The sequence below is a fragment of the Ictidomys tridecemlineatus genome, chromosome 14 (genome assembly GCF_052094955.1).
Source record: "Ictidomys tridecemlineatus isolate mIctTri1 chromosome 14, mIctTri1.hap1, whole genome shotgun sequence".
Classification (NCBI taxonomy): Eukaryota; Metazoa; Chordata; class Mammalia; order Rodentia; family Sciuridae; genus Ictidomys; species Ictidomys tridecemlineatus.
This window is the reverse complement of record NC_135490.1, coordinates 62,984,870-63,056,958: the sequence shown is the minus strand read 5'-3', so window position 1 is coordinate 63,056,958 and position 72,089 is coordinate 62,984,870. Positions and strand designations below refer to the sequence as shown.

The window sequence follows — 72,089 nt, the reverse complement described above, 5'->3', positions numbered from 1 at the left end:
GACAACAGAGAGGTTCTGAAATTAGCACAATATCACACAGCTAGTAGGTGGCAGATCCAGGACTCCATCCTAAGTCTAGCTGACTTCCAAGACCACACATTTCAACATATGGCAAATTAATTTTATTTCTATAAAGCTTTGGAAAGAAGCCTTGATCCACATGTGTGTGGGATCCATATGCTTAGGGCCAAATAGAAATCAGTCTATGTCTAAAATGAATCATATTGTAGGGCCAGTAAACATCTCTAAGAAAATATGCAAAAGAAGTCCTCTGATTTGGATCTCTTCTTCCCTGCTCCCCAGACATACATCTATTTAGTGGAAAGATTTCTAAGTATATGCACCGTCAACTTCTAGTGAAATTAAGAACAATAGGACAATGGGTGGCTTTGGGACTGCCAGATAAGAGTTCTGTTTCTCAATGATTTCTAAGAACTAGTTGTGAGTCTCCTGCTCGATTCCTGCACAAGAGCACCCAGAATGTTAAATACAGAAGGTAAATGTTAAGCAGAATTAAAAGGAAGCAAGTTGTAGAACAGAATAAGAGGAAGAATAATCTAACAAGACTAGATTGAATAGGTACCTAATGTTCAAAACTCACAGCAGTGTGTGTGTGTGTTAGTTCATTTTCAGTTGCTATAACAAAATACTCGAGACTAATTGCTCTACAAAGAAAAGAGATCAGCTTAATTTTAGAGATCTCAGAGCATGATGCCAGCAGAAGGCCTTTGACTACATCACAACAGTGGAGATGGCAGAATGGTGGGAGTGTGTGTGAAAAGAAAAGATTACATGAAAACCAGAGAGACTCAGGGGTCAGTCTCCCTCTTTTATAACAACCCATTCATGCAGGAACTAACTTGGGTCCTATAAGAACTATTAATCACTCCTGAGGATAGTTCCCCTAGTGGGATCTAATTACCTCCAACCAGGGCCCACCTGCTAAAGGTTCCATTTCCTCCCAACCTCGCCACACTGGAAACCTAACTGCCTCAAGAGTCCAGATCGGTGGAACTTGGAAGAGTAAGAAGGGGCTTCGTGGAGTGTGAAGGGCCCTTTTGTTGATCCTTGAAAGCTGAGTAAGATGCAATCAGATGCTGAGGAAGAGAGGTAGCATTCCTGCTGAGGAACACACATAGGAAGACTAGAAATAAAAACTCAAATCAAATCTGCACTGTACTTAAAATCACAGACTGTTCGGACCCAAAGGAACCTTGGAGACCATGTAGTTCAGTCCTTCCCTTTGCAGAAAGAAAAGAGGAGTCAAGAAATAAAGTTGCAATGGATAAGCTGCTTAACCTCCCTGGGCTTAGTGGCTATTTGTCTCCATGGAACTGGGTTGCTTTGTAGACGAGATCTCAGTTAGCTTAATAACATCCTTGGGAAACAGCCAGGGAGACCAAGATAGAGACAGGAGCAACAGTGACGCTGTGGTCCTTTGTGTGAGAGGGAGTTGGAACAGAACCAGGCTCCCCCGCTTCTATTGGGTGAGACTCTCCAGCTGTAAAGCGATTGGACAGGGAACACTGTATCAAAGGTAGAAAATGGGGAGAGACCTCCACTTCCTAACTCCCGCCCAGAGCCACTTATGTAATCCACGCAGCACACTGCAGCCAGGGGTGATTTTATACCCCAAATTCACCCATTTTAAAGTTTGATGAAATTTTAGTAGCTCCTCACAGTTCTGTAAATGTGACTGCCATGAAGAGATAGGCACTTCCCCATCATCTTAAGATTCCTCATGACACATCAGCCATATATCCCCTCCCCTCCTCTTGCTCCAGGCAACCATTGATCTGTTTTCTATCACTGTGCCTCTTCTAAAATTTCAGACAAATGGTATCAGACAGCATGTAGTCTTTTGATTTCTTTCACATAGGGTATTTTTTATACTCATTCATGCTGTATGTATTAAAATAGTTCCTTCCGTTTTGTGGCCGTGTATGGACAGCCATAGTCTGTTCATCCACACAGCAGTAAAATATACAGGCATGCGTGGTTTTTCCACTTTGGAGCTATCTTGAATGCAGTTTCTACCAATATGGATGTGCAAGTCTTTAGACACAGGTTCCTATTTCTTGTGGGTAAATATCTAGGTAAGTATATGTTTAGTTTTATAAAATGCTGCCAAACTGTTTTCCAAAGTGACCATACAGTTTTACGTTCCCTGTAGGAGAGTCCCAGGTGCACCACACCGGGTTTTTTCAGTCTTTCCAAACTTTAGCCATTGTAGTGGGTCATAGTATATCATGGAGAGTTTAATGCGTGTTTACTTCATTACTAGGAATATTGGTATCTTTTTATGTTTATTTGACATTCATATATCTTCTTTTGCAAAGTGTCTATTTAAGTCTTTGCCTCTGTTTTTACTTGTTACTTCTTCCTGAATTGTAAGGGTTTTCTATATATGCTGAATACAAGCTCAAGGTCATGTGTACGCTTTGCTTAAAAAAACCCTTTTCTTACTTAAAAAAAAAAAAGGTTTGCCTTTTGTCCTTTGGAGAGCAAGTCCTTTATTTGGATGAAGCTAATTTTGCCAACTGATGTGTACTTTTTATATCTCTGAAATATTTGTTTCTCCTAACAGATTTTTTTTCTTTTTCTTTTTTTTTTTTTTTTCTGGTTTTTGTTCTCACATTTAGGTCTATGATTCATTTTGAATTCATTTTTCTGCATGGTTTAAGGTAAGGAACAAGGTTTAGTTTGTTTCATACAGAGACATTCAGTAGTCCCAATACCACATGTTGAAAAGACTCTCTCTTTTCCAAGTGAATTGCCTTGGCAGCTCAGTCAAAAATCAACTGACCATTTTAGGGACAGTGAAACTATTTAGCATGATGCTAAAATGGTGGACACATGTCGTTAGACATTTTTCCAAACCACAGAATGTACAATACCAGGAGTGGACCCTGATGTAAACCATGGAATTTGAGTGACAGCATGTCAATGTAGGATCATCAGTTGTAACAGATCTACTCTGGGGCTGGATGTTGGTACAGGAGAGGTTGTTCATGTGAAGGGGAAGGGGGAACTCTGTGCTATCCATTCAATTTTGCTGTGAATCTAATGCTGCTTCAAAAAAAAGAGAAAAAGCCTATTTTCTTTTTTTAAAGAAAAGAGTTCTATTAAAAAAATCAATTAGGTATATAAGTGAGGGTCTATTCCTACGCCCTCTAGTCTATTCCATTTATCTAAATGTCTACATTCATTTTGATATCCTATGGTCTTGATCACTAGACCTTTCTGATCCAGTTTTAAATCAGGTAGCTTCCATTCTAATAGCCATCCTAAGAGCTGCAAGGAATATTTCATTGTGTTTTTAACTTGCATTTCTCTGGTGATTAGTGATGGTGAACATTTTTTTTACAGACCTGTTGGCCATTTGTATGACTTATTTAGAGAAGTATCTGTTCACATCTTTTTCTCTTTTTAAAATTGGGTTACTTTTCTTGCTATTGAGTTCTGCACATTCCTTATGTTGACGATTAATTCTCTTTATCAGATGAGCGGTTTACAAATATTTTCTCTCATTCCATAGGTTTTTTTTTTCCTATTTAGCTATCTTTCTTTTTGTATTACTTTTAGTGGTCATTTGAAAATTACAATACAGATCCTTAACTTTTTACAGTATACTTAGAGTGAACATTGTACCATTTCACCTAAGTTATAGAAAACTTGCAACTGTGTTGGTTCATATTCCCTTCCCACCCCAACCTTTATGTTACAGTTGATATATGTACATATTATTTCCTTTAGTATTTCTTATAGTGAAGGTTTTTTGGCAGTGAATTTTTTTCACCTGAAAATATTTTATTTTACCTTGATTCTTGAAGGATATTTTCACTGGATATAGAATTCTGGATTGACAGTTTTTTCTTTCTGCATTTTAAAGATATTTCATTTATCTGGCCTCCATGTTTTTCTTTCTATTTTTATTTTATTTTATTTTATTTTGAACTCATGATCCTCCAGCCTCAGCCTCCCAAGTCACTGGGATCATAGGTGTGCACTACTGCACCTGGCTGTCTTCCATCATTTCTCATGGAAATCAGTCCTAAACTGAAATGTTCCCTTATATATAGTTTGTCACTTTTCTTTTGCTAACTTTAAGATTTGCTCTTTGTCTTTGATTTTCCACAGTTTGACTATGATCTATCCTTTACCTAGAATAATTTATTTGACTTTTTTTTTCAAGTTCACATTACTATTTCCTCAGTCATCTCCAATGAATGTTAAGTTCAAACAATAAAATTTTATTTATTTATTTATTTACTTTTTAGTATCAGGGATTGAACTCAGGGGCACTTAACCACTGAACCATATCCCCAGCCCTTTTTTTTTTTTTTTTGTATTTTATCTAGAGACAGGGTCTCACTGAATTGCTTAGGGCCTTGCTAAGTTGCTGAGGCTGGCTTTGAACTCAGGATCCTCCTGTCTCAGCCTACCAAACCTCTGGGATTACAAGTATGCACCACCATGCCCAGCTAAAATTTTATTTCCAATATTGTAGTTTTGATTTCCAAAATATCTGTTTAATTCTTTTTAAAAAATCATTTCTCTTTTTCTGCTGAGATTTCTTATCTCTTCATTCATTATGAACATATTTTATTTACTTCAATGAGGATAATTGTAATAGCCATTTCATCCTTATTCTAATATCTGGATCATCTCAGAGTCATTTTCAGTTGATTTTCTTTTCTCTTGAGAAAGTTCCATTTTCGTGGCTCTTTATAGGTCAGGTAAAGCAGGATTTATTTCTGGTCATTATAAATGTGGGATGTAGAAAATCTTGATTCTGTTATTTTTCTCTGATGAGAAACACAAACTCTGTTTCTTTGGATAAAAGTTTCTGTGTCTGTTCAAATACTTTCTCTGAGCCTGAATCACTTCTAGTGTGTTCTGAACTTCTGTGATTCAGGGGATTGTTGAGAGATAGGGGTGCTCAGTGTTTGGAAGCTTCTCTGACTCTTTCCTTTCCATGATTCCTCTCTTCTGCAGCCACAAGTTCCCTGACTTCAGTTTTCTAGCTTTCTAATCCAGAAAGACACGAGTTTTCCCACCAGCACCCCTGCCACCTCCAACATCAATCACATAGATTGCACCAGAACCCAAAAAAGAAGCCACAAAAATAAGGGAAATTTGTAAAACCCCCCTCCTCTGAGAGGGTGTTTCCCTAAAATGTCTGTCTGCCTCTATTCACTCTCCAGTGCTTTGGGTTATTTACCCAGATTTTTAGTTGATTTTTGTAGCAGAGTCTGTCTGGTCTTATCTTACTCTGTCATACCGAAAGCAGAAACCTCAGGACAATCTCCTGCACTACAATCTTACAAATTATCTTATCATTGCCCTTAGAATAAAGACCAAAATCCTTAGTGCGACCTTCAATTAGACTCCTAAGCAGGAAACAGAAGGCACATGCATTAAAGTTCTCCAGAGAACCAGAACCAATCTGATATATATGCAAACATATATATGTTCATATATCAAACATATATAATTGGTTTATGTGACTATGGAATTACACATCCAGCAATAATGTTTATTCAACTATCTGGGCATCTTTCAACTCCATCAATGTGACCCCCAAAATTAACCATCGTACTATCCTCAACTGGGATTTTGAAGATGGTTTAGTGAAGAGACTACTAATAAAGGTTAAAGGAAATAAAAAGAAGAGGTAAGGCATTGTGGCACTAGCAAACGTGGGAAGCACTGTGACTCCTAGGCCTGATGGGCAGAGGGAATGAAAGGTGTTATCAGAACCAAAAAAGCTGGAGCCATGGAAATGGGGCTGCCCAACAGGAGCCCCTGCCAAATGGTATTCCTCAAACAGGGAGGGAGCAGCAGAAGAAATGCCCTGACCTCTCCCTTCTAATCTTTGACCTCCTGCCGATGCCTCCCATTGCCAGAGGCAACTGGAAGCCAGAGGGTAAGGGAGCCTACTCTAGCCTGGACTTGCCCTTTTGTTCCCTCCAAAATAGGCATACTGGGCATCTTTCAGTTCCTCACATAATCCTCTTCCTTCCTTTGCCACATGATTTAATTTCCATCAATGTTTTCCGCCTGTTTTTGCCAAACTCACCCCTAAATCTAAATTCCTCAGAGGTCTTTTATGACTCCCCAGGTTAGATAATGTCTCCCTTATGCATACTCCTAAAGTTCCCCATACTTCTGTCTTACAACACCATGCTCTCTAATGAATAATCAATCATGGATTATGAATCGTTTTCTCTAAAATCTGCCTCCTCTAACAAGTGTTAGCTCAAAGAGGGCAGGAACAAGTTGTTTTGCTCACCCCTCTGTTGATAGGACCAGGAGCATATCTGGCACACACTTGTGCTCAATAAGCACATGTTGATTGAATAGTCAACACATCTGTCTCTCTTGCTGCAATATGAGAGAACTGATTATGTTCTATTAATTTCTGAGTCCCCATCTTCTAGCATGGTGCCTACAATGTAATAGGTCTCCGATCATGTTTGGAAATGTTAATAAGCAAATAAAACTATTTATATTTTAAACCTATGCCACCTTTGAAAGTAACAAATCCCATTAATGTAATGCCTATAGTGAAAAGTTTCCCTTTCCTTTATTTGTCCTAAAATTGCCTCTTCCAAGCTTAGCAGCTCATTTTTCTGATTCTCTAGTTCCGTAGCCACGTCTGTCTACCTTTCCATCATGTTTCTGCAGCCATCTCTTCTCCCCAATCAAACACATTTGGCTTCTCTAGTCCAAAGGGACCTCATCTCTTTAGCCTACACTTGATCTTAGAATGCTTTATTCCTCTTTTCTAGAATTTCTCAAACTCCATCATGTGTCATTAATTAGCCAAGATCAGAAATGTCCATAACATGATGTTTAACTGCTAGTTTCTAGCATTAACGAATGGCAGGGCTTTCCATTTTATTCCAGTCTTTGCCACAATGGGCAAGTCAATCAAATCCTTAAAGAGTCAATTTCTTCACTTAAAAATAGCAGTGATATCTGATTACTAATTATGTATTTCTTAGTAACAAACCATCCAAAAACTCAATGAGTCAGTCAATGGGGCTGGGTTCAGTTGGCAGTTCTTCTGCTAGTGAGCCTGGGACTTACTCATGCAGTTGCAATCAGCTGGCAGTTCAACTAGGACAGCTTGTTTCTGCACCATGAGTTCTCGTCATCCATAGGCTAGTCCAGGTTGGTTGATTCCATAGCAGAGGAATTCCCAACAACATGACGAGGCAAAGCTCCAACACACAAGCACTTTTCAGGCTTTTGTTTGCATCACATTGGCTAATATCCCATTAACCAAAACAAGTCACAAGGCCAAACACAGAAAAATTATCAGACAAGAGACACCAAGTCAAAGACAGACAAGGAAGGTTGATGCACTGGAAATCATTACTGCAACCATCCACCACACTTGTTTACTCCAGAGAGCTACCAGTGAGGAACCAGGGAGATGGGGCTTGCATACCCCAACACACAATGCAAATGCAGTTATTATTTCTCAATATATGCAATCCATAATTTTGATTTTATTTATGGTATATTTGGGGTCTATTCAATGTCCCCTATTAGATTGAAGTCCCTTTGGATGGTCTCTTGGGTTAAGTTGTGTCTCCCAAAACAAAGTGTTAAAATTCTAGCCTAGAGAACCTCAGAATGTGAGCTTAATTTGAAACAGGGTAATTGCAGCTATTACTAGGTAAGTTAAGATGAGGTCATACTGTAGTAGGGTAAACTGGATATGACTGGTGTCCTTGTAAAAAGATGACCATGAGAATGGAGGAACTTTGAATTGGGCAGAAGGGGGAGAGGGGAGGGGAGGGGGCATGGGGTAGGAAGAAGGGTGGAATGAGACAGTAATTATTATCCTATGTACATAGGATAATACTTACTTAATACTTAATCATTCATGTATGATTGCATGAATGCTGCGACTCTGTATCGTGTAAACCAGAGAAATGAAAAGTTGTGCTCCATTTGTGTACAATGAGTTGAAATGCATTCCACTGTCATGTATAACTAATTGGAATACATAAAAATAAATAAATTTTAATGAATATTAATTTTTAAATTGATCATGACTCAGAAATACACAAGGAGAACACCTGGGACAGAGGCAGAGATGGGAGATACGCTGCCATAAGCCAAGGGACATCTAGGGTCACCAGAAAATGGAACAGGAAAAGGAAGATCCTCCTCTGGAGGCTTCGGAGGGAACATAACCCTGTCAACAGCCCAATTTTGGAATGATAGCTTTTAGAACTGTGAGATTTAGGGCTGGGGTTGTGGCTCAGTGATAGAGCACTTGCCTGGCACATGTGGGGCGCTGGGTTCAATCCTCAGCACCACATAAAAATAGATAAATAAAATAAAGGTATTATTTCATCTACAACATATATATGTGTGTCTATGTATATGGTATATACGTAAAAGAACTGTGAGATTTAAAAAAAAATTCTATTGGTTTAAGCCACCTAGTTTGTGATACATTACTACTGCAGCTCTAGGAGACTAATTCAGATGTTAAATATCTTTAACCCCCATTAGTTTCATCTGTCTCTTTAGGCATGATGTAGAATAAATCAAGAATTGTTGATTGGGAATCAAGGGTTCGGGCCACTCACCATATGTGGAACTTAAGCCAATCATTCACCTTTGCTTCCTTATCTGTTCAGAGACAGACAGCAGCAGTGTATCATGTTTCAGGAGTATGGTATGGATAAACTGTGATAAGGTGTGTAAGATGATTTAACATGGATATATGGGCAAACATGTTTAAATTTTAATGCTTAACATTAATTAAGGTTATCTTACATGTGCAGTGAGGAAGTTTTCTTTTTATATCAGTAATATGAAAGTATGCAATGTTTTGAAAAGACTAGATTGAAAGAAAACTATGAGTAAATAGTAGAACAGTTGGCATATGTACATGACAAAAACTGTGAAAGTTGTATGTGAAAGACTATTTGTAGAAACACTGAGAATTTAAAAAAAAAATCCTTCTAGATCAGAAACACTGGGATTCTGTGGATCCATAAAGATGCCCACTAGAATGGCACACAGGCAAGGCTCTGGAGGAAAGCAAAGGGGCAGCTTATAGAGAGATGAGAGAAGCTTGGGCAGCTCTGCAAGAACTTGGGAGGAGCAGTGAGCCACTTGCCATTCTTAGGAAGTGTCCTCAGATTCAGGAAATGTCTGCTCTGAATCCATCATATATCCTTATTTCCATAAGCCACCATCTCACTAGCTGCCTTTGCCAGAATGTCTTACCATATAGGGTAAGTGAAATATCCATGCCCTGGGACACAAGCTACCCGTTCCTACTCAGGAAGCAAATGCTAAATTGGGCATGGTGGTGCACACCTGTAATCCTAGCTACTTGGGAGGCTGAAGCAGGAGGACTGAAAGTTCAAGGCCAGCCTGGGCAACGTAGTGAAACCCTGTCTCAAAATTTAAAATAAATAAATAAATAAAATTAATAAGGGCTGAGGATATGTTTCAGTAGTTAAGTGGCCCTGGGTTCAATTCCTGGTACCAAAAATTAATTAATTAAGTAAGTAAAAAATGGTTGGGGATGAAGTTCAGTGTTAGAGGGCTTCTCAGTTCCATCCCCAGCAACGGGAGGATCAAGAGGAGAGGGGGAAGAGAAGATAATGAAAGAAGAGGGAGAGGGAGAGGAAGAAAGAGGAGAAGAAGGAGCAAGAGGAAAAGGAGGAGGAGGAGGAGGTGGAGGAGGAGGAGAAGGAGGAATCTGTAATAACTACCAATTTGTGTTGTGTTCCAGTTTTTGCACTCGGATATAAATGGGATCATATTTGATTATAAGTGGCTAATGGGTGGCTTCAGAAAGAACAAGGAGCATAAATATGCATAAATCATAGTCTCTCCACTGTCAAATGGCTCACAAGGCTGTATATGTTCCTCTCTTGATGGGCTGCCGTCTTCCTCCTCATAACTGAGATTAGTGGCTCTTTGGGCTGGAAAGGCCCTGCAGCGATCATCTGTTGTGACCCCTGCACTTGAACAGAGCAGGTGTTGTCATTCACGTGTGTCATAGGAGGCACCTGAAATCCAGAGAGACTGATTGACAGAGAGGAACTTCCAGATTCCCGATTTTAGCTTTTCATTGTGCTGGGATGTTTTGTGCATATTCCAGTTGACCTCTTAGAGCTGCCTGAACCAAAGAACCCTCAGTCCTTCTTTCCCCTCACTGCAAGTGTCTCTGCTACAGCACCTGTGTCCTGGGAAAAAAATCTATATCCGAGATAATTCAACTTATAAAGAGAAAAGGTTTTATTTTGGCTCACGGTTTTGAAAGTTCCAGTCCATGATTGGGTGGACACACTTCTTTTAAGACTCTAGTTGGCAGCAGTACGTCATGGTAGGAGCAAACGGCAGAGCAAAGCTGTTCACTTCATTACCAGAAAGAAAGAAGAGAGCAGAGATCTACAGCCCTTTTTGAGGCCACATCCCAGTGGCCAGAAGACCTCTTACTAGGTTATACCTCTTGAAGTTTCCACCACCTCCCAATAGCAAGCTGGAACTAAGCCTTTAATAAATACACAGGCCTTTGGGGAAATTTCCAGATCTAAATTATAAGACCATGTTTATCACCTGCCCTTCAACCTCTATGCTGGCTCTCACCATCCTCCACCAATCCTAGGGGAAGCCTAGTTATCAAATGTACCTGTGTAGTTTCTGTTCCGTCATTGGCACCAACTAAGTTTTGGATTATTACCCATTGGTCTTGTCCTACATTCAGTTTCTACACACAATAAGCCCTGCTTATTGCTGGCAACTCTCTACACACTTGAAAATCTCCTGTGCAGCTCATAGACACACAAATCTTTCCTTCTCTAGACTAAATACGCCAGTTCCCTTAACTTCTCCCCAAAGACATGGTTTCCAAATTTGAACACCATTGTTGTGGTCTTCTGGAATGGTTTGATGTGGTCTTCAGAATTGAATACTAGTCTAGATAGAGCACTGTTGTACAGATACCTTATCTGTACAATAGTCTAGATATATTTCTATTATTGCAGCATTAACTTTTTGAACAGCAACAAGGACTCTGGGTGAACTTGTAGTCAACTAAATTCCTAAATTATGAACCTCAGTTTTTATGCCTAAGTGGATATTTTCAACCTAATTTTTAGACATCTCAGATATTCATGTGGATTACCTGCTCATTTCCTATAGGCCATTGCCTGCATGTTTGTGGGTAAGATCTCATGGATGAGCCCAGTAGGAGCCCAGGCCTTTGCCTAAACACCCTTCTCTGGCATTCCCTACCTGCTTCCCTTTACCTTTCTCTCTCTCTCTCTCTCTCTCTCTCTCTCTCTATATATATATATATATATATATATATATATATATATATATATACACACACACTATTTGTATACTATTTGATACTGTTTATTATTTTGCTTATTTGTTCTTTTTAAAATCTGTCTTCCCCCATTAGAATGTCTAGAAAGGTCTTTAATCAATTTTTTCACTACCGCTATAACTTTAATATAAAGAAGATTTTCTGGTACGTAGTAACCACTAGATGAATACTTGTTGAATCAATAAGTGAATAAAATGTAGGCATACTAGTCAGTTTGGGCTTCTGTAACAAAAACCATAGACTAGGTGACTTAAACAACAGAAATTTATTTTATTATAGTTCTAGGAGCTGGAAAATACAAGATTAGAGTCTGATAGGGTTTGGATTTTGATCAGGACTCTCTTTCTGGCTTGCAGATGGCCATATTCTCACCACAAATTCACATGCCTTTCCTTAGTGATTGTGCTGGAGAAAGAAAGAAAAATAGAGTTTTCTTATAAAGCCACCAGTCTTTATCATTTAATTTTAATTTCTTTCTAAAAAGTCTTCAAATACAGCCACATGGTATGTGTTAGTTAGCTTTGCATTGCTATAACAAAAGACTTGGGATGATCAACTTAAGAAGGGAAAAGGCTTATTTTGGCTTGCAGGGCTGGCTTTAGGCCTGTGGCAGCCCATACATCATGGCAAAAATGCAGCTCATGGCAACTAAGAAACAAAGAGAAAGAGGAGGGGGCCAGGAACCCTATAACCCCTTCAAGGACATGCCCCCAATGACTTAATTTCCTCCCACCAGGCCCCAACTACTTAAGGTTCTATTACCTCCCAAGTAGACCACAGACTGGGGACCAAGCCTTTAATTCATGGCCCTTTGAGAAACATTCAAAATCAAAACTTTTTAGTGTGGTATTAAGGCTTCAATATATGAAGTTGGAGACGACACAATTTGGTCCATGCAGTAGAATGTTGGAGATCACCTGCTCAAGCCACTCAGACAGATGAGGAAACTGTGGCCCTGGGACACTGAGGCAGTGTCTTCTTGTCCACTTGCTTCCTGAGAAATCTTCACATAAGGCCTCACAATGGCATCTTGGGATTAATGAGGAGCTACATGACTATCCGAAACACCTGTATCACCTCAGTTCTTGAGGCCTCACTTCCAAATTTCAGGACCAAAGACCCTCTTCCCAACTGGCCCAGGGATCTGGTGGGTCTTGAGAAATGGGCACAGTGGCCAATCCTCAAATGCTAGAAGAACTTGTCCTCTTTCCAGGAATCCACAGACAACCTGAGCTCACTGAGCCCCTTCCCAGTGTGCACCCAGGCTGTGCTCAGTGATGACATCTGACTGGAGAGCCAGAGCTTAAGGTTCAAGGAATATTAGAGCAAAAGTCAGCGCTACCGCTGTGTGGGAGACTGACTTCAGGGTTCCAAGAAGAGAGAAAGCAGAGCGAGCGGGGAAATCTTCAAGGAAGTCATGGGACTCAGTTCAGGTATAGAAGGGTGTGTGGAACCTAGACAAGCAGAAGGGAGGAAAGAGGACAGGCGGCTGGTGACAAGTGGCAGGGTGGTAGCATACATTACGAACAAAGGACTGCATCAGGATCAGCCCAGGTGTGGGGTTGGGAGAGTGACGAGGAGGGTCCAGCATTCATGTTGAGGATGGGTGAGAAAAGCACCAGCAAAGAGATCCTCGTTTGCCACGATGAATTACTCTCTCTCCTTTCCTCTTCCTGGCTGGATTGATCAAGGCAAAAAGGCCCAGAAGCTCCCTAACACAGTGTATGGGACTCATCCCAAGAATGTTTGTGCTTAACAGCAAATCTTTCATTTTCTCAACAGGCAGCTCCCAGGGATTTCCTTACTGTCCTTCTTACCCAGGTTTTTCTTCTATCCGCAGCCAGTTCTCAGGAGTGGGGAGCCTCAACTTACTAACTTGAGCAGAGTCCAAGTTTCCTGGGCTCTTGAGGTCCAGTGGATGGGGGAGGTTTGGCCAGCAGGTTCCTTCCTTCTTGGATTTGCCAAGAAGTGGGCAGGTCCCGGGCAGCTGTGCTGAGCATTTATGTTACGCAAAAGGCCGACTCAGCCCTCCTTCCTGCCAAGGTCAGCAAGCCACGTTCCCAGTGGTTTGGGTGTGTGGGTGTTTCTGGACTCTCAGAAAAGTCTGCTGGAAGCCTGGGCCTGAGCTTGTGCAGACAGACCCACAGAAAGCAGGGAGTTTGCTCCAAAATTCAGCCCCCTGTCCCCTTGGATCTCTTCTTTCACCCCAGGCCTTCCATCCGTTTCCCACTGAGCATTTTGTACTGCAATGAACAGCAAGTAAATGGGGACTCAGGCCTGGGCTGAGCTGAGGTTAAAGGGAGGCTATGACAAAGACAGAGGCCCTAGGGAGAGTGTGAAAGCAGGGTGACAACAGTAATACATTTGTTGACACACTTGCGGCAAAGCCACAGGGGTATTTATTCCCCTTACCACATCACTGCCATCATCAGCCACATCACACACATTTTATACTGCTGGAATCAGATTTAAAGGGACACAATTTAAAAAGGAAACTCAATAGCAACAGGATACTCTGCAAGTTGAGTGTGGAAGGGGAGCAGAAATATTCCAGCTCTTTGCTTTAGGAATCATCAGAACAGGATGGATTTGGGGATTAGGATGTCTAATGCACAGATAAAGCTCCCATTTTATTTAGTATGTGTGGGACAGTTATTTCCTTATCCCCCGGGCTTCCTCTCTGCCTATACAAATCCTAGCCGTCCCTCAGGCATAGCTCTCTGGAGAGCACTCCATTCCCCATCCCTGTCAGGGATCTCCATGCTGGGGATGCATAGTTCACCTGGTACTCAGATGGGTCCCATCAATGAAACCCCTCCCGTTGATCCCAGGTTTGGAGAAACCTGGAAGAAAGGATTTCCCCACCCTGAGATTCCCTGAATACTCAGGCAACTCACTTCATTGTAAAGAAGAATGAATATAACAGACACAAAAGAGAAGCACCGACAGCAGGCCAAGCCCCCAATGACCTGAGAGACAGTCAAAAGTGTTTTCTCTAAAGATCTGTTTGAATCAGGACCAACGCTGGGCCCAAGACCTCTGCAGCCGACCACGAGGTGAAGCAGGGAATCCCTGAACTGCCCATTTCTGTGGGTGGCATTAAAGGGTATGACCGATCTGGTGGGGGTCCAAAGGCAGGACCTGCTGCGGAGTTCTTTGTGAGACCCAGGAGTTCCAGTTTAATTAGAATTCCTGCCTAGGATGAAGGCTTGCGGCTGCCAGCCCAGGCCTTGAGCCATTGGTCACGGCCCATAAAGGCCACACACGAGTCACAGAGCCCAGGCAAGGCCTGCGTCTCTTGGGAAGGGAGGCTCAGAAGTCCCTGTGATCCCTGCGTGCAGCCCTGGACGCCCCAGGATTCCACCAAAAGCCCCTCTCTGCAGGCCACATGTATAATGACACCCGATGAGGCTCCGGACCACTAGTGTCGGCTCAGGGGGTCTCTGTTTTCTCCCCCACACCTTCAAAGAGGCCATTCCTGACACGCTCCCACCCCGCCTTTGATCCTGGCTGCAGGGACCATCATTCAAACTCACACATGTTATGATGGCTGCAGGGTTGGCATACGGACCAAGCCAACCTGCCCCACAAGGCTGAGTAGTTGTGTGAAGATTTGAATCAAACAAACATTTAGGGACTATGGAATGTGCCATAATCTGTGCACCAGGTTTTCTAACGATGGAGTCAGTGGCGGCTGGTGGCTGCTTGGCACAGTTTCCAGGAGAGAACACGAATGCTCTGGGAGCAGTGGGGGGTTGCTGAGGCTCCATCCAGCTCCAGCAGCTCAGAGGCTGTGTCCCCAGATGCTGCCCATCTAAATATTGCAACCTGAAGTTACCAAACGCTCTTTGTGGGTTGTAACTACAGACACCCCAGATACTGCTTCAGGTTCCACTTGTGATGCTTCACTCTGGATCCTGCCAACATGTTTCCCAGGGAGATTAGCCTTTAAGGGATTAACAGTCATTTACACTTTACTGTAAATGAAGGCTCTAAGGCCAGATTAATTTAGAGATTTAGGAGGCGAGGGCCTAGGGTATCAAGGTTGTGAGGGGAAGGAAAGGTGGAAGATCAGCAAAAACTGGACTCTAAACTGAGCCAAAGGCAAACTAAGTCATTTAAATTAGGGGAAGTTTTACTCATTCATTGAATGATACACTGCTTAAGGGCAGGTTGTTGGGGGCCAGATTGCGGGTGTTTGAATCCTGGAGCAACTATTTACTAGCCACCAACCAGTCTGGGCAAGTGGTTCAGCTGCTGTGTGCCTCATGTCCTCAGCTGTAAAAGAAGGAAATTCTTAGCACCTTCCTCCAATGTTGTGGTGAGGACTCAGCCCGTGGATGTAAGTGTAAAGCATTTTGAGAGCACAGTTGACACCTACGCTCTATCTCAGCGCCATAGAAATGTTGCTATTTCAATCTACAAAACGAGGGAGAAGACTGGACAGTCGCAAGTTCCTGGAACAGATAGGCATGGAGAAGTTAAAAAAAAAAAAAATCCCAGGGGAGACTACCCTGGTAGTGCTGATACCTCCATCCATCTGCCTGCAAAAATTCACTATGCATGATGACCGACTTTCTGTCTCATGCCAATATGGTGCCATGCTAATAAATCAATTCCCAGCCATTAGGCGTCTATAATAATCCCTTTCACTTGGCCCTTCAAGCCTGTTTTACACAGCACCTAATTAACTAAAAGCTGAGATTCGGGGGCTTCTATGTCCTGGGAGACGCCTCACCAAACCCTTTCCCCCAGAGAGCTTTCCTGTTCTTCCTGGTGGTCTTCTGATAGATTCTCACAGGATGGACTGGGCTGGTCAGGAAATGGGCCAGTCATTAGAATGTGGCAATATGGGGCCACTATGCTAATGGAAATGAGCGATAAATAAATACATTCAATTTAATTAACTAAAACAATCCATCATTACTCAGACTTAATGACCTCCTATAAGATCTAATCTTAATGTTACTATTAAGAGAGGTTAATAAATCATAATGTTAATGTAGGAGGGAGGCTCCCCATTTGTTCTATCTCTCCACTTATGTAATTTCAAAATATTCCTATTCTTCAAGAATCTAACCCTAACTCATTCCTTTGTGATTCATCCATCTCACAAAAGCATTTATTGAACACCTACTATATGCATGCTAGGCATGGAGCTAGACAAGAGAGATACAGATACAAACTAAGAATATGAGTTTTTAAAAGAGGGGAGGCACACATCCAGGAGGCACTAGGGAATCTATTAGATGTCAGTAATAAAATAAGAAGTTCTACTCTAGATAGGGTAGAGGGGTTGGAGGTATAGGGTAATCAACGATGGTGGAATATAATGATCATTATTATCCAAAGTACATGTATGAAGACACGAATTGGTGTGAATATACTATGTATACAACCAGAGATATGAAAATATGCTCTATATATGTAATAAGAATTGTAATGCATTCTGCTGTCATGTCTAAATAAAAGAAAATTTACATAAAAAATAAAAAAATATATTAGAAGTTCTATTTCTATTTATTTTTAAGCTTGCCCCTGTTGTTTTCTATTTTTGTTTCCTTTACAGTGCTAGTACATGAATATAAAGAACAGAGGTGCTTTTTAAAAATAAATGCCAAAATATTGAGGATATATAACTAAAAAAATTATCTGTGGGATCCCATTCAAAAAATTTAGAGACCAGAGATGGGGTTGTAGCTCAGTGATAGAGCACTTGCCTAGCATGTGTGAGGCATTGGGTTCATTCCCCAGTACTACACAAAATTAAATAAACAAAATAAAAGTATTATGTCCCTTTGCAAATAAAAATATATTTTTTTAAAATTTTATAGGGCTGGGGCTGTAGCTCAGCGGTAGAGTAATTGCCTCGCATGCGTGAGGCACTAGGTTTGATCCTCAACACCACATAAAAATAAATAAAATAAAGATTTTTTTAAAAAAATTATTTTTGTAGTTGTAGATGAAATAATACCTTTCTTTTATTTGTTTGTTTTTGTGTGTGGTGCTAAGGACCAAACCTAGTGCCTCACAGTGCTAGGCATGCACTCTGCCAATGAGCTAGAGCCCCAGCCCTAAAAATATATATATATATATTTAAAATTTAGAGACCACTGGTATAAAGCAGTGATTCTCAGAAACACATATAGGAAGAGAATTCTCCAGAGAACCTTTTCAAAATACATTTGCCCATCCCCTTGCCAGGAACCATCAGAGAACCTCAGGAAAAGAGGTGGAAACCACTTGTAATATCATAAAGCTCCAGGTATTTCTGGTACTAATCCTACTCCTCTCTAAAAACACAAAGTTGTTGCCTCCCCTGCCGAGATTTGCCCATCCACTGACTTCATTCAGGAATTCCTCCTTAGCTTCTTCTCCAGCCTGCGCCAAAACGTCCTGGAGTCACAGTAGCAAAAGTCTCCTAACTCAGACTGGTTAAAGTTGTTGGTTATAACGGCCTACATTACTCAGGGCTCTCGAGATGACAGAAATGTCCATGGACTGGAAGCTCCTTGAGGAGAGATGGTACTTCTCCTTCTGAGCGAGACTGAGCGAGACACCAGTCAGCATCTCTGCATCTGGACTGTTCTAGGCCAGAGAAGGCCAGGGCTCCTCCTATGCCCAAACCTACCAGTGGGCTCATTGTCATATCTGCCACCACTCCATTCTAGGTCAAGGACAGGAGCTGAGTGGCAGCCTCCAAACAGTACCTTTTCAGACATCCTTCAGCTACTTACCCCATTGAGCATGATTGGGAGGGGTTTTGTCACCTTGAAAGAGCCCAGGGTCTCACCTCTCCAAGTAGGGAAGGTCGGGGGAGGGTGGGGGAGTTGGGGCCATGTAGAATGGCTCCCACAAAGAAGGGTGGCAAGATAAAGAGCCATCCTGTCATCAACAAGGTGGCGACCTGAGAATACACCGCCAACGTGCACAAGTGCATCCACGGAGCAGACTTTAAGAAGTGTGCCCCTTAGGCCCTCGGAGAGATCTGGACATTTGCCATAAAGGACGTGGGGACTCCAGGTATGTACATTGATGCCAGGCTCTACAGAGTTGTCTAGGCAAGGGGATAAGCAGTGTCTTCCACCACATCCAGAAAACATCATAAGGACGGAAACTGATCGAACAAATCTATCCTCGGTAACTTGTGTCCCCATTACCACTTTCAAAAATCTAGACAGTCAATGTGGATGAGAACTAATCACTAATTGTCATATATAGTTACAAAATCTCTCTCTCTCTCTCTCTCTGTCTCTCTCATATACACACACACACACACAAACACTCCCCTTTTCATAAGAATTTTCTCCCAACTCTCAGCATCGTCCATCTCTCTCACCATCACCCATTGCCCTCTCGTGTCCAGAGAAATTTACACTAAGGAAAATTTATAACCCAGAGGGCTGATTTAGGAAGGGAAATAGTAGTTAAGAGAGGGGCAGGGTAATCACTGTGAAAAAACACTTGAGCTAGAGGGGTCAGTTACTCAAGCAAGCCCACTCCCATCTGTTGACTCACCCTGCCCAGCCTTCCACCTCTGCCCAGCTCAGCTGCTCTTTGCCCAGAGCTGACTCTTATATAATTGGGCTAGAACTAGGCCCCTGACCCAAGCACGTCCCACCTAAAGGCTGACATTCAGTCCCTGAAGGGCCTAGAATGAAGAATCCTGCCCATCTGACTAGCCTTCTCTACGTCTGACAAAGACAAAAAGAAAAGGTTGGGAAGCTAGTCAGAAATGAGACACACATCAAGAAAGGCAAGCCTGCCTTGACAGGGACCAGCAAGGCCCAAGAGAGCTCAGGGTGAGGAGCCTGTCCCTGCCACCTTAGCAACTAGCCACCTCTGCCTTCTTGTTTTCAGGTGGACTGGGGAAGCGCTGGCTCTTTGCCAGTGACAGCCAATCAGAGACTCACCTGAGCTGCACTGGGAGCTGCTTCCTGGGAGGAGCCTTCAGGTAGGTACAGAATGAGGGCAGACCTGGGCAGGGCCACCTCAGATCCCATCACCTCAGAACAGGCCAGCCCCTGATACCACAGGGAGACAGGCGTTTGTCCCCATGGGCTTCAGAGTGACTTGGCCAAGATAGCTATCTGAGATTCAGAAACTACTAGCTCTATGAAGGGGTTAGTCCCTCAGAGAGGAACTCAAAGGGGCAGGGGCATGATTCTGCCTGGAAATTGCCTTCCTCTTTGCTAGAACTAAGGCAAGGATGGAGGCTGATTCTCCTTGGTTCCATACCCATCTCCAGCTTCAGGCTGAATTGTGACCCTCTCCACTTTCAATTCTGTCCTAGATATCCTCATAGATGAGATTTTCCCCAGAGGGGAAAAAATATTGATTCAGGTAGAAAAACATTATGAGATTCCCAATTCCAGTCTCTGGCCTGTCAGGAGTTGTCCCAAGACCCAGTCTTTACAGGAGACAGTCCAAAGCTAGGTGACCTTCTTTCTGAGGCAACATGGATTTTGGCAGTTGGCATTGCTGGAGGAGGAGGCTGGCTCTGCCCGCTTCACTCTGCCCTCTGCTCGCTAACCTTTGAGACCCAGAAGCGGTCCACCTCATATCATAGCCCTTTGGGCTCCTTTGGTGAAGTACAGAGTCTACTGTAAATGAGGGAAAGTGATATTGAATAGGGCTCTTCTAGTTACCCAGAATGATGGGCAGGTAAGAAGAAAGGCAAGCACAGTCAGGATGTCACATGCTACCTTCAGAGAGTTACCAACTTAGTCAAATAGGACAAGATAACAGGAGCCAGAGCTGGCATGCCTACCACCCACCCAGTCCAGGGAAAGAGTTGAACAGGAAGGAGGGTCTCCAGTCTTACAAATTCTGCAGTAATGATGAGGGTTTTCCCTGCCTTGAAGAAGAGTGAGGAGGCTCTAATCAGTAAAGGTAAGTGATGCCTGGAAGGAGGAAAGAGGGACTCCTATCCCCCAGCTGGATAATGACTGAACTGCAGAACCCATTGGAGTGGAGGGTGATGAGAAGTTCTTCAGAGAACATTCTGGTACTTAGAAGCACCACAGTGCATGACACTTTAGTTGCCCTCCTCCATTTTTGAGGACCAAGTAGACCTGCTTGACATGTGTTCCTTTGCCCTTGGAAACTTGTGAGCAGACGTACTGTATGGTTTCCTAGGGCTTCTGCCACAAAGTACCACACACTAAATAGCTTAAAACAACAGAAATTTATTGCCTCAAAATTCAGGAGGCCAGACGTCTGAAATCAAGGTGTCAACAGAGTCGTGCTCGCTCTGGAAGCTGTGGAGGAGAATACTTCATGCCTCTTCCTAGCTTCTCATGGTTTGCCAGCCATCTTTGGTGCTCTTGGCTTGTGGGTACATCCCTCCAGTCTCTGTCCCCCAATACATACATAGCCATTTTTCCCCATGCATCTCTTTGTCTCTTCAGTTTTTGTTTCCCCCAATACTAAGGATGGAACCCAGGGTTTCACACTTGCTAGGCAAGCTCTCTACCACTGAGCTCCATCCCCAGCCCTCCTCCTCTCTACTACTCCACTATGACCTCATCTTAACTAATACAATATGCAGTGACCCTGTTTCCAAATAAAGCCACATTCTGAGATACTAAGAGTAAAAACTTCAACATCTCTTTTTTTTTAAGTGGCACATGAACACAATACCTTTATTTTATTTATTTATTTATTTATTTATTTATTTATTTATTTATTTATTTATTTATTTATTTATTTATGGTGCTGAGGATCAAACCCAGTGTCTCACATGTGCCAGGCAAGCACTCTACCAGTGAGCCACAACCCCAGTCCCTCAACATATCTTTTTGAGGAACACAATTCATTCTCTACAGATACTGATGCCTATTCCTAGACCAGAGATTTTTCCCAAGTGGGAGGCTCATTGGACTGGCCAGTGTCAGGTGGACTTAGAAGGATTGGAACATAAAGTACTAGCAAAGAAGGCGGGGTACCTGCCACCCCACTCAAGGTTTCTACGGCTTCTGGAGGCTGTCAGGAGAACCCCTAGTGACTCCTATGGTTGTGTATGAACATGTGTATGATTAGCAGGGGGACAGGATCCACAGGTTCTGGGGCAGCCACAGAACCAAGTAATAGGACACTTAAGATTGACGTGTTGAAACAGGACCGGGAACAACTCTTAAATACTAGAATGAGACTGTTGCAAGTGATGACAAGTGACAGGAAAGATCCACCACCCATCCAGAGAATCATTAAGGAATGCACTAACTAGAGGGATAGAGTCTACACTGTTTAAGTAAATCAGTCATTGAGGGGAAAAATCATGCTCTTTCAAGATCCCACTTCAAAGAATTGAGTTTCTTCCATCTTTTGGTTGCAATGAGTTTCCCTGAACCTAATTTGTAAAAGTGTCACACGTAGGCTGCTTGCTGTCTCCACCAAATAGGTGGTGCCTTTCATCATGTATTTGGAAGCCAAGGTCAGACAGCTGTCTTCTTGCAACAGTGATGTGCCCAGGTGAGAAGAGGTCCCAGCCCTCATCACTCCAAAACCAGACACCAAGTGACACTGGGAACAGTACATACAGGTCTTTGTCAGCTTCTATCCTCAGAGGCTCACAATTCCCCTCCCTTCAGATAGTGAGTGTCAGAAATCAGGGAACTTTCTCCCAGGAGGCAAGGCCAAGTCAGGGCTGTCAGTTTTTAATACCAAGAAGCCAGCTCTACCATGTCCTCTGCAGAACCAAGCTTTCCAGAGTGAAATAGACCAGGGAGTAACACGTTCCATGCAATTGACCTCTTGAGTTTGCTCTAGCTCCAAAGCAAGGCTCGAAGGAAGCATTCTGATAGATGCTATACTATGGAAATAGTTGCTATACTATGGAAATAGAAGGTGCATGCACACTGCAAATAGTCAACAACCCCAAAATAAAATTTGCTGGAGTATGGGATCAAATGATTCCATTAGAAATAATTCACCAAATATTCATGGAGATCCCACTGGTGCTAAGCAATTCAGACTACAGAAATGAGAAGAGCAGGGTCTGTTTTAAAATATACCTGGGATTTGATCTTACTCAAGGATGGTGAGACCAACAGATCAGAAGGCAACTGCCACTCCTTACAGCTCCCAAGAGGAGGGAGCACACCAGATCCCATAGGGCTACTCTGAAAGCCCCCAGGAATGTGGTAAGGCAGAAAAGGGAGGTGGGAACATGAGCAACTGTCTTTACTGTGGTTTTCTTAGAAAAGAATGGGCAAGGCAGAGTAAGCCACTAATCATGGTTAAGATTGGATAATTATTTGAATGATTTTTGGCAGGCTCTGAGCTGCAGGAGTGGTCTCTAGTTGTTCAGTACCTGGCCCTGGAGTGATTTAGGACAGGCCAATAACATCCTGGACTGTCCTGGACTGTAAAAGGGGCTTAATAAACGGCAACAGGAACGTGGACTTGGGATTGACTGGTTTACAAATCAAAAGTGTGCTTGCAGAAATTAAAAAACCCAGAAATCAGCTAACCTTGGGATGGACAATACTTTCTAGGCCCAAGATATCAAAGCATCATAAAATATAGGAAATAAAAAACATGATTAGTACAGGGCACCTTCTCTTAAGCTAGAAACCTAGTTGAAAGGAACTAGGACATGTCCACAAGTAACTATAAAAAAGACAATATAATATGTTCCATAAAAGGTGAAAATGAAGGACATGGGGTTTTCAAGGGAAAGAGGCATGATCTGGTTGGGAAACTCAGGAAATGTTTCATGGAAGAGGTAGTATATTTGGAGAACAGATAACAAAATCTATCGAGTTTTTAATTGATGATAGATGGCCATACTTTTTTATATCTAAGGGAAAAAGAACTATCATGATGGAGAACAAATCAATGGTTGCTAGAGGTTAGGATGGGAATAGAAAAGAATAACCAAGTTGGATGTGGTGGTACATGCCAGCTGAAGCAGGAGGATCACAATTAATGAGACCCTGTCTTAAAATAAAAAATAAAAAGGGTTAGAGTTGTTACTCAGTGGTAGAGCTCTTGCCTAGCATGCATGAGGCCCTGGGTTCCATCCCTAGCATTCAAAAAAAAAAAAAAAAAAAAAAGAATAGCACATAAGGGAATTTGGGGGGGACATAGAAATGTTTTCTATCTTAATTATAGTAGTCACTACACAAATTTACATGTTAAAACCTGTAGCATTGTATACCAAAAGGAAAAATAAGTAAATTTTACTGTATGATAATTTTTTAATTAAAGAAAAATAAATACAAAGAAATATAGACTGAAAAGTAAATTCCCACCCATGATCCCAGTTCCCAAATCCCACTCTTCCAAGGCAACCACATCTTTATTATTCCACAGATTTATTCATATTGCAAGCAAAAATGTATATGCCCACTTAAAAATATTTCCCAAAAGTGACATAAAATAATATAAAGCAATGCTTCACACTGCTTTTTTATTTTACTTAACAATAAATCTTGAAGTACTTTTCATCTCAATTCTTACAGATTTGCCTTATTCTTTTAAAATATTGTATCACCTTGCCTTATTATTTTAAAATACTGGCTATTACCTTCCCTAGTTATTTTAACTAGATTTTATCTATTGGTAGATATTTCTATTTGTTGTGGATACAAAAATGACCCCAATCCCTTACTTCTCCCTGTATCCACACCCCTTGTCAATATGTTTTGAGTTCTTCAAGTAAAAAAAGTAGAGACTTAATACCTCTTATATCTGGACAGGCCCTGTGGCTTCCTTTGGCTGATTGAGTGCAACAGAAATGACACTGTGCTGGCTCCAAGACTAGGACTCAAAAGGGCATGCACATTTCAGTTTGCTCTTTATGGAAACCTATTTTCACCATGTGCACTAGCCGGAGCTATCCAGCTGGATGGTGTAGAACACATGGCCCCGTCATACTCAGCACCAACCAACAGCCAGCGAACTCCCAGAAGCAGAGGTTCTTATCTGACCTGGAGCTGACCACAGTTGCTTAATACACTGAAGATTCATTTGCCTGACCTGTCAACCAAAGGCAACAATAAAAAGTCATTTAAGAACACTAAGTTTGGAATGGTTTGTTATACAGGGGTAACTGATACATTTGTTGCCTCTTGTGTTCTGTCATTGTAAACAAAGCCACAATTAGTATTATTGCTTATATATATTTGCATGACTGAGCTAGTCTCTCTGCAGGACATGTTCCTATAAGAAACATTGCTGGATCAAACTATGTGTAATTTTGATAGATATTGTCAATTGCCTTCCATAGAGAGTATAACACTTTGCACACTTACCAACAATATATTAAAGTAACTATTTCTTCATACCTTCTCCAAATTCAAACATCTTTTTGTTGTTGTTGTTGTTGTTGTTTTGCTAATCTCACAGAATTTCAATGGATTTTAATTTTGCATTTCTTTTACAAGTGTCATTGTCTTCCAATAGGATCTTATTTTTTCCCCAGTACTGGGGCTTGAATCCAGGGGTGCTTTACCACTGAGCCACAACCCCAGTCCTTTTCATTTTTTATTTTGAGACAGGACCTCACTAAACTGCTGAGGCTGGCCTCAAACTTGAGATCCTCCTGCCTTAGTGCCCCCAGTAACTGGAATTACAGGTATGTGCCACCATACCCACTTTCCTGTAGCATTTTTTTTAATTGTTGGGGAGGTACTGGGAATTGAACTTGGGGGGCACTTGACCACTGAACCACATCCCCAGCCCTATTTTATATTATATTTAGAGACAGGGTCTCACTGAGTTGCTTAGTACCTTGCTGTTGTTGAGGCTGGCTTTGAACTTGTGATCCTCCTGCCTCATCCTCTGGAGCTACTGGATTACAGGCCTGCAGCACCACACCAGACTTCCTGTAGGATTTTAAAAGCCACTTGGATGTCCTTTATTTATATATGTTGTGATCTATATTGTGTTGTGATCTATATTATGTTGTGGTCTTTATTAATTTGTAAAAGTTCCACATAGACTGAGGAAACTAGCTCTTTATTGTTTGTGTTATAATTATTGCATTCTATTGTTTGGATTTTGAGTTGTTTGATGTTATTTTTGGCCAGGTAGAAAGTGTTAACCTCCCTAAGTCAAATTTACCAAATTTTCTGTCTTCTGGATTTTGTGTTATACTTAGAATGGACTTTCCCACTAAATAACTGTTATGACAGATGAAGAAATGAGGTAGAGCATGGGGGCCAGGATTCTTTATATGTCCATTAGATCAAGATTTCTAATTGTATTATGCAAATCTTCTCTGTTCTTACAAATGTTTTGGTCAAATTGAGCTATTATTTACCTGGAGAGAAATGTAAAAATCTACCATTGTGATTATAAAATTACCAATGTCTTCTTGAAAGTCTGTTCATTCTTGTTTATATATTTTGAAGTTAAATTACTAATATATACATGTTCAGAATTGATGTTTCCCTAAGGATTTTTACCTTACTGTTACATATCTTCACCCTAACAACACTTTTTAAAAATATCTTTTTTAGTTATCAATGGACCTTTATTTATTTACTTATATGTGTTTCTGAGAATTGAACCCAGTGCCTCAAACATGCTAGGCAAGTGCTGTACCACTGAGCCACAACCCCAACCTCTAACAACACTTTTGTCTTGAATCCTATCATTTCAGTTATCAACATACTAGCTTTCCTTTAGCTGATATTGCCTTTCACATTCAACTTTTCCTGTAGACTAAGATTTTAGGTGAGCTTCTTGTTAAGGCTTATTTGGTCAATTTTGCCTTTTTCCCTTAATACCATCTGACAATCTCTGTTTTTGATTTTTTTTTAATTTTCAGAATTTTTATTTCTAATTGACATAAAATAATTATATATTTATGAGGTACAATATGTGTTGATGTAGGTATACACTGTAGAATAATTATCTTAATTAATTATATTCATCACTTCATATGCTTGTTTTTTGGTAGTGAGAAAAATTTAAATCCATTCTTTCGGCAATTTTGAAATATACTATACATCTTTATTAACTGTGGTCACCATGATGTGCAATAGATTACAAAAACTTATTCCTTCTGTCTAACTGAAACTTCATACCCTTTGGTCAACATCTCCCTGCTCCATCTCCTGGCTCCCCCAACCATTGGGAACCACCACTCCACTCTTTACTTCGGTAAGTTCATTATTTTTAGATTCCTTGTGGAAATGAGATCATGAGGTATTTGAAAATCTCTGGTTTTCAACTGGTGTGATATATTTAGATTTATTTCTACCATATTATATTGTGTTTCTATTTTTGCTTTATTTTTCCATTCTAATTCACTTTTCTTTCCTCCCTTCTATTTTGGACATTATACTTCATATATCATTTTTTCTTTTCTCTTTTTCCTAGTAGTTCCTCACATTTTTTTGCATGTGTCACATGTCTGGGTTCTCCAGGAAGCAAACACTAGAAGGAAATAGGTGTGTAGAAGGACCTTGGGAGAATAACACTATGTAAGGGAAAAGAAAGAAGAACTGGGCTGAGGGGAGCCTCAGATTGTAATACAGATCCCACAAAATCTCTGCTAGCCCAACAATGAGCTGTGAAGTCTCTGGTTCAATAGAAATGGTCAGCTTTTGTTTCATCACTAGTTATGAGAATAGCACGACTTTGGCTTGAACATGAAGGCAGATCCTCGTGAGGCTAGAAACTGAGAAGCTCTCAGGTATCTCAGAACTGGGCATGAAGTCCTTTATGGAACAGAATGTGTTATGGTTTAGATATGATGTGTCCCCCTAAAAGCTCATGTGTGAGACAATGCAAGAAAGTTTAGAAGTAAAATGATTGGGTTAGGAGAACCCAACCTAACCTTCTTGCATGAGTCCACTTGAATGGATTAATTCCATGGTAACTGTCGGTGGGTAGGTGTGGCTGGAGGAGGTAGGTCCCCTGGGGACATGCCTTTGGGGGATATATTTTGTCCTTGGTGAGCAGAGTTCTCTCTGCTTCCTGATTGCCATGTCCTGAGATGCTTTCTTCCTCCACATACTTCTACCATAATGTTCTGCCTTTCCTGAGCCCAGAGCAATGAAGTCTGCCATCTAGGGACTGAGATCTCTAAAACTGTGAGCCAAAATAAGCTTTTCCTCCTCTAAGTCATTCTTGTCAGTGTTTTTGGTCATAGGGACCAAAAAAAAAAAAAAAAAAAAAAACTGACTAAAACAGAGAGTTAGGAAGTTAGTACATTTCCATACCTGCCATGGCCTACATATTTGCCTTCATCAATATCTCTATGCCCTCCTAAATTTTAACGTTCTAATTCCAATAATATCTGCTGATTTTTGTTTGTTTTTTGTTTTGTTTTGGAGGGCTAAGGAATTGAACCCAGGAGACTTTAGCCACTGAGCCACATCCCCAGTCCTTTTGTTTAAATCAGCAACCGGTGAGGTGCTAAATTGCTGAGGCTGACTTTGAACTTTCGATCCTCCTTCCTTAGCCTCTGGAGCCACTGGGATTACAGGCATGTGTCACTGCACTTGACTTCTCCCTGTAGGTTTCAACTATGTAGTGCCACCTCTTGTCATATCCCTCCAAATTACTCACCATCATTATTATTGATTTATTCAGTCAAGACTTGTTCAGATTGCCATGTTTTTACTTATTTATTTATTTATGTTTGGAGTTGGGCATGGAACCCAAGGCCTCACTTTTCGTGTTAGGCAAGTGCTCTACCACTCAGCTGCATCCCCCACCCTGTCATCATTTCCTCTTGCATACGAATGCTACCTTCTCTTTTCAATTTTATCCTTCCTAAACTACATCCTCTAATTCTTTCAGTGAGAGTGTGAGTGTCCTTTAATCTTCATTATGAAAATGTTTTTATTTTTGCCTTCACACTTGAACAATAGTTTAGCCAGGTATAAAAATATTTCATTGGCATTCTGCATATTTTATTACATGATTTTTCAGGATTCTATTATTATTGTTGAGAAATCTGGTAGTAATCTAATTGCTGTTCCTTGTAGATGGTCTTGATTGTTTTTGAGACTTCTTTTTAGTCTCTCGGGTTCTGCACTTTTACCACAAACATGTTTGGTTTTGGCTTTAGTTTAATTTATTCTGCCCGGGACCTCTGTGATTTCTGAATCTATGACGAATGTCTCTCAACAACACTGGAAAATTATCAACCATCTCCTTTAAATACTGACTCTCCCTCTTTCTTTTTTACTTTTCTTTAAGAAACTTCTGTTAGATTCATTTTTAGTCTATCCCTCATGTCTCTTAACCTCTTTTTAATATTTTATATCTCTTTATCTTTTTTGCAATAAATTCTGGACCTTTTCTTCAGCTCTAGCTTTCAGCTTATTTATTATCTTCTGCTTTGTATAAATGTGCTTTTTCATACAATGATTATATTTTAATTTCAGTGCCTACATTTTTCATTTCATACGCCTGCCATTTTTCATCATATTTATCTCTGCATTTTTATTACTTCATTATGTCTTTAATCACTTTGAGCATTTTATTTTTAAGAATCCCTAATAGTTCCATTTTCTGAAGTTCTTAGTCATGTCCTCTGACACATACGCATGATGGATTATTTCCTCATGAGTTTGAAATTTTGAGCCCACATCCAGTAGAACTCCATCTGTGGGAATTCTCTAAAGTCAGGATCAGGGTATATCCTTCCAAGGGAATTCGATGTTTGCTTCTGCCAGTCTCCCCAGACTGCCAGTATCATCAGCCTTGGCCCACTTTAATGTTAATGTCTTAGCTGGAGGATTCCTAGACCACCCGGGTGGTATAAATTAGAACCAAACTCAGCCAAAGTACAAGCTGTGACTACAAATTCTCAGGGGTATTTTTCCCATCCAGAACCAAGTCAAAGCAGACAAGTCTCCTTGCTGGCTCCTTCTGCTTGTTGGAGGACAAGTTTTCATCCACTATTTTATTAAGTAGGTAGCCCATAAATGATCTTCAGCAAGAACCTGAGCTCTAACCCCTGTGCAGGACAAAGGCTGTGTCTCCGTGGAGATTCATACCCAACCCCTCACTGTAACTAGGTCTGATAACAAGTCACCCTGCTCCAGGATGTCTCACTTTCTGATCACAAAGCTACCAATCTGGATTTTGGTTTATTCTTCAATTTTGGTTCTGGATATTTCTTTTACTATTTTATAAGCTCATCTGTGTATTGTAAAGGGTATTCGTTGTATCATATCCAGGTCTTCTAGGTGTTTTGTAAGAAGAGTTCCTATACAATAATAGTTCACTATATTGACAAATTAAAGTTTGAACCTCTTCATAGATGTTGCTTCCTCCTTCTTAGACCCCCATATTAATAAGTTTAATCCCTCTCTGGGTCACATGTCAGCCTCAGCTCCTTTTTGCTAAAAACCTGGCCTCTCCATATTTCTAATAGCTGGTAATATGTACTTCACTGGACCAGCTCACCCTGTCTAGGCAGGGCTCTTCACCCCAAGACGCCCAGAGGCCCTTGGAAGCCTATGAATTGGTTGCTTTTGAGTCAGGTCCAATTAGATGCAGCTGGAGGAAGAATAAACAATGCTGACTCAAGCAGGAAAAAAAAAAAAAATTCTGCCAGGGTTTGGTTGTATTCCCCAAAGGCCCATATGTTAAAGGCTTGGTTCCCTGGGTGATGCTGTTGTGAGGTGGTAAAGCCTTTAGCACTAGGGACTAGAGCAAAGTCTTTAGATGATTTAGGGGCATGTCCTTGAAGAAAATTGAGACTTGCCTCCTCTTCATCCTCTTTTGCTTCTTGGCTGATGAGATGACGGTTCTGCTCTTCCACGTGCTCCCACCACAACATGCTTCCTTGCCACAGGCCCAAAGCTATGGGGCCAACTGGTCATACACTGGAATCTCTAAAACTGTGAGCCAAAATAAACCTTTTCTCTTTGTAGTTAATTATCTTAGTTGTTTCATCACACTGTGGAGAGCTGACCAATACAATGTACTTAGAAACAGAGGGCACTGTCAGAGACTCAGCCTTCTCCCTAGTACCATCAGTGCAAGATGCCATCCTTACCTGAGTCGCACTTTACCCATGAACAAATGAACAACCAGCTAGTTGAACAGCCCATAACCAATTGAGAGGGTTAATACAGGTTTCACTTTGAAAGGCAACTTCTAATGAGCTGCTGGTCAACATTTTTGTCAGTGATTTAGACACAGAGATCAAAGTGAGGTTATAAAGTTGACGCATGGAACAAAGTTGAAAGGGAAGAGAACACATTCCAGAAACAAAGTTCAAATGGTTTTAAACTGATTAGAATAAACAAGATTAAATTTAATCAGGATTAGGTAAAGCCCTGAAGTTAGCCAATTGTGAAGTACAAGACTGCTGTACCCTGACTTGGCAGCAATTCGGAGATCAAGAACCTGGGGTGTTTAGTCACAATAATTTCAACCTGGCCCTCATTAGTCCTCTCAACTCCTATCCAAACCTTCCTGGTCAAAGAACTCTTCAGTATTGCTCATCTTCAGTGGGCTTAGATCCTAAATTGCCTTGTTTCATCCACCTCACAGCTCTATCTCTGCCTATTCTCCTCCTTAACCCAACTTAGCCCCTCTAATATGATACAAAATTCAATTTCCTGGGCCTTTTTTTTTGGGGGGGTATCATTTTACTTGCAGTTTCTGTATCTCTGAAAAATAGTGCGTGTTAGGAACTTTGGAAGGAACTAGAGATACATTTCTAGAGAAAATGCTTTGGGAAGCAGAGAAGGGGACATCTTTAAATGCAAGAAGGAGCAGACAAGTCCTGTGTTGCTCCAACCAGAGTATTAGAACCAGAGAGGAGAGGGTCAACAGGATCGGATGTCTGTTCAATGTAATCCACTTATTCTCTCAATTAATATGCATCAGTACTTACTGTATGCAAGGTGATAGGTGCTTTGGGCCATCCAAAGGAAGGATTTTCCAACAAATGGAATGCATTGCATCGAGCTGTAGTATTGAAGGTTGGGAGCACAGGGAGAGGGGAGGTCCCTGATCTCCTACCAAGAATGCTGCAGAGTTGGTTGCTGCATTGGCTAAGAGGACTAAACTTATCCAATGGCAAAATTCTGATTACATAAGGCCACGTTCAAGTCAGGCCAGTATTCTCCAAAAGGAACTGACAAAAACTAATCCTTTGGACTACAGAAAAGGTGACAAACCACAAGTTGTAATTCCAAAAGAATCAGGATGACCTGCAAAAATACCTGCAAATATGCCTCTATCTGCTTTGCCTCTGGCCCTTTAAGTTAGCCCAGCCCATTCATAGGTTGCACCTGTGGGAGATAAAGACTAGCTGAAAATAGCCGCGGGTGCTCAGAGCCATTTCCCAGAAACTCCATTCTCTGATTTGGCTCAGATTCCATCTTGCCCTCCTCCAATCTCCTGGCTGTGACTTTACCAGCTTGGGTTATTTGAATCTTGGCTTTACTGATCTTTATAAACAGAGAGGTTTTCAAACCTGAGGAAGGATCAGAACACCTAGCTGACTTCTTAAGGCACGGATTGCTGATCCTCAGCCTGAGGTTTTGATTAAATAGTTCTGGGATGGGCCCAGGAATTTACAGCTCTAGCAAGTTCCCAGGTGATGCTGATGCTGCTGGTCTGGGAACCACACTGTGGAGACACCTGCTCTAGTCTCTGCACAGCTTGCCCTTTACAAGACCCCCAGATTAATTCAGCCCCACAAAATCTTACCTTCATCTTCCAAACTATTATAGCCCCAGCCAGCCCTCCAGGACCCGTAGCAGTCTCTGGAAGCTAGCAAGGAAAGCATGCCTACAATGCCCGGTATTTTATTCCTGAAACCCCAGATGTCTTGATCTATTAAAATGCAAGTTCCTCAGAAGGTATCTTGCCATGGTTTTACAAGATAACTAATTAAAAATCCCCAGGGAATGGTGTTCCTCTGTTGAGAGTCAGCATGTTTTAAAAAAACCCTAATTCCCCACAAATCACATGAGACCCTGCTGGTGGCCCTATTGCTAAGAACCGAAATGCCCAAGCAGACAGCCAAAAGTAAAAAATGGAAATCAAACATTACTAACTCTCATAACTCTTAGTCAATTTCAGGCTCTGTCATGAACACTACATATGCATTTATTATTTCATTTCTCATAACAAACCTATAAGGAAAATATTATCCTCATTTCACTAAGAAAATAGGGGCACAAAGCAGTCAGGGAACTAGTGTGAAGTCACCCAGCTAGAACAGAAAAGAGTCAGGAACAAGACTGTGCATTTTTTCCCTGCTCTACATGACTTGGTAATGACTCGGAAATCTGGATTCTGAGTTCAATCACCTTTTGCTGCTATAACATTTATCCCCCGTTTAATTTTCAGAAACCTAAAATCTTCCATCCTTTTCTTATCAACCCCCTTCACCTTAAAAAAGCATCTTGTGCCAGGCATAGTGGCACACACCTGTAATCCCAGCGGCTTGGGAGGCTGCCACAGGAAGATAGTGAGTTCAATGGCAGCCTCAGCAAAAAGCCAGGTGCTAAGCAACTCAGTGAGACCCTGTCTCTGAATAAAAAGTATAAAACAAACTGGGGAATGTGGCTCAGTGGTTGAGTGCCCCTGAGTTTGATCCCTAGTACAAAAAAAAAAAAAAGTGCAACTTGTTCCCTTGTGTAAGAACTTAATTTCAGGCATCAGCAAGCAAGGAAATTTGGAGAAGGCAAAGGAGAGGCCTAGCGTCCTACCAGCCATACCCAGCTGGCCAGGGATGTAAAGCTGTCCTCAATTAGGGCCTTAACTATTTTTCAATGACTTAGCTGAGCTGGGATTGCAGGGAGCACAGAAAAGCCAGGGGCTGTACCCATAAGTGGTGGGACCTCTTGGAAGACAAGATGGGTTTGGACAAACGTCCAGGTTTTGAGGATATCTCCAAGAGAGGTTTATTATAAATGTTTACATTAAGCAAGCAGATACATTTAAAACTCCCCACCAAGAACTGCCGTGGGCAGTATAATGGTGAAATTCATGAGGATCACAGGATTTATTGACACTATGAATGGTGTCCTGGCCGTGTAGTGGGATATGGTCTGCCATCTGAGGGCTCAGTGAGGTGCATCTTCCATGTCTGTTGTCTGGAAACCCATTTCAGAGGCCTCACATCAGGCCTGACTTGCTATCTCCAGACCCTACCTATGAAGGAACTTGCTGGAAGCACCCAGCTCTAAAGAACCTGGCTCAGGCTCCAGTGACAGATGGGCTTCATCTCTGGTTTCTCCCAGAGTCCGGCCACGCCTGCTCAGCACTGTCTACTCCCGGTTTTTCCTATTCAAGCCTTCTTTCTTCCTAAGTTGATTTTTTTCCCAGTCTCATCCACTGCTGCCTCAAAACTGAAACTTTATAATATTCTGGTCCATTGAACAGTATTTTAATTGGCATCAAATGGCTCTTTTGTTGCTAAAGATCCCTTGCTTCATATCCAAGAGCACATCACTAAATCTCTGTAGTATTTCCACCTCTTGTTGTGGAACTTGACTAAATGAACAGAGTCATTGACCTGCCTCTTCTCTATTAACAGAAGGGTCACTGTTTTGTTTTGAGTTTGCCCATCTGACCTTTCAGAGAGGCTATATTTCCATATAGACCGTGTTCCCAGCCAATATCTGCTTACAAGTCAGCAATGGTAGCAACCTTGGGCTGCCTGGGCTCTATTTGGTTGCTGAAACAACAGAAGTGGATGCACCTCCACCCATGGATTGGATTGTCAGATAAAATACATAATGCCCAGTTAAATTTTTGAATTTCAGATAAACAACACAAACTTTTTAGCATGAGTATATCCCATGCCATGTTGGGGACATACTTAGACTGAAAAATTATTCATCAGTTGACTGAAACTCAAATTCGACCAGGAGTGCTGCATTTATATTTGCTGAATTTGATAATGCTGTGAGATAAATAAAATAATCCAGTTAAATAAAAGTTATGTGAGAACGTTGTCAACAAATTACCAATAAAATTTAACAATTAATTTATTTTACCAATCAATAAATAAAATGAAAAATGCTACGTGATCAAAGTTAACAAAGTCTACCAAAGTTGCTGATCACCCTTAGTGAGGATGAAGTTGGGTGGGTGAAGATAAGAATTATAGAAGGGAAGATGAGGTTAGTAAAGGTAAATCTCTTTTTCAACATAATTTTTCCGATAGCATTTTTCTAAACAGCAAATGGAGATTTCAGAGATCTGGGTCTTTCCCGACTCCAGAGCTAGTCACTGCTTAGAGATGAAGCCCTTGACAGAAACCTCCCTCCCATTCTCAGCACCTTTATTTCATTCTAGATGCAAAAATAAAATTTCTCCTAGATACAGAAATCATCCCAAGGTCCTCTTAAAGAAAAGCATGGAATATAATCAAGGAAGTCTTAAGTAAACAGTAGCCATGAAGTAGCTCTGCCTTGCAGATGAAAAGGGATGGAAATAGCTTCATTTAAAAAACACTTTTAATTTGGAGGCTAGAGTTGTAGCTCAGTGATAGAGAGCTTGCCTAGCATGTGTGAGGCACTTAGTTCAATTCTCAACACCACATAAAAATAAAGACATTGTGTCCATATACAACTAAAAAAAATCTTTAAACACTTTTAATTAGAAAAAAATTTTTTTCAGAAACATTTACAAGAAGACTGTAGTCAAATGACGCAGTAATTTTAAGGCAATAATAACCATACTTCTGAAAGCTGGTACTGATTACCAGGTATATTTAAAAATGGCCTTGGGGAAATCTCTGTGCAAATATCTCTTTTTCGGTTTAATTTCAAAGACAAAAGGAAAAAGGAGGCTTCTGCAATAGTAAAGCAGCAATTTTTCACACCTGGACAGACGAGGTTGCATCCCAGAATCTGGAGTGATTTGTGCACAGATGGGAGAGCCCGTGTGCAGCCGGAACCATGGAGCCAAGAAAGGGGCATGGCAGAGAAACAAGGTAGCAAGTGGCTCTACCAAGGTCACACACAGACACAGGTGGACTCTAGCATGCCTGCCCCATTTCAATCCCACAGTCTCCCTTCCCTGAAGAGGGCATGGATCTCCCCATGGGAGGTCTCTCCTACCTTCAGGGTCAAAGTCTTTGCAGCTAAAGTGAAGTCAATTACAGCCATGGCCGAGTCCACTGAGCACCAGCTACGTGCATAATTAGCATCTGGCATTGTGAGGAAAAATGGCCATGAGAGTAGGAGAGAGTAGGTATCAAACATGACGCTAGCCCTGTATATGTAGTGGCTTAGTACTATCTTTGTGAAGAGGCGGGATCTGTCAACCGGACTGTGAGGAAGTATAGAGACCTTTTTCTGAGCCTCCAAGTGAAGGAGAGATTTAAATAGAAACACAAAACATTTCATAAGTCTCATGTTGCCTTCTATTCTACCCCACATCTCTTTCTCTGCCAGAACAATAATGAACCCCTGCCTTTCCCCCCAAGAAAGGCACTACAGCCTTCAGGCTATTTGCCAAAATCCAAACCCTGAAGTTTCCTCTAAGAAGATCAGAGGGGTTTTAATCAATGTGTTTTCGCTCTGTTTGTGTTTCCCTAATTTCTCGAACTACCTGGTCATTTTGTCTGCAACCTCTTTCCTTCTTGTCCTTTTCATAGGAAAAAAAAATTCATGATGAGACCTCAAGATGAGGAGAGCAGAGAAGCTCCTGGATTCTCCCCCCAGTTGGTGGAATTCTTAGGGCACCACAGTTCTTGTTAGAGTTGAGGAAGAGGGTCAGATTGGACAGGACAGGACAACTGAATGGGAATGTCACCTCCATTCTCCAAATGCTAGGGGATAAGGGATTAGACAGAGGTTGGTAGATGGCTGCTACCATCTCTCACTACCACATTGGTGGCCACCAAGCAGCCTGGATGTTCTAGAACAGTTTCCAGAACATCAGGTTGAGTTAGGTGTGGTAGCACGTGCCTATAATCCCAGTGACTTGGGAGGCTGAGGTAGGGGATCTCAAGTTCAAGGGATGGGTGATGTAGCTGTGGTAAAGCACCCCTGGGTACAATCCCCAGAGCCTCCCCTTACCTCCCTCCCCCCAAAAAAGTCAGGTTGACTCCATAAACCATCCAAAAGACCTGAAAATTATTATTTCATTGTTGAATCTACAATTTCAAAATTCCCTCCTCACATTTGGAATTGGTACAAAAAATCTTTTATCAGCACAAATCTGGCAGGGTTTGGCAACCTAGGATCGATGCAGCTACAAGTCGATTGGTCTTCATGATCACCACATTCCCTTTCAGCTACCTGTTCTCCCCTCATTAGATTCATCTGCTGCCCTCCCTCCTCCATCCTCCTTCTGCTCCCCTTGATGAAAACCTGCCTCGATTAGGATACAGCAAGCACATACCAACACAGGATATTTGTATCCTCACGAGACAAAGAGATGAAATCCTAATAAGAAATTGGGGGAGGGGGCTAAGCAAAATGTAAGAGAATTTGGGGAAAGGAAAAGAAAAGGTCTCTGTGGAGCCCCTGAAATTAGGTGGACACTGCCTGTCTGGCTATTGGGCACGCCAAATTTCCTGCCTCTGAATGGGTAGAAGAAACTACAGCTGCATGGCCAAAGGAGGGAGTAGGTATCAAATACATCTGTAAGTGTCCCTCAATGAATGGCCAGGGGGACTGGGGATGTGGCTCAAGCGTTAGCACGCTTGCCTGGCATGCGTGCGGCCTGGGTTCGATCCTCAGCACCACATACCAACAAAGATGTTGTGTCCGCCGAGAACTAAAAAATAAATATTAAAAAATTCTCTCTCTCTCTCTCTCTCTCTCTCTCTCTCTCTCTCTCTCTCTCTCTCTCTCTCTCTCTCTATCCTCTCTCACTCTCTCTTTAAAAAAAAAAAAAAATGAATGGCCAGGGCTGGAGACTCTGTCCAGTGGCTGCAGGCACTTCAGAAGGAGGATCCATAGGACAGGAATGAACACCCTGATGGCCAGGCCAAGGGCCACTAGGCACTGGCTAGAAGCCTTAAGATGAATTCTACCTTTTTTTTTTTTTTTTTTTTTTGGCACTTGGGCACCAGGGATAACTCTCATGAACCCTGCCTCACAGAAACTGCACTGTGGCTGATATCACTGAAAGTACTCAGGCCACCTCAGGGGACCAAGCTAACTGCCATTGTTGATGGCCTCTGTATCCCAGGAGTCACAGCCTCTGGGGTTACATCTCAGTCATGACACAGATCTGTTGTTGCTCATCTGTGCAGACATGTTGTCACTCAGCCAGGTGCCTCTCGCAACAGTCGAGAGGCTGTTTAGGATTGCTAAACTTAGTGTTTAGTATTGCTGGCCTCGGTGCTGAGCAGCCCACTTTCCCTGACTCACTTGTCTTCACTCTACTCTCTGGTGACAACTGTCCTCTTTCTTCTCTACCTCTGACACCACTGATGGGGACCGACTGATGCCTCCCTGTCCTCATGTTCTGTTTTGTTTGGGTACCAGGGACTGAACCCAGGGGCACTCAGCCACTGAGCCACATCCCCAGTCCAATTTTGTATTTTTTGTAGAGACAGGGTCTCACTGAGTTGCTTAGTGCCTCACTTTTGCTGAGGCTGGCTTTGAACTCACGATCCTCCTGCCTCAGCCCCCTGAGCCTCCTCATGTTTTGATTCTATTTGCCCAGCGGTGTTGTTCTTCAAGACTACCTCTTGCTATGATGCCTCTGTGAACATATCTCTGTGGACATGTCCTGACCCCACCTTTTGGGAGCCCTGGGGCACACACCTTCCCTCTGTAGAATCCCCACAGGGAGATATATGGGGTGAGCCAAGAGAGAAAGCAAGCTTGAAAAATGTCTCTGTTTTTCTTTCCACCTACGGAAGCTGGTAAATCTCACCGTCCTCCAACCCTCTAATGAAAGAGAAAACATGACAATCTTTGGAGAAAGTCTCCACAGAAGGCTGTCCCACTCTCAAATCTTTCCTCCAGCTTCTCCTATGGCCTAAAATGTCCACAGTTAGAAATTAAGTCCTTTGAAAAAGAAAAGAAATTAATTCCTTTGAATTTTTTTCCTGCTAAAATACAAATAAGCCTAGGAGAGATAACACTGGTTGTGTTTCAGCGAGAATGTACTTATTCTGAGAGAGTATTTTGATAGAGAGAGAAAGAATCTGAGAGTTCCTGGGAATGAGGGAATTGGGAACCATTAAGGGGAGCCCCACGGAAAGGAGAAACAACCACGGGATGGAAAGAGCCCATTGGGAGGGACCCAAGCCAAACTTTCTCTCTCTCAGAGTATTGTGTAAGCCAAGTGGATCTGAAACAGGTCTCAAGACAGCAAAAGTGGGGGGATAGGAGTGGGGAATACTGGGGCAAGGTCAGGCCTTGAAGACAAAGGCTTCTTTGTCCAGGCACTGTGTAGGCACTGTTATGGTTTGGATCTGGAATGTTCCCCCAAAGGCTCATGTGTTGAAGGCTTAGTCCCCAATGCAGCAGTGTTCAGAGGTGGGGCTTCGGGCAGCAATTGGATCATGAGGGTTCTGATCTCATCAATGGGTTAGTCCTTTGATGGGTTCATAATTGAATGGATTCATGGGAGGTGGTAGAAACGATAGGAGGTGGAACCGACGTAGAGATGTAGGTCACTAGGGATGTGCCGTAGAAGGGTAGATCTTGTCCTTGGCCCCTTCCTTGCTCACTCGTTCTCTCTCTCTCTGCTTTCTGGATGCCAGGAGGTGAGCAGCTCTGCTCTACCACGTGCTCCCCGCCATGATGTTCTGCTTCACCAGAGGACCACAGCAATGAAGTCAAGCCACCATGGCCTGAAACCTCTAAACCAAAATGAATGTTTCCTCCTTTAAGTTCATTTTCTCAGGTATTTTGTCAGAACAATAAAAAGCTAAGGGCTGGGGTTGTGGCTCAGTGGTAGAGAGCTTGCCTAGCATGTGTGAGGCACTGGATTCTATTCTCAGCACCACATATAAATAAATAAAGGTCCAACAACAATTAATAAAATATTTTCACACACACACATACACACTTGTGAATTCTGGTTGTTTGAAAAAAAAACTGACTAATACAGGCACCAAGGATGCAGAAAAAAGTTAAGAACCCAGCTCCTGCTCTCAAGGAGCACACATTACAGTAGGAAGACACACAGGGACATGAAAACTCACGATATTTGAAAGTTCTTCAGTTGAGTGGTGCCTAGAATGTTCTGGCCTCAAGGAGAGGGACCAAGGAGCAGGCAACTGATGCAGCCTGGGAGACGATAGGACACAGGGACTGGCTATTAAGAGACAAGTAAGAACTAGCCACCAGGAAAGGGAGAGGAATTCCAAGCAGAGGAAACAGCATAAGCAAAGACTCATACAAAAGCAGGTCTGTGTGATTGGAGTATAGATCATTAAGGTGGCACGCTGGGTATTGTGCCAAGGTGTTGGGCCATCAGAGCACTGAAGGCCATTCCAAGAAGTTTCAAGTTTATTATGAAAGCAACGAAGAACTATTGGGACTACTTGGGCAGTTTGTATCTGGATTGTTCTCTCTGAAAGCACGCAGATGGAGAAACGGAATGAGACCAGAGATGGGGGAGCCCATGTGAAGTGAGGGGAATAGATTCAAGATGAGGGACTGACCCAAAGTAGGCACAGAGAGATTGGGAAGTAGCTTCCATGAGACCCTTAAAACCACTGCAGGACTGAGGGAATGTGAGGATGGGGATGACGCCTGGATTCCAGCAAGGCCACCCGTGAGAGGCAAACCGTCACTGAGAAGGAGAACGCATGGTGTCACCTAGGGCCTAGGTTTGAGGGTCTGGATGAAAACAAACTCTCATAAGGCCAGCATCACACTTGAAAATCCCTTACATTGTCCATAAAGTGTGAGAGAGATCATTATGGCTTTGGCTCAATCAGATGCAGTTCTAGGACCTTATGTGAAATATATCCCTTTAGGGCTGGGGATGTGGCTCAAGTGGTAGCGTGCCTACCTGGCATGCGTGCGGCCCAGGTTCAATCCTCAGCACCACATACAAACAAAGATGTTGTGTCCGCTGATAACTAAAAGATAAATATTAAAATTCTCTCTCTCTCTCTCTCTCTCTCTCTCTCTCTCTCTCTCTCTCTCTCTTAAAAAAAAAAAAAGAAAAAGAAATACATCCCTTTAAACATCAGAATCACATTCTACCCGGACAGGTACTCATCTCAAGAAAAGCACAAGGAACCAAGAAACCCCTCAGGAATACAAGAGTCGTGTCCCCCATCTCTCCCTCACCCAGGGCTTCCAGTCATGAACAGAATGGTGGGCAGAAACCCCGAGTGCTATTTAAGCCCTTGGGTCTCAAACTTGGCTGCACATTGGAATCAGCAGTGGGATGTGGAAAATGCAGGTGCCTGGGTTCCAACCCGGGAGATTCTGATTGGACTCCTCTAGAGGACATCTGGATTGTTAACCTCCTCGGGGATCTCAAGTGCCGGCTGATCTGAACTGTGAACCGCTGATTTAAAGTGGGCTCGGTTCTCCCACTGTATCATTTGAGTTCCTTGAGATAAAAGGCAAAGACTACGTTCGGTTTGGGATTCATGATAACTCTGGGAGGTTCAAACAAAGATATTCTCTACCCTCAGCTAATGACCCCTCCTGGGATTCAAAATGTTTATCCAGGCGGCCCCGGGGTCGGCCATGGCTCCTGATTGCTGGGTACAGTTGCTGGGATGGGGAAGAAGCTCTTCCAGACAGTGGTTCCAGACAGCTTGGCTCTGAAACACAAACAACAGAAAATAGTCACTCTGCCTTCCAACCTGTCCATCACTGGGGAGGTGATGGGGTGGGGATCAGGAGAAAATTTCAAACAAGGGCAACATTTACTAGGCTTTTTCAACCTGCACTAGGATAGTTATTACTGCAAATAGCCATTCTGGCTGCTACAAGTGTGTAATTTCAACATCTGAAGGAACACGTTCTCAGAGCTTCTGGTATCTCATTTTGTTGATGCAATGAGGCAAATTCAGGGACAGGACTTGAGTTGTGTTCTCCCATCCCCCATCCCCTGCCCAGCTGCTGATGCCCTAGTGATTACCAGGCTCTTCAAAATCAGGCTCCCAGATTGTAATAAGGAGAATCCTTTAGAGATGAAGTGAAAGCTTCGTTCTTCTCTTTCTTGTCATGCGTATAACCTAGACACCTTCTCCTTAAAATAGTGATGGTTTCTCTAGGCAGTTTCTCTGGAGCATCTTTGACCAACACAGTCTCCACTGCCTCTGAGGAGTCAGAGTTACTTGAGTCACAGTTTCAGATTTCCATTACTGTAACAAAATACTTGAGATAATCCACTTAGAGGAAAGGTTTACTTTGGTTCACAGTTTTGGAGATTTCAGTCCATGTGGGTTGACACCTTTCTCTTGGGCTTATGGTGAGGTAGAAGATCATGGAGAAGCAAAGCTGCTCCCCTCAGAGCTGAAAAAGGAGGAAGGGGCCCAGGTCCCAACATTCCTTTCATGGGCGTGCTGCTAATGGCCTAAGACCTCCCAACACTGCCAAGCTAAGGACCAGGCCTTTAATGCCTGGGGTTTGCGGGGATATTCCAGATACAAACAATAGCAGAGACCCTAGTCAGTTTATCTATGAGTCCATATGGTGGCCTTCTAGCTCAGCAACCAGAACAGAAATGCCACATTCAGAGTGGAGGCCTCCAAGAATAACAGAGACCTTCCCCTGAGCCACGCCTTCTACTCTGACCCCTTGAACATCAGGAGGACTTCCCCATGAGACCCCTGGGAAAGAAAATGTACCTTCCAGTATGTGTGTATGTGAGAAGTACACGTTAGTCTATGTGTATGTAAGAAGCACTATCAGCATGTATGTATATTGGAGGTGCACATCCATTTGCGTGTTTGCGTGTAAGATGGGCACAGTGATATGTATGTTTAAAGAGGTACACAGCCATGTGTATGTTTATATGAAAGAGGTATATATCAACATGTGTGCTGCTTTAACCTATTTCCACAGACAGCTCTTCTGTGGAAAGCCAGGCCAGTCAACCCACCAGTGATCCAGGGCATGAACTTCTGTCAGAGGCAGCTCAGCCCCAGGCACACAACTGACCAACTTCTGCATTCGCTGTTATTTGGGTTACCCCCACCCTGCTTCAACAGGTAACTCTAAGACGAGTCTCTTCTAACCCAAGGATGAGGGACAGGGATTTTAATTCTTCATTTTGATTTCCCAGACATCCAATAGCTTTTGGGGATGGCTGTGAACTTCTTGAGACAAAAGCAATTTCATTCATTCACTTAAAAAGAAATTCACTGCAAAATTAGAGAGTACTTGGTGGGGGCCAAGAGAAAGGAAAGATGACACAAAATTGACAAAATTATACAATTTATTTGTTCATTCACATGCAGCATCTGCCAAGTGCTGTGGCATGTCCTGGAACTACACACATGTATAACACAAGGCCTCTGGCCTCTGCAAAACTTTGGAGTGGTTGAAGAGGCAGATAGCTGTCATAGTAGGTGTGAACAGCTGTGACAGAGGTGATAAGGCATGGTTATCTAACATTACCTGAAGATGTCAGGAAAAAGTTTGGAAAGTTGACAGAAACTCATCAGGATAAGAGCATTGTAAGTGTAAAGAAGTGTCTTAGTTCCTTTTCTGTTGCTGTAACAGAATGCCCAACTTAAGATAGTTTAGAAAGGAAAGAGGTTTATTTAAATCACAGATCTGGAAGTCTAAGAGCAAGGCACCAGCATCTGCTGGGCTCCTAATAAGGCCTCGTGGTAAAAGAACAAGGGTGCAGATGTGAAGAAAAGCAGTTATGTGGAGGAGAGGGTTAAGGGGTGTCAAACTTCCTTTATAAAAACCTGCTGTGGTGACCAATCCAGTCCCTTGAGAGTAAGTACTCACTTCCTGGAGAAAAACATTAATCTCTTAATATGATAATCACCTCTCAAAGGATCCAAATGAGCTGAGGGTGTGACCCAGTGGTCGAGTGTTTGCACAAGGCCCTGGATTCAGCCCTGGTGGGGGAAGGGATGGCACTCAACACTTACACTGGGACCAAACCTTAACATGAGGGTTGGCAAGGACAAATCCTATTCACACCACAGCAGAAGGGACGGCACCTGCAAAGCTACAGAGCTATGTGAGAAGGAGGCGCCTTCAAGAATCAGATTCCAAAGCCTGGGACCTTACCCTGCAAACTTGGCTCAGGTAAAGGTAGAGCGCTTGTGTTCTGCCTGGCCCAGGAGGTGGCCCCTTTCCTGACGTCATCCTGTTGAAATGTCTTCTTTGCTGCTCCCTGGGTCTGTGTGCATATGTCAGATAAGCACCGACCCAGGTATGTGGCCTTAAAACTCACCTACGTCATCCTCTGTGAGATGCTAAAAATAACTTACCCATCTGCTGCCTGCCGACTCACCTGCCCAGACAGAAGTTAGCCAGGCAGGCCCTGCCAGGAAACAGGAGTCGGCAGGGGTGGACTCCGGCGGCGCTGCAGTTTGACTAATTAGTCGCTGGTTTCCAAGTGTATCAGGAGGCAAGTGTCTGGCCCCACTGAGGCATTGGCCTCAGGGTCCTCCCAGGGAAGAGAGCTAGCACTTATTGAGTGGCCCCTCTACATAAGACCTTGGCTCAGTTGCTTCCTAGAGATCATTGTTACCTCTGTTGAAAGAGGAAACTGAGGCTGTCAAACCTGAACAGTTAGAAGGAGTGAAGTTTTTGCTACATTAAGCCACACGGACCCCACAACCTCACCTGCTGATGCACACAACTGTTCTCCCTTCACCTTCTTGCAGATGGCTCACCCTCCTCCTTCCAATCAGGGGCTCAGGCTGATCCTTTTAGCACCATGACCCTGTCATCCAAGCTTTGAGGACCCCTTCTCCTGTTGTCCTCCTTCCCTTTCTCTCAACTTCTCCCACAGGGAGTTGCCAGTAACAGAACATGCGGGCTAGTTTCAAGATAGGTGTTTTCAAACTTTCTAAACATTCTTTGTTTAAAAAAGCAAAAGTTAGTCTGGGGATATAGCTTAGTGGCAGAGTGCTTGCCTAACACACACAAGGCACTGGGTTCAATCCCCAGCACTGAAAAAAATAAAATAAAATAAAAACTTATACATGAATGAACATGCAGCAAATGTGTGGATTCTCTTCCCAGAGAGGTCCTCATTTGCATGGCATCAGAGAAAATGAAGATGTGACAGAAGAAAATAGAATCAGACGTGGAAATCAGATCTTTACAAGCTTTAAGTGTGAAAACTCTAAATGTAAAATCCTGCAAAAATTTCCACATGGACATAGAGTTTGGGGGGGTCTTCCAACAATAGGGACATGACGCCGTTAGACTTTCTACTTTGACTCCCTGACTTCGATGCCTCTCATGTCCATCCATCTGTTGCCTCCACCTCATCTCAGCGCACCCTTCACCACCTGGTTCTGCAGGGCACCTGCATGGCCCTCCCCACTTCCAGCCCACCCATTCTCTCCCAAGCCAAGGCAGTGAAAAGCTCTCCAGACAACACAGCTTCTAGTCCAGTTTCTCCAGAATCTTCCGTCTGAGAGATGCTACTGTTCCCTTTTTTCAGAAGTGATCTTTCCATCTCACTATCCTTCTCCAACTCCCAACTCTTCTCTCTAGTCCTATCTAAGGACTCGGGGGTTCAATCTGGCCTTTCACACACAATATGTAAGAAGTGGAAATAAGACAAGAGCAGACGATGCTGCACAGAATGGAGATGGGTAGGGGAAGAGTTCCAGGCTGGGGGGCAAGGTGGGGAGGGGCAGGTGTCAACAGAAAGTTGGGAGGATGGCTGTTTCAGAAGCAAGAGCTTAAGATGGGAGTTCAACTTTATTTTCTTCCTAAGCCCCGGGTTTCTTTTCTGTTAAATGGGCATGATAATACCTAGCTGAGAAAATATCACTTTATACGAAATGCTTTATTTACGTGATCTGATATTGTTATTATTTCTTCTTTACTTTTATTTTTGTCAGTGAGTAAAGAAACTGGAGCTTAATGATTAAGTAGCTTGCCCAAAGCCACAGAGTCAGTAAACAGAGGCAGAGCCAGGATTCAAATCCAAATCCGTCAGCCTCCGCCACCCTGCTTTTAGCTACCACGCGACACTGCCTCACACTTGACCTCAGACGTCCGTCCCATTTCACAGTGGCACCACATCCTTACCTCAGAAATCACAGCAAGGAGTGAGTTGCCTTGTTAATCATCTTAATCATCTCCAGGTCAGACACCCCGCCCACCCCACCACCCTTGATTCCTTAATGGACGGGTTGGTCAACCACCTGCCCAGCGAACTGCCACCCTAATACTGCCAGCTATTACCCGTCCCTAGAAGGAGGGGTCGTAGGGTCCTGGAGAGCAACAGCCCTTTGTTCCCATCAGCTCTGTATCCTCAGCTCCATGAGGCATGTACCAAGTGCCCAGTTAACACCTGCTTTGATGGATGGGGCAAGGGCATCTGGGGCTGCCAAGGTGAGGGCCTGGTAAACAAGGAAGTGAGCCCGTGTCTCACCATCTGATCTCTGGGCCTCCCTGCGTCACTGAGGGATCCTGCTCTCTCCAATGGCACAGCAGGCAGACTGAGCCACTGAACACTGCCTGAGTCTGAGATCCTGCTCCACTCCCTTTGCAGGGTGCCCCCAGGAGCCCAGCTAGAGGGAGCTCCAGGGAGGAGCAACATGAACCATCCTAAAACATGCCTGTGAATCTTATGTTTAGCTTTAATCACAAGCTGTACATCTGATAGAAACCATCTTTCAAAGATATTCATAGTGAATGTAATTAATTTTTAATCATTGATATTGATTTTAATTATGTCAACCATCCAGACATCCTCTCTTCTATGGTGGCTCTGTCACATCATTTTCTTTTATATTTATTTATTTATTTATGGTTTTGGTACTGGGAACTGAACCCAAGGGCACTTTGCCACTGATCTACATCCCCAGCCCTTTTTATTTTTTATTTTGAGGCAGGGTCTCACTAAGTTGCTGAAGCTGGCCTCCAAATTGGGATCCTCCTGCCTCAGCTGACTGACTCACTGGGATCACAGCATGTGTCACCACACCTGGCTCATGATTTACTTTCAAATCAGCTACCTAGAAGGTAGTTTATGAATATTTGTTCCTTTCAAAGCCACAAAAAAGAAAAAGACACAAGGATATTTGAAAAAATCTGAAGTATATTTTTTCTTGTGATTAAAGGGATGTTGTTAAGATTTCGTATGATATAAAAATATAAACACTCACAACTACTCATAATTCCTTTCACATAGATTACCACTATAATAAGTTGGTTTATAGCCTGCCTAAGTTTTTATGCATATATAAATGTCATTGACGTAAATTTGGCCATCCAAATACATTGCTTTGAGGCCTACTTTTTTTCTTTGACATTCCATCAAAGGACAACTGCCAATAGCCATATATACAGATATGTACCATAATTTTTAATAATTGCTTAGTATTCTATTGAACACTTTAAAAAGAAAATCCATACCACATTAACAGATACTTCAGCTGTTTTCATGTCTTCGCTATCCTAAACAAGACAAAAACGGACATTCTTGTCTGATTATTTCCTTAACATAAACTCCCAGAAGGGGGGAAGCTGGACCAAAGGAGTTGCGTGTTTTACATTTTTATGTCTATTTACGGGTCACCTTCTAGAAAGGAGGCCTATTTAGACAATCCTATGTAAAGAAGTATTTCTCCAGTGTGGGTCTCCCAGCCCTCCAGAGCTGCCGGTCCTGGCAAATGCTCCCCCAAACTATCTACATGCTTCCCCCCACCCCTGCTCCCCTTCCCTGGAGACAGCACATCTTTTCATGTCCTCTTTGGCCTAACCGCAGCCAAAAGCCAGGCAAAGCCTTGGATTACAGTTTTTTAAATTCCAAGGGTCTCCCCTTTCAATTTCCAATAACTTTTTTTTTACTCATATGGTCCAAAAATTTCCTGATTATTTCCAAAATTAAATGATACTTGTAACATCTGAAAATCATTTTAAAATAATTGGGAAAAGAATATGATACACACAGACCAGTACCAATGTGAGAACGACCTGACAAGACAATTGGGAGCAAATTGAATCATTCTCTGAGACCCCAGAGGGTCACTTGATTTTTTTTTTCTTCTCTTCTTCCAAAAAAGCTCATTTTCTGAATCCGGCATTCAAGACTTTACATAGACTTGCTCCATCATAAAATTTAAAGCCATCTATTACCTAAATAAACTCCATTTTTCTTAAGCAAGACAGAAGTTGTTACCTCACAAATGAATTATGCTTTCCTGCTTCACATCTTTGTAGTTAATAATTTTTTTTAAAAAAAAAACGGTTGCCTTTTTTTAAAAAATATATTCTTTAGTTGTAGATGGACACAATACCTTTATTTTATTTATTCATTTTTATATGGCACTGAGAATTGAACCCAATGCCTCACACATGCTAGGCAAGTGCTCTACCACTGAGCCACATCCCCAGTCCCAAACTTTTGTCTTTTATTGAGCATCTCTGATATGCCAGGAACCAGGCTAAGTGCTTTATGAGGAATATTTTAAGTAATTCTTACAAAAATCCTATGAGGAAGATACTATAATCTCTCCATTTTAGATATGGAAAAATGAAGCTCAGAAAAGTTGACTTACCCAAAACAGCACAGCTATTAAAAGTTGAAGTTAAGGGCAGGGGCGCTCACCTGTAATACCAGTGGCTTGGGAGGTTGAGGCAAGAGGATTGCAAGTTCAAAGCCAGCCTCAACAAAAGTGAGGTGCTGAGAAACTCAGTGAGACTCTGACTCTAAATAAAGTACAAAATAGGGCTGGAGATGTGGCTCAGTGGTCAAGTGCCCCTGAGTTCAATCTTCGGTTACTCCCCACTCCAAAAAAAAAAAAGTTGAGTTGCCATTGGTAACTATGTCATCCTAGCTCCAGGGCTTCTGCGCTCAATCTAGCTCCCCACAATCCAAATCCTTCTAGATACAGCACAATCCCATCTCTCTAACAGTTCTCCACCTCCACTCAACTGGAAGTTTCCTTTCATCACTGTGAATCTTACTGGCTGAGCTCTGAAGAGCTTGGCGTCCTTGTGACCACTTGGCCACCACTTTTTTCAATTGAGTTCCCTCAGTCAGCTTTTCTGAAGAAAAGCACCTTCCATGGGCCAGGCTCTGCCAAGTGACAAACCCATGGCCCCATTCCTTAAGGAGGAGGAACCAACTAGACAGTGAGCTCGTTCCAGGGAGGGACGTTATGGAGAGCCCTCTGTGTCCTCCACAGCACTGGGAGCCCGGGAGTCCCTGAGCAGCTATTTCTGGATTAATTGATGCCTTGGATAGGACACAGCAGAGGGGGAGTTGAGTTTCTTTCCCCAAATCAGCAGAACTGAGTCTTGTCCTTCACCCTATGACCTGCCTATTTTTAAATCCATTCCTTTCTGCTCAGAAGCATTTGTCTTCTCACCAGGAGGCTGATCTCGCCAGGTAATTTATCTCCAGGCCTATCTTCTTGGTAGAAGGACAGTGCTACGCAGCAGGTGCCTGATAACAAGCCCATTAAACCTCCATCTCTGCTCTCAGTATGAGCTCCCCTGCATAGCAGTGTTTATCTTCCCTTCCAAGCATCTGGGTGGATGGCCAGGGTCTAACTCTGGATACAGAAAGCAGGAAAGAAACTGTACCTACACCTCCAGCTCATCAGAACAACAGGGACTGTACACAGCACCCCGCTCCCAACACACACACAAAGGAAAGGGTTGGCACAGAGGTTAAGGCAAAATCAAACTCTGATTATATACCACCATTCTTTCTTCAGCTTGCTCTTCTGTCACACACACACACACATACACACACACACACACACACACACACACACACACCCCTTGCTCTTCGGAGATGAAAATCCACAAGAGAATACACAGAAGCTGGGGGTGGGGGACTGGGGAAAGCAAAGGAAGCTACCTTGTATGTAGGGAGCTGGAATTAACAGACCCTAATCTCCAAGATGCAATTGGAGAGCATTGGCCAGAACTAACTCCTCTTCCACCTGTCACCAGGGGCCTGAAAATTCTAATTTAGAGTTGTTTTATGATGGCCCAAAGATCCCCCTTTGAGAAGAAAATATTAGGCAGCCAGGGCTGGCTTCATACCACTTAGAATGCTCTGCTGTCACCATCTTGAAATTCTTAATAATTTTTTTTAATGAGGAACTTGCATTTCATTTTCACCGGGCTATACAAATTATGTAGCCAGTTCTGCAGGCCACAGAGAGCCAGGTCCCTCATGAACAGGATGAGGACACAGCAGAATCTCAGCCATGGCTGAGTGGGTAAAGGAGACTAGTGAGGGCTGATAGGGCCATCCTGGGTGCTAGGACTAGCAGCACTGATACACTCAGGCCCATAAGCACAAGAGGCCGTAGCCAGCAGCAGCTCAGGGAACCTGCTGAAGCCAGGCAGACTGTTTCTAACTACTTCTTTGCCATCCCTTTCCAAGTCACCAAAGTCAAGGGACCACAGAGCTGTGAGCTTCTGGTTCCTACTGAGTCCCAGGGAGAACATGAGAGGAGTCCTCTGTCCCCAACTCTGAGTGCTTCTATCCACCAACTGCATCCTAGGCTCAGCCGCCGGCTACAAATTCTATGGTTGCCAAACCAGAGCAAGGGTGACTCTAAGGAACCTGCTTCTGTTTGCTGGGTGCCTCCAGCCACCAGAAACTGGAACTAGGGGCCCCCAGTCCACCAGAGAGGTCACATGAAAGCAGAGAATTCATCACCAACCTCATTCCCAGCAGATGCCCCTTTCCCTCCTCTGAAAAGTCAGCACTTACACAGGGGTGGCTTGAAGTGAAGCCTTCCTTAAGACAATGGCCATGACCTTCCCCTTCCACATCCCAGTGTCAAGCCCGGGGCCTAGCCCAAAGCAAGCTAGGAAGGAGGGAAGAGAGAGAGACTGAGAGAGGGGGAGGGAGGAAGGAAGGAAAGAGGTGGGGTGGGAAAGGCATCATGACTCTTCAGACCAGTCCTAGGAGACCCTCTTGTCTTCTAATATTCTCCAAAGCAGCCTGTCAGATTCCACCGTCGTTATTTTACTTCGTAAAGGTCTTTTGGACTTGAGAAGCCCTAATGGAGTTCAAGCATCCCTGGGAATGGTAATTCTATGATCTTATAGAGGGCGGGAGCTCAGAGCCTGAAAGGCAGGAGGGAGGCAGGACACGGGCATGGCAGTGATGACAAATGCTGTGTAGGGTGGCCCCTGGATGGGAAGGCACAGCAGCCAGAGCGGGGAGAGCCCTGGGTGGTTGCTGAGGCTGTACCTTGGGGCTAGAGAGCTCACGGAAGCCACTCCAGCAAGCTCTCTCGCTTGCTGAGTTCAGCTGCTCCTGAGCTCCTTTCTATGCCCTGCTCCCTGCTGTCCTGAGCCCTGGTTCCTCCTTACTTCCTATGCCATCAAAGAGTGTGGCATCCCCTCATGGAAAAGGGGACATGCCAAGTTCCACAGTGGGAGTAAGGATGACGAGGGGTCCTGCTGCCAAGGGTCGGGCCCCTGCCTCCCAGCACCCTGCCAGCACTGATGGCAGCTCCAATGGTACCCTCCGAGCACCTGCTGAGGCTGCGCTGGAGCATCTCCTGCCACATCCTCCTGCAGAAGTGAGGAGGAGTGGAAGAAGAGTGGCTGGAAGCAGGGGGCTCTCAGATGCTCGCCGGAAATCCAATCCCCATCTGCAGAAAGTGACCTCATTAAGAGGGCCTGCTGGAAAGAGGATTAGGCATCACGGTGAGTTCCCATCATGTGGTTGTTATTATCGGTAGTTTTCATCATAATTCAGAACACATAATTCAAAACCGGTGCCCTCTCGCCGGCTGCAGCTGCCCTGGGATCAGCTGATCAGCCACAGACTCCCCCACATCTACATTCCTTATTTTGAATCTACAGGCAGGTGGATGTGTCAAACCCTCAGGCCTCCAGTCCTGTGTAAAGTAAGAAGGAGCCCTTGATCCCAGAAGGGAGAGACGGTGGGCTGATGACTAGGGAATGGGTGTGAGAAAGGCAATGTGGGACAGAATGGGGGCAGCCAGAGCTTCTCCATTTTCCTTCAGTACCTACCTCTGCTCCTCTGCCTAGTCCCAAATAGCCTGAAAGTTTCCCTGTATTCTGCCCTGTAGAAAAAAAAAAAAAAATCTTGCAAATTGTAGGGATCAAAGTCGTCTGTCTCAATTGCCCCATGATGCTTGGGTAGACTTGGTAGTGAGAATAAAGTGTCCCAGTTCCTCTTTACTCCTGCTGCTGCTACCAGAGGGCTGACCTCCAGGGTGCTCCACAACCCTCCCCCTCCCACTTCAAGCTGAAAGGAGGGCCACCTGCTTAGCATTGCCCCCTGCAATGACCAGACGTTCCCCTCAGGGCTGGATGAGCCACAGGAAGTAGGCTCCTTGGGAAGAAGCCTCCAGTTCACCCACTCATTCGTGTGTCCACTCATTCACTTGGCTGGACATCTGTAGAGCACTTACTGCAGGTCAAGTGCCATGCTGTGACTGGGGACACTGGGGATTTAGGACATTGAGGTAAGAGGCATGTGCTCCTCACTGAGTTGGCAGATAAAGTGCAGACAGGTAGATGCACTCTAAGGGAGGTCTGGGGTCTATGTCCTTGCCCTCAAGGAGGGTCAGTCTCAGAAGCTGACACAGTGAGTTAGGGCTCAGAGAGAGATCAACACAAAAGTGTCTGCAGAGACAGAAGTGGACAGCCAACCCTGGGAGCACCTCAGCCTGAACACAGGCGTCTGCCTGCAGAATTGGGGTGGGGTGGGACAGCTGCCAAGATAGGAAGAGTGACATAGGCAAAGCCTTCTCTTTCTAGAAGAGAGACCTAGAAACTTCCAGAAGATCAAGAGACCTACGACAGTGATGATTCTGGGAGCTGGTCCTCAAACAGGACAGGGGAAATCATCAAAAGATTCTAGGTAGGCCGGGAGTAGCACCCGCTGCAGAGCTCTGGACACGTGCGGAGTGGCCAGCTAAGGACTTAAGGCAGATATAACCCCAGGGGTGCATGGTCACCAGACACTGGATCTTGCAAGACTGCCATGAGAGCCTCACTTTCGTGCCTCCTGTCTCTGAGTCCATTCTTTGGCATTGGGCGGCAGATACTTTAACCTGAATGAGAAATGAGAAACCTGTCTTCATCAGGACCTCAGACATCTGACAGCTTTGTGCACACCAAGACGACAAATTTATGTCCTGTTGTCTTAAGAAGATGAAGTAAAACATTTGAAGAGCTAAAAAAAAAAAAAAAAAAAAAAAGATTCTAGATAGAGACCATGGCTGGCCTTAGGGAAGAGGCGTCATTGGAGGGCCCAGTCTTAGTCTATCAAGAGGGGACAGGCAGTCAAGGCAAGGCAGTGGAGACGCAGGATGAGGGCCAGATCAGATGGGACTAAGGACCCGGGTGGTGTGCAAGAAGGACAGTGATGCTCAGCTTCTAACTCCAACAGTAGGAAGGATGGTTGAGCCACTAACAAAGGTAGGAAACACAGAACAAGGAACAGGTTGGTAGGGAATAATTAAAAGTTTAATTTTGAGCCAGGCACTGTGGTACGCATCTGTAATCCCAGCTACTCTGCAAGTGGAGGCAGGAGGATTACAAATTCTAGGCCAGTCTGGGAAACTCAGTGGGACCCTGTCTCAAAATAAAAATTGAAAAAGACGTGGGGGTGTAGCTCAGTAGTAGAGTGCTTGCCCGGCATACATGGGGCCCTAGGTTCCATCTGCAGTACTATAAAAAATAAAATAAAAAGTCCAATTTTGAACTTGTTGAGTCTGTGGGACAAATAAGAGATGCTAGAAAGTTTTTAGATATCTCTGCCTGGACCTTGGATATGATAGATTTGGGAGACAATGGCAAACTGAGATCATAAATGAGGTCATTCAGTTGATAAATGACAATAGGATGAATCACAGAAAATCACCATTACACAACAGAAGGAGAAAGGAAGAGGAAGCTGAGGAGTTGAAAGAAGTGACTACAGAGGAAGAAGAAAAAATCAGGGGAGAAAAAAAAAGTGAGTGCATAAGGATTTTTCTACATGTAACAAAAAAAGTCAATTCAAAGTGGCCCAAATAATAAAAGTGATTTAAAAAAACTGGAAACACAGGATCAATTCTGGCTTCAGGTTTGATTTGATTCAGCAGCTCTACCAATGACATCAAAGACCCAGTTTCTTTCTGTCCTTTGGCTCTGCCTTCGACAGGATTAGTTTTTATTCTAAGGCCTGCTGCCAAAAACTCCCAGGTTTCCTATTTTCCCCTCCAAAATCAGGGTAAAGAGATCATCATACTCAGAGATCTCCCAGAGATACAAGGAAACTTCTTACCCAGAAACTACCAACAAACATTGGCTTGAATTTAGTCACATTCCACCCTGGAATCAATTTCTATGACTCTCCTTAGTTTATGCCAAAGTCATTTCCTCAAACTTAGAGCATGGGATGAAGTTGATTTTCTACAAAGCACGTAGACCCAGTAGATTCCTCAAATAAAAAACAGGGAAGGGCCAGGGATGTAGCTCAGGGGTACAGCACTTGCCTAGCATGATTGAAGCCCTGGGTTTGATCCCCAGTATTGCAAAAACAAAAAGCATGGTACTTGACATATTACCAAAAGATAGAAAGAATGGATATTCAGGAGGCAATCCCAATGCAAATAACACAGATGAAAATTTTCTCTTTTTCTTTTTTGCAGTACTGGAGGTCAAACTCAGGGGACTCTACCACCAAGCTACAATCCCAGCCTTTATTTATTTATTTATTTATTTATTTATTTATTTTAAGATAGGTCTTACTAATTTGCCCAGGCTGGCCTTGCTTGAACTTGTGACCCTTCTTTCTCACCCTCCTGAGTTGCCAGTATTATAGGTGTGTGCCATTATACCCAACCAGAGAAGAGTTTTCAAGAAGGCAGAAGTGGTCAACAGCAACAAAAGCTACAGAGAAGTCAAAGGACACTTAAATTGAAGTGTCCATTTTAATGTGAGGTGGGATGCAGGACCTAGAGGGATCCATCAGAAAATTATTTCTGGAAATTATAATCCCTAAAGGTGATTGAACCTTGGTTTAGACGGTGTGTGTGTGTGTGTGTGTGTGTGTGTGTGTGTGTGTGTGGGTGGGTGGGCGTGCATGCGTGCGTGAATACACGTGTGCTAGTACAGACACCCACACCAAGCACCCTGGGAAGGAGGGGTATCACTGGCAGATATCTGGAGGCAGGGCCAAGAACACATTCTGTCAGGAAAAGCTGGGATTCAGTATGTGAAGCAGACGTAGCAAGGGACAGGAACTGTGAGGTCTTCAGATGGGCCACCCTGAACCTCTTGGTCATCACCACCAAGGCTAAGGAAAATGCTGGAGAGCAAGCAGAGGCTGGCTCAGCCAAGCGAAGTTAAAAAATCACTCTGGCCTCACTGTGGGGCTGTAGTAAAGGCACAAGAAGAACAATGGGAAGACTAGGGCTGGCACCCCGGGCGCTTCAGCATAGATGGTAGTGGCCAGAGATGCTAAGAAGAAGTTGAAGTGAAAACTAAAAAAGGACAAGACAGCAAAGGTGGGAGTGGGTGATGGAGAGGGTGAGGGGCAAAGGCACTCTGGAGGTAAGGGCAGGGCTATACCACCTCAGCAGCAACCAAGAATGAGAGCCTTCCAGAACTTTCCTCCCCTCCCCATCCTGTTCATCCACACCAGAGATGCCAGGGACACTGCATGTCCTGCCCCAGTCAGGAGCATTAACCAGGAGGAAATTGCATGGACACAAGTGGGAAACACCAGGCGGGAGTTGGGGGGCCCTGGCTGCGCAGGTGAAGAGGCAGGAGCTCAAAGAGGAAGGAACTGAAGGGGAGGGATGCGCCCAGTGAAATGGAGATTTGCTTTTCATAAAAATGCAAGTGAAGGAGAATGTTGCCCCCGAGGAGTAGCTAGAGCAGAAGAACAGGATCCTAAGGATCCTAAGTCTTCATTCTGGAGGCAGGTCCCTCCGTGGATGGTAATTTTTCTTCTTGAAGGCCAAGTGTTTGCAGTCCCTGCTCCAAGAACTTGAGCCCCACGTCCCACTCCTCCCAGACCTTGGCTTGTGTTGAATGGGAGATGCTGCAATCCTTTCTGCGGGAGACCAGACCAAGTTGCACTCTTGGCTACGCTCCTTGGCCCTGGCTCTGGTCTTGGGGAGAAGAGGAGAGGACTGCAGGATTGATGGAGTTGTGGACACACAGGGGACAAGGCAGGAGGAATAAACAGCTCTTCCCAAAGGACCCTGGAAGAAAGGATGGGAAGGGGAGTGCTGGCTAAACAGCTAGTCCTCTGCCTCTGCTTTCTTGCTTAGTGTCCTCAGGCCTGAGGTTTGGGCTCTAGTCTGACTCCACGGGACGGGCAGGGAGGGGAGGTGCTAATGAAGCCCCATAATTCCAAGCTCTGCTCAGATTAAACGGTGGCCACCAATTTGGACGACACAAGCCCCTTGCTGACTGCAGCTACGCCTGCCTCAGCCCACACAAGCAGAACTACTCCCACTTGTTTCTCCAGATTGTTCACATTCAGCTCTAAGGTCCAAGGAACAAGACCCAAGGAGCTGGTGTGGACGGATTAGCTGGCCAGCCCCAAGGCTCAGCATTGCCTTCTCCCTGCCAATAGAGTCTGCAATAGAGTCTACAAAGAGACAAGCTAGATGTCCTCCTCCGTCCCTACTTTCAAAAGATGCTTAAAGAAATCTCTTTTTCAATCTTAAAACCTCTCCACCCAATCACCAAAAAGGCCACAAGGTCAAAAGCTGCCTTTTTGTCATACCCCACCACTGCCCCATCTTCCCTGCTGAGCACCAAGAATAACTTCCTGCTGGGGGTGAGGGTAGGTAAAAAAAGATTTAATTATAGTTTCTGTTTCTGACCTGTTTCCCTACCCCCAGGAGCCTCCATGTGGCCCTGCAGGGCTGTGGTGTCAATAAGAGGACACTGGCCAGGTGCCACCCAGAGACAGCCTTAGGGCTGGAGGTTGGTCTCCAAAGCCAAGCTCACTCATCTTCACAGCAATCCCTGAGCAAGCTCTGTAGTACCAGAAAATTCGGTCTTAAGCTACCTTCTCAAGGCAGGATGGAAGAAACTTCTAGGTATTTGGAAGAGAGGGTAATTTCCCTCTCCCAGATGTTTCCAAGCCAGGAACTCCAATTTCCAATCTCACCCTTTATTCCCACCACCCCTCCACCACATATTTGCAGCTCTGTGTCTGGCCAGGATTGTGTCACATTCACTGCTTCTTCACCCCCAACTCTCAACAGCATCAGATGGAGCCTGATAGCATATGATGTGTCCTTCACTGTGGACAGACCTAAGCACACAACTTCTGGGGGTTCCCCACCATTCTGACCCACCACTCTGACCTCCAACTTCCAAATTTAAATGGTAAAACCCCAGTACTTGCCAAACAAATATTTTGTAGGTCTGTCTCTGCTTACCACTAGCCCTTAGCTGTCCTCTTTAAAATGCTGATAAACAGGTGAGGAGAACCTTTCTTCACACAGAACACCTTAAACTCCTCAGAGACCCCTTAAATTGGTTATCAGATGTTTCTGAACAACTATGGAGCTATGGAAAAACTATCCTTCTGATTTGGGACCTCATCCACCAGGGATTCCGTTAACCGCTTTTGTAGTCCAAGAATTTGAGTTAGGAATCCCTCCAAGAGGTAGAAGGGGTGATTAAAATGGAGACAAGAATAAAAGCTTTTAGACATGGTTCATCTATGCCAAGAACAGCTTCAAGAGGCTTACAAGTGCTCACAGGACCATCAAAGGATGCCAAAGTCGATACCTGTATTTGTTGATTCGTTGAAATACTCCATTTCAGGGTTCTTGCCACTGAAAACATCTCCTCTGTCTGGAATCTCCTCTACACCAAATGCACAATTGCTTCATTCATCTCTTCAGAGAAATCTGTCACCAAATCCATAAGCTGCCTCTGCTGGCAGGCAGGGCAGAGTAACAACAAGCCCGGCCTCCGCCCTCTGGGATGAGCCAAGGATGGGGTTCCTGTGTTAATGAAGCCCCAGATATCTCTCCTACCCTGCGGACAGTCACTCCTCTCTCCTGCAACCTTGTCCCCTGTCCTCTTCCCCCTCAAAAAGAACAAAGCGAGGGAAGACAGATGGAAGCAAGATTTCCCACCTCAACCAATGTGGGGAGATTCACATAAGCATACCACATGCTCCCATACCCAAAAGGAGGAAATCTAATCTTATGCCATGACTTCTACATGCATTTGATCTTTGTAACCACCCAGTGAGGTAGGTTGTTCATGGAAGAAAAAACTGAACAGAGTCACGGTGAGAAGAGCGAGACTTGAGTTCACCAGCTGATGGCAAGATGTGAGCAAACCACCAAGATTCTGGATTTGGGGTCACCTGTTTCTGTACTGGAAGCAGCAACAGTATCTCCCTTACCCACCTCTGGAGATGTGGGGATGGAGGTCAAGTGCAAATCTAAGTGGTAAGTGCAAGTCTAATGTACAGATGTGAATGGGCTGTGAGCTCTGGAGGACAGGCTATCTTCTACTTGGTTGTTATATGCTAGGCACCCAAATCGGTTAGCAAACCCTTTATTGGTGCTGGAGTGGAATAAAGTGGTGCCCACACCACGTCCTCTGTAAACCAGCAAGACCTTTCAGATGGCCCAGGAGAAGTGGTGGGGAAGTGAGGCATCCTGTGGCAGCCCCCACAACCACAGACTGAGTGCACAGAGCAGGGAGTGAGAAGAAGACAAGGGAACCCCCAAGCCTATCAACCAGATCAGCCAAACCCATTGCCATCTGCTCAGAAGAGCCTTGGAACCCTCTTGCAAGAAGTAAGACTTGAACCTACACCCAAAGCACAGCCCACTTTAAAGGGACAGTGGAACCCAAGCCTTGGTCGTGGGAGTGGGGCAGAGGAGTGGATGCTGGCCTGGTGCCAGCCTCAAAGAAACCCCTTGGCTCCTGACGGAAATGGCAGAGGAGACTTGACAGTTGGGATGGCTAAGCTACGAGTTAAAAGCAGAAAGTGCTCTGGGCAGGCTTCAGTCGGGGACAGAGTCAGAGGTATAGCAGAGAATCCCCAGAGGATCAGATCCTTCTCGTAGCCAGGACAGCTCTTCTGTCTTCTGTCCTGACAAGCACTGCCACTCCTTCCTCAGGGAAGCCTCCCCTGAGGCTTTGGATCCCCAGGCAATTTATCTTATCTATCCTCTGACACTAACTGCATTCAACCTTTCCTAGAAGAATCTTTGCATTCCTATTTCCAAGTCCCTCTCAGAAGCTACCACAGTGTCCAGGTGTGTGCCTGACAGGTAGACACACATTGAAGAAACCAAGGCAAGTGAAGCAAGAAAAGGCACAAGGGGAGGAAGGCAGAAAGGCCCTGCTGCTCACCAGGACTTGTGAGCCAATCTCCACTGTCCTGCACCTTCCCCACCAACCCTGTGCCCCAACATGGCCCTTCGGGGTACCATGCACATCTGGGGGGCAGGCAGTGGGCAGCGTTTCAAACAGGAAGGAGGCCTCTTCCTAAGCCACTTACACGCCTGAGCTGGCCGGCCCTCCCCACCCAGGCAGGAAGCAATCCTGCCAGATCCCATCTGCAGAACCACAACCGAGCCTCACTCTCTCGAGTGATTTGTGTGTCAAAAACACGCCAAGGCTGTAAATCAGGTGGTAGGAAGCTCTGTCTCCTGTTTTCCTGCTCAACCAGACGGAGACAGAATGTACTGCCACGGGCTCTCAAATCTGGAAAACCAAGTCGGATTTAAGATGAGATTTTTAACAGGCATTAACAAGGGGCAGTTCTGGGGAGCAGGGCTCCTGGCTACCCCTCCCTGGCTCTGAAGTCGAGAGAAACAGTTACCTCCTCCCCAGCTGGGGGCTTAGTGGGTGGGGGACCTGAAAGCCAGGTGCCTAACAAGCCCTGGTGTTCAATAGCAGCTGCTTAGAGCCGCTACCCAGGAGGCTCCGGAGGGGAATTTTCCACTGCCCAGTTTGATTTAGCTCAGGATTTAGCTCACGCCTGCGCTGCTGCCTTGACTGTAAACAGTGCAGCCAGCAGGAAGGTGGGGGAGCCCTCCAAGGGGGCAGCAGCCAGGCTGGAGCAGAGGCGAAGGTGTGGTAGGGTGGGCTTGAGGTGCAGGTTTTGACTGCGCCCTGGGTCTACCCCCGCAGTCTGCACCTGGAAGGCTGGGGTGATTTGGAAGTGCTAGGGGTGGACAGGACACTTTTTGCATAGGGAGAAGAGTCCCCAGGCCCTGTTTGGAAGAGGTAGGGGACCGAAGCCAAGGAGTCGCCTCCCTCCCCCTGTTGCTCTCTTTCTCAGGGCGTCTGAGAGGTGCCCCGCGTGGGTGAGTGCTCCCTCCCTCCTGGCGCTGCACCTCCCCCTCCCCGGAACTGCCACCCCCTCAGCCTTGAGCTGCTGATGCCCTCTGGGTTCTGTTTTCATTCCAGGCTGTGGATCCGGTCGTGGGAAGCAGGTAGGAAGCCATGATTCTGGGGGTTAAATGAAAAAAAAAATATATTTAGTGCTCACAGAAAACCAAATATTGGGTTAGGAGCCAGGAATGGAGAGGGAAAAAACCCAAAGCAAACAGCAGAGGAAAGAAATTCCTACCAAACAAGGTCCCTATTCATTCTTCCAGTCCCAGGTGCAGGAGCCTGCAGGGGAAGACTGGCTGAATGCAAGACTTTGATGAGACCCCAAGCTCAGATCTCACAAGGTCCATGGGACCCAGGGGCTCTCAGCACCCTCCCCAAAACGTTGTCAGTATCTGGATTGATGGTAAGCACCCTAGAGTTCACTAGGGTGGCTCTAAAGCCCTCTGGGAGCCAGGGATGGGGGTGGGGAGGGAGGACAAAAGAAAGTATTCCTGGCTTGACCTTGAATGAGTGCCTTGACCTCCCTGGGCCTCTTCTATGGAATGTAGGGGTTGGATCATGGTTTCACAGGTCACAACATCTTATTGTTCCGTTCCTGCCCCAAATTAGCAATAATGTGAGCAGGATCATGACAACAGTGCGCATCTGCTTCCCCAGGAGTATAGGGTGAAGCTGAAAGAGATACAGCTTTCTGTGTGTTGACTCTCCCTGGAGTAAACTTCTAGGGTCTAAATTGACTCCTCTGGAGACTCCAGACTCCAGGGAGGTGATTCTGGAACCTGCTTAGATGGCTACTTAGACATCAGCCTGACCGGGGTATCGCAACACTCAGCCCGACCAGTGAGCAACCTGAGGAGGGCTCCGTGATGGGGAGAGGCTTAGGGGTAGGTAGAAAGAGAGAAGAGTCAGAAGAAGGGTCCTCACAGACCTCCTAGACATCTCCTGGGGACTCACAGATACGGCAAAATGTGTCCTCCTGACCCCAGGATGCCAAGACGCATTTGTATCGAATCACTGAAGTATCTGCAGGAGGCCAGGGTCCCAGGTTTCCAAGGACCTTAAGAAGCAGAAGTTGGTGGGGACTGAATTCTAGCCAATCAAAAGAAAGGAAAAGCTGGAATTCCTCTCCCTTGCACCTGCCCTTCTCTGGGAAGCACTTGACTCACTGCTTCTTCCCCTAGTTTTCTCAAAAGGGCCCAAATGGAATCTGGGCATCCCCTGTACCTGGTGGACAGGAAAGGTCAACCTGAAGACCATCGATTCCTTTGTGTTGATGAATGCCCACTCCAAAGAGCCCCAGCCTAAACACGACCATGTCTGCTCGTTAATTCCCTACCCAACCAGGCACTCAACACACATGTATTTGTCAATTGAGTCAGAAGACCAGAACCTTGGGAGGGGACATGCAGAGACAGCCACAAATAAAACAAATTCCCACTGGGCCCAGTGGCCCACACCTGTAATCCCAGTGGGCTTGGGAGGCTGAGGCAGGAGGATTGCAAGTTCAAAGCCAGCCTCAGCAAAAGCCAGGTGCTAAGCGACCTAGTCAGACCCTGTCTCTAAATAAAATACAAAACAGGGCTGAGGAATGTGGTTGAGTGCCCTTGAGTTCAATCCCCGGTACCCCCAAAACAATTTTTTTAAACTTTTTTAAATAAATAAAATAAATTCGCACAAACCTGCTCCTTTCCTAGCACTCCTTTAAGCTCTATAAGTTATACCACTTCCCACCAATTTTCCAGAAACTAAAAAATCATCTTTGACATCCATCCAATCAGACACCTCCTATTTATCACCCAAACTCATTCTTGCAATCTTACCACCCCACTGTGACTGCCCTCCTGGGCCCTTGGTATGCCTCACCCAGATTACACAAACTCCCTCCCAGCAAGTAACTCTGAGCGGTCTTCTTCATTCCAGTCTCTCTGGATTAGCTGGGGAAACACACACACACACACACACACACACACACACACACACACACGTGTATATCTGTGTGTGTGTCTTAAGTCATCTCAATTACCTGCATTTTTTGTTGTCTGCTATTTCAAGACAAAATTTTGAATTCACTAGGAAACATGCACATGCTTTTTTCACCCACTGAACACAGCCTATCTGCTACCATTTCCCTGGTCTCCGGTCCTAGCTACTGACATCCCATAAACAGATCCTGCTGGACTTCTAATCAGGATGGAGTGGTGAGTTCTCTGTTCTAACCAGTGATGAATAAAACATTCTAATCTATAACCCAACACACAGAGTTGGGCTCAGAAACAAGAAGGTGAACTTTCTGTGAGCCAGAAGCAGAACAGAGCCCAAAAACACTGCGTGGGAAACGTGACGGAGGTGCTGCTGGGCTCTGGGTCCCCAAGGATGGTTTAAGAAAGCAGGAGCGCAGTTACCTTTGAAAGGACCGGAAGGAACACTAGGGGCCTTCCAGGGGTCAGTAGTAGGCTTTTCTTGCTCTGGGTTTGATGTGGGATAGAAGAAATTTATAAATAGATGGAAAAGAGACATAAAGGAAGGACAAGGAAATAAGATTTTAGTTTAGAAGTTTCACATACTTTTTCCAGGCCTGTCACTCCCTAAGGCAGTCTTCCTTCCAGGCCTGTTACTCCCAAATTCCTGGAAAACCTGTAAGTCTACCTGTGCACTGTTAGTTAGCCCCTCCCCCCCAAAAAACACACTAACAGGGAGATAAGCTATCTTGAGGAACCTGTAATTTAGGGGACTTTGCAGCAGTCCCTATTGATCAGATAATGAAGACCATCGCAGCCTGAGGATCCTGAACAGCCCACCAGGACCCACCTTGAGATCACCAGACTGATATCATTTCCACTGACCTTTCCATACCTGCTCTTCACCAAGTTTCCTTTCAAAGAAATCCCAGGAGCCCTTAAAATATGTTTCTTGCTCTCAAGATGACCAGCATTCTCCCTTCAATGTGTATTCCTTGTTTTACCCCAACGGCATCCCTCTCTTGAGATTGCCCTCATTCTCCCTTGAATATGTACCTGCTTTCCTAAATCAGCCTCTGTCTATGCCTCCAACTGGTGGATGCTAAAATTATTTCCCATCCCATATATCAAGAACCTCACTGTTGCTGGACGCGGTGGCACATGCCTGTAATCCCAGTGGCTTGGGAGGCTGAGAAAGGAAGATCTCAAGTTCAAAGCCAGCCTCAGCAAAAGCAAGGGGCTAAGCAACACAGTGAGACCCTGTTATAAAACACTGTGAGACCCTGTTATAAAACACAAAATAGGGCTGGGCATGTGGCTCAGTGGCCAAGTGCCCCTGAGTTCAATCCCCAATACCAAAAAAAAAAAAAAAAAAAAGAACCTCACTGTTCCTGAGTGGAACTCCCTCTTCTATCCAGGAACCCCTTGATCTTCTTTGGAGACTTCTTTTCTGTGTCAGGTTGGTGGATGCCCACTCCAAAGAACCCCAACTCCTTTTCATTTCACCAGAGCATTTACTTTGCAAAAATTTCCTGGGGGCTGGGATTGTAGCTCAGTGGGAGAACACTTGCCTAGCAAGTATGAGAGGCACTGAGTTCGATTCGCAGCACCACATATAAATAAATAAATAAAATAAACAACAACTAAAAATATATATTTTAAAAAAAACTCATCTAGGTATTCATTTATGGCCTGAGTACTTTTCTGTATATTCATTGTACTTCAATAGAAAGGTTTATTATTTTAAAAAAAAAATTCTCTGGGAGACAGGAGACCAGAGGAAGATCCTGCTTCAGGATGATGACCAGCACAGGGCAAGGTAAGAGGGGCAGAGGGAGCAGAGCCTCACAATGAGAAGCAAGCCAAGCCACACAGTGTCTCCACATCTGGATTGGCATTATTCTGGCAAGGAGAAAGAGCTGTGAAATGACACATAAGACTTTGTTCTGGAATAGGATGGAGGGTGGAAGATGGGGTGGAACCAACCACAAAGCTATCAACTGCACATTGAGGAAGAGGCCGGGAAAAATAAAAGACAAAAATAAAACAAATCAGAGGGAGGAAACTGGCTTTCAAAATGGATCTGCAAAGCGAAGTTCCAGAACACATTTCAACAATGAAGAAATTTAAGCCTTCTTCATTAGAAAGATGGCAAAATCAGTAAACCACATGCACACAGAGATGTTCGTGTGCATTTGCATCTACGTGACTCAAGGACATTGAACGTACAATATCTATCGAAAGCAAGAAAAAAATATTAGGTGAAAAACAATAGAAATGCAGACTAGAAAAGAAGAACCAGTTCTTAAGAACTTGAGAAGTCTTAAGAATTTTTTAAGCATTGATATTCAGGGTAAACTCTAGGCCAAGTATAGTCAAAGCGAAAAAATAGCGAATTGGAGGATAGTTAGGAAAATTTCATGAAAAATATTGTACAAAGAAGCCAGAAGGGGAAACGTGAAAGCTAAGTTATCAAATGGATTAAGAGACTCTAGCCTAAAGAAGATCCAGAGAGAATGAAGACCATGTCCATGTGTTTTGTTTTTGATAATTTTCCATTTGTTTCTATCAGTATTCTTACTATGGCCTTCTAAATTCTTCTTTGTAGGGAGATCAGAAGGCAGACTGGAGACCAGAGTCCTCACCTTCCTCCAGAGGAGGAGCAGGTGTCTTAGTTGGACAGTTTATAGAGTCTAGCTGGATTCCATTTGCTAATATTCATCAACCCCAAGCCTGCAAAGCAAGTGTGGTATCAGCAGAGATTTCCTATAGCTCCCTGACATCTGGGGGGTGACAGCAACTTCCTGGTTCTCTTGGCCACAGCTACAGAAGTGAATATGAGAGTTATACCTCCTAGGGCTGGGCAAAGAGTTCAGTTGGTAGAGTGCCTGCTCACATGCACAAGGCCCTGGGTTCAATCCCCAGCACAGAAAGAAAGAAAGAAAGAAAGAAAGGAAGGAAGGAAGGAAGGAAGGAAGGAAGGAAGAAAGAAAGAAAGAAAGAAAGAAAGAAAGAAAGAAAGAAAGAAAGAAAGAAAGAAAGAAAGAAAGAAAGAAAGAAAGAAAGAAAGAAAGAAAATTAGTTAGTTATACCTCCTGGTTTTCCTTTCAGTGTTTTTGTTAGCATCTGCTCTAGTTTGAATGTGTCACCCCAAAATTCATAAATTGGGAACTTAATTTCCAAAGTCATATGTTAATGGCATTTGAGAGGTTATTAGGATTAGATGAGGTCATTGAGGGATCTCCATGTTGGCATTAGTGTCTTTATAAGAACAGGAAGAGAGACCTCAGCTGGCACACTGATTCCATCTCACCCTGTTGAAGCCCTATACCATGATGCAGTAAGGTCTACATCAGGTACTAGCAGCATGCTCTGAAACTTTCCAACTTCCAGACTGAGAACTAAATAAACCTTTATTCTGTATAAACTACCCTGCCTCAGGTATTTTGTTATAGTAACATCAAATATAAGAACAGTACCTCATTTCCTATTTTAAATCCTTTCTATTTGAAATACCTAGGGTGTTTTGTGTGTGTGTGTGTGTGTGTGTGTATGTGTGTGTTCTTGACTTATAAAAGTATAATGGCTGTATTTGAAAATACAGTACTTTACAAAGTAAACCTAAAAAATAAAGAGTTGTAAAATAGGAGACAGACAATCAGAAAATTAAAGAACAATTAAATCTGGGAGGCCCAACATTAAATAATAGGAGTTCTAGAAATATAACTCAGGAGAAACTGAGAAAAGGAACTCACCAAAGAAATAATTCAAGAACTTGCTCCCAGAATCAAAGGTCTCAAGTTTGCAAATTGAAAAAGCTACCTTTTACATAGCACAAAGGATGAAAATAAATCCATGCTGCTATAGTATGGATCTTAAATGTGCCCCAAAGTCTCATGTGTTAAAGGCTTGGTTGCCAGCCTATATCACTACTTAGAGGTGGTGGGACCTTTAGAAGGTGGGGCCAAATGGAAGGAGGTTAGATCACTGGAGGCATGCCCCTTCAAGGGCATGTTGAGACCCTAAACCCGTACTGTCACTCTCACTCCCTGGCCACCATGAGCTAAACAGCCCTCCTCCACCATGCACTCTTGCCAAGATGTACAGTGTCACTACAGGCCCAAAGCAACAGGGCCAAGCAACCATGGACCTCTAACACTGAAAGCCAAAATAAACCATTTCTCCTTTTAAGTTGATCATCTCAGGAATCTTGTCACAGTGACAGAGAGTTGACTAATACACATGCTCAGGCACATCATAATGAAATACTAGAACATTAGGGATTTTTTTAAAATCCTACAAGTTTCCAGAGGGGGAGAAACATACTCATTATCAAGAATCAAACACACTTAGATTTCTCATAAAGCAAAAATGGAATCTAGAAAATAGTGAAGTCGTGCCCCCCCCAACATACTAAAGAAAAAATATTTCTAATATAAAATTCCACACTCGGGGCTGGGGATGTGGCTCAAGCGGTAGCGCACTCGCCTGGCATGCGTGCGGCCTGGGTTCGATCCTCAGCACCACATACCAACAAAGATGTTGTGTCCGCTGAGAACTAAAAAATAAATATTTTTTTTTTTTTTTTTAATTTTAGTTTTTTTTTTTTTTTTTATTGATTGTTCAAAACATTACAGAGCTCAAGACATATCATCTTTCATACATTCGACTCAATTGAGATTTGAACTCCCCAAATACATAATACAGACTCACTTCTGTTACATACTCACGTTTTTACATAATGGCATATTAGTGACTGTTGTATTCTGCTACCTTTCCTATCCCCTACTATCCCCCCTCCCCTCCCCTCCCCTCCCATCTTCCCTCTCTACCTCCTCTGCTGTTGTTCAGTTCTCTCCCCTTTTTTCCCCCCACCCCCTTTCCCCTCATAACCTCTTATAATTTTGTGTATCACTGAAGGTCTCCTACCATTTCCATATGTTTTCCCTTCTCTCTTCCTTTCTCTCCCCCCATTCGTCTTAGTTTACTGGTAGTCTTTTCCTCATGCTCTTCCTTCCTGTTCTATTCTTAGTGGCTCTCTTTATATCAAAGAAGACATTTGACATTTGTTTTTTAGGGCTTGGCTAGCTTCACTTAGCATAATCTGCTCTAATGCCATCCATTTCCCTGCAAATTCTATGATTTTGTCGTTTCTTAGTGCTGCATAATACTCCATTGTGTATAGCTGCCACAATTTTTTTATCCACTCGTCTATTGAAGGGCATCTAGGTTGGTTCCACAGTCTAGCTATTGTGAATTGTGCTGCTATAATCATTGATGTGGCCGTATCCGTATAGTGTGCTCTTTTAAGGTCCTCAGGGAATAGTCCAAGAAGGGCAATAGCTGGGTCAAATGGTGGATCCATTCCCAGCTTTCCCAGGAATCTCCATACTGCTTTCCAAATTGGCCTCACCATTTTGCAGTCCCACCAGCAGTGAACAAGTGTGCCCTTTTCCCCACATCCTCGCCAACACTTATTGTTGTTTGACTTCATAATGGCTGCCAATCTTACAGGAGTGAAATGGTATCTTAGGGTGGTTTTGATTTGCATTTCTCTGATTGCTAGAGATGGTGAGCATTTTCTCATGTGCTTGTGGATTGATTGTATGTCCTCCTCTGAGAAGTGTCTGTTCAGGTCCTTGGCCCATTTGTTGATTGGATTATTTGTTATCTTATTGTTTAATTTTTTGAGTTCTTTGTACATTCTGGATATTAGGGCTCTATCTGAGGTGTGAGGGGTAAAAATTTGTTCCCAGGATGTAGGCTCTCTATTTACCTCTTTTACTGTTTCTCTTGCTGAGAAAAAACTTTTTAGTTTAAGTAGGTCCCATTTGTTTATTCTTGTTATTAACTCTTGGGCTACGGGCGTTCTATTAAGGAATTTGGAGCCCGACCCCACAATATGTAGATCATAGCCAACTTTTCCTTCTATCAGACGCAGTGTCTCTGTTTTTATATCTAGCTCCTTGATCCATTTTGAGTTAACTTTTGTGGCTGGCGAGAGAAAGGGATTCAATTTCATTTTGTTGCATATGGATTTCCAATTTTCCCAACACCATTTATTGAAGATGCTATCCTTCCTCCATTGCATGTTTTTAGCCCCTTTATCAAATATAAGATAGTTGTAACTTTGTGGATTAGTCTCTGTGTCCTCTATTCTGTACCATTGGTCCACCTGCCTGTTTTGGTACCAGTACCATGCTGTTTTTGTTACTATTGCTTTATAGTACAGTTTGAGCTCTGGTATCGCTATACCTCCAGATTCACACTTCCTGCTTAGAATTGCTTTTGCTATTCTGGGTCTTTTGTTTTTCCATATGAATTTCATGATTGCTTTATCTATTTCTACAAGAAATGTCTTTGGGATTCTGATTGGCATCGCATTAAACCTGTAGAGAACTTTGGGTAGTATCGCCATTTTGATGATGTTAGTTCTGCCTATCCATGAACAGGGTACATTTTTCCATCTTCTGAGATCTTCTTCTATCTCTCTCTTTAAGGTTCTGTAGTTTTCATTGTATAAATCTTTCACCTCTTTTGTTAGGTTGATTCCCAAGTATCTTATTTTCTTTGAGGATATTGTGAATGGAGTGGTTTTCCTTATTTCCATTTCAGAGGTTTTGTTGCTGATATACAGGAATGCCTTTGATTTGTGCGTGTTGATTTTATATCCTGCCACTTTGCTGAATTCATTTATTAACTCTAGCAGCTTCTTTGTAGATCCTTTTGGGTCTGTTAAGTAAATTATCATGTCATCTGCAAATAGCGATAATTTAATTTCTTCTTTTCCTATTTTTATGCCTTTAATTTCTTTTGTCTGTCTAATTGCTCTGGCTAGTACTTCGAGAACTAAATTGAATAGAAGTGGTGATAGAGGACATCCCTGTCTTGTTCCAGATTTTAGAGGGAATGCCTTCAGTTTTTCTCCATTTAGGATGATGCTAGCCTGAGGTTTAGCATATATAGCTTTTACAATGTTGAGGTAAGTTCCTGATATCCCTAGTTTTTCTAATGTTTTGAACATAAAGGGATGTTGTATTTTGTCAAATGCTTTTTCTGCATCTATCGAGATGATCATATGGTTCTGGTCTTTAAGCCTATTGATGTGGTGAATAGCATGTATTGATTTCCGTATATTGAACCAGCCTTGCATCCCAGGGATGAATCCTACTTGATCATGGTGCACAAGTTTCCTGATATGTTTTTGTATTCGATTCGCCAGAATTTTATTGAGAATTTTTGCATCCAAGTTCATTAGAGATATTGGTCTGTAGTTTTCTTTCTTTGAAGTGTCTTTGTCTGGTTTTGGGATCAGGGTGATGTTGGCCTCATAGAATGAATTTGGAAGAGCTCCTTCTTTTTCTATTTCTTGAAATAGTTTGAAAAGTATTGGTATTAGTTCTTCTTTGAAGGTTTTGTAGAACTCCGCTGTATACCCATCAGGTCCAGGGCTTTTCTTGGTTGGTAGTCTTTTGATGGCTTCTTCTATTTCTTCCTTTGTTATTGGTCTGTTCAAATTGTGTGTGTCTTCTTGTCTCAATCTGGGCAAATCATATGCCTTAAGAAATTTATCGATATCTTCGCTATCTTCTATTTTATTAGAATATAGGGTTTCAAAATAGTTTCTAATTATCTCCTGTATTTCTGTAGTGTCTGTTGTGATATTGCCTTTTTCATCCCGTATATTAGTAATTTGAGTTCTCTCTCTTCTTCTTTTTGTTAGCATAGCTAAGGGCTTGTCTATCTTATTTATTTTTTCAAAGAACCAACTTTTAGTTTTATCAATTTTTTCAATGGTTTTTTTTGTTTCAATTTCGTTTATTTCTGCTCTAATTTTAATTATTTCTTGTCTTCTACTACAATTGCTGTTGTTTTGTTCTTCCTTTTCTAGGTTTTTGAGGTGTAGTGTGAGTTCATTTATTTGTTGGTTTTTTCTTTTTTTGATGAAAGAACTCCAGGATATGAATTTCCCTCTTAAAACTGCTTTCATTGTGTCCCATAGATTCCGGTATGTTGTGTCTGTATTATCATTTGACTCTAAGAATTTTTTTATCTCTTCCTTTATGTCTTCTGTAACCCATTGATCATTCAATAACATATTGTTCATTTTCCATGTGGTGTAGGATTTTTCCTTCCTTTTTTTATCATTGATTTCCAATTTCATTCCATTATGGTCAGATATGGTGCATGGTATTATCTCCACACTTTTATATTTACTAAGATTTGCCTTATGGCATAATATATGGTCTATTTTTGAGTAGGATCCATGTGCTGCTGAGAAGAACGTGTATCCACTTGATGATGGTTGGTATATTCTATATATGTCAGTTAGGTCTAGGTTATTGATTGTGCTGTTGAGTTCTATAGTTTCTTTATTCAGTTTTTGTCTAGAGGATCTGTCTAATGGCGAGAGCGGTGTGTTGAAGTCACCCGTAATTATTGTGTTATGGTCTATTTGACTCTTGAACTTGAGGAGCGTTTGTTTTATGTAGATTGCAGCTCCATTGTTTGGTGCATACAAATTGATAATTGTTATGTCTTGTTGGTGGATGGTCCCTTTTAACAGTATATAGTGTCCTTCCTTATCCTTCTTAATTAACTTAGGTTTGAAGTTGATTTTATTTGATATGAGTATGGCCACTCCTGCTTGCTTCCGAGGGCCATGTGAGTGGTATGATTTTTCCCAACCTTTTACCTTCAGCCTGTGTATGTCTTTTCCTATCATATGAGTCTCCTGAAGGCAGCATATTGTTGGATTTGTTTTTTTGATCCAGGTTGCTAGCCTATGTCTCTTGATTGGTGAGTTTAGGCCATTAACATTTAAAGTTACAATTGAGATATGATTTGTACTTCCAGTCATGCTTCTTTATTTATTTATTTTAGTTTGGCTAGTTTTACTTTTTTGGTTATTTTCTTCCTCCTTTACTGAGATACCTCTTGTTGTTAGTTTTGGGCACTATTTTTCAATTCCTCTTCTTGTAGTATATTGCTCAGAATGCTTTGCAGTGCTGGTTTTCTTGCTGCAAATTCTTTTAGCTTTTGTTTATCGTGAAAGATTTTAATTTCGTTGTCAAATCTAAAGCTCAATTTTGCTGGATACAGTATTCTTGGTTGAAATCCATTATTTTTCAGCGTTTGAAATACATTGTTCCAGGATCTTCTCGCTTTCAAAGTCTGTGCTGAGAAATCAGTCGTTAACCTAATTGGTTTACCCCTGAATGTAATCTGTCTCTTTTCTCTGGTAGCTTTTAATATTCTCTCCTTGTCCTGTATGTTGGCTATCTTCATAATTATGTGTCTTGGAGTTGGTCTATTATAGTTTTGAATGTTTGGGGTCCTGTAGGCTTCCAGGATTTGGCAATCCATTCCATCTTTCATCTCTGGGAAGTTTTCTACAATTATTTCATTTAATATGCTGTCCATTCCTTTGGTTTGAATCTCTGTGCCTTCTTCTATCCCGATGACTCTCAAGTTTGGTTTTTTAATGGCATCCCATATCTCTTGAATAGATTGCTCATGGGATTTAAGCATCTTTTCTGTGTTGACTATACTCTTTTCAAGTTGATAAACCTTGTCTTCATTATCTGATGTTCTGACTCTCTCTCCTCTCTCACTCTCTCTTAAAAAAATATATATTTTAAAAAAAAATCTGTATTCGTCTTGTTTCACATTCCCTTCCATAACTTTAGACTTTAAAAAAAAAAAAAAATCCACACTCAGCCAACGTAGCAATCACATGTAAGACTAGAGGAAAAAAAAAAACATTTTTACATATATGAAGAATTTCTAAATGTATCTTCCAAATACTCTTGGGAATCTACTAGAGGATGCATTATATCAAAAATAAGGAAGCAAACCAAGAGGAAGCCATGAAATACACAAAACCAAACCCAAAAAGAGATGAGAGAGATGCCGTGATAATAGCTGTGTAAAAATGTAAAAGGCAACCAATTCAGGTTCGAGCAGATCAGAATATTCCAGGAAAGATTTCCGTAAGCAGATGAAATAGATAGATTACTTAATTTTGGGATTTACTGAGAGAATATTTATATAACTTGGACTGAATCAGTAATAAATACGTATAAAACTAAGCAAATGAAAAAGGAAGGCAATCATGAACTCCAGAGAAAATAAAAAGTAAAAAAAAAAAAAAAAAAAAGCTGTTAGTATATCACATAGCTTAGTTGTGACTAGTGTTTTAGTAGTTGTACTAATACACATATTTAATATATGTCTAATCAAAATATGGTATTGGCTCAGCCATAAAAATGAATGACTTTATGAGTTTTGCCAGTAACTGGATGGATCTGAAGACTATCATGCTAAGTGAAATAAGCTAATCCCACAAAAACCAAAGACAAATGCTTTCTCTGATATGTGGATGCTAACATATAGTAAGTGCGGAGTGAGGGAATAGAAATTCAGTGG

The 72,089-nt window shown here is 43.2% G+C and overlaps 2 long non-coding RNA genes across 2 annotated transcripts; one reads left to right on the top strand and one right to left on the bottom strand.

The window, feature by feature from the left end:
• Positions 1–11,633: 11,633 nt before the first annotated feature.
• LOC144370634 (uncharacterized) lies at positions 11,634–31,437 on the bottom strand. The gene is made up of 2 exons (XR_013430539.1): positions 31,203–31,437; positions 11,634–11,788 (listed from the first exon to the last, which is right to left on the bottom strand). It is a non-coding gene; the product is annotated as an uncharacterized LOC144370634 (long non-coding RNA).
• Positions 31,438–58,754: 27,317 nt separating this feature from the next.
• LOC144370458 (uncharacterized) lies at positions 58,755–65,091 on the top strand. Its single transcript, XR_013430439.1, has 2 exons — positions 58,755–59,801; positions 59,967–65,091. It is a non-coding gene; the product is annotated as an uncharacterized LOC144370458 (long non-coding RNA).
• Positions 65,092–72,089: the final 6,998 nt, after the last annotated feature.